The 57,116-nt window shown below is 41.9% G+C and overlaps 2 protein-coding genes across 2 annotated transcripts; both read left to right on the forward strand.

Moving 5' to 3' along the window:
* Positions 1 to 1,153: 1,153 nt before the first annotated feature.
* LOC117348126 (membrane-spanning 4-domains subfamily A member 6B-like) lies at positions 1,154 to 29,817 on the forward strand. Its single transcript, XM_033919830.1, has 4 exons — positions 1,154 to 1,213; positions 24,843 to 24,962; positions 27,572 to 27,628; positions 29,551 to 29,817. Exons 1-4 carry the CDS (start codon positions 1,154 to 1,156, stop codon positions 29,815 to 29,817), a joined length of 504 nt encoding a protein of 167 aa, XP_033775721.1.
* Positions 29,818 to 52,109: 22,292 nt separating this feature from the next.
* LOC117348468 (olfactory receptor 1020-like) lies at positions 52,110 to 53,045 on the forward strand. The gene has a single exon (XM_033920662.1). It carries the CDS (start codon positions 52,110 to 52,112, stop codon positions 53,043 to 53,045), a length of 936 nt encoding a protein of 311 aa, XP_033776553.1.
* The last annotated feature ends 4,071 nt before the right edge of the window (positions 53,046 to 57,116 follow it).

Consider the following 57,116-nt stretch of genomic DNA (forward strand, 5'->3'; position numbering starts at 1 on the left):
AGAATGGCAGTCTCTGGTATCCAGAGCAGATATTATGATGTCATAATGCCTTGTTCCACCAGTGCCTAAGAGCCAATCACATCAGTGATGTCACAATGGCTTGGAGTTTAGCCACATAGATTGATTTGTTGATTTATTAATAGGATTTTCAGTTAAATTGCTGACATACCTCACAGTTTTCCAAGTATCTAATAAAATTCTATTTTCTTTATACAATCTGGGCATCTTGATACTGAGAATGTGACACAGATATAAAGGGTTCGCAGGAGTACACAGGAGTCGCCATTCCAAATATAACCCATCCGGAGTGTACTCAATGAGCTCTAATTTTTTTTAAATCTAGAGGCTGAGTTGAGCTGCCTACATCTGCTAAGTCTATAGAAGTTGTGTCAAATATCCACCCTTTCCTCAAACCCTTTCACCCCCACCCCCTCAAACTCCACCCCTTCTGAATTCATGAACTCTCCTTGGAACCCAGTGGGAGGAGGTTAGTCTCCTAGTGGGCTGAATATTAAGTACCAATAGAGCCATCAGCAGTTGCATCACTCAGGGAATAAAGGGTCACTGATTTGATATTCCACTTTTCTGTGGGTATTTTTTCCTGTCTCTAGTAGGATCACAATCTAAGCTAGGTATCCAGGACAACAGAGGGTTAAGTGACCTTGCCCAGGGTCAAAGGAGCTAAGTGGGAATCGAATCCAGTTTCTAGGTTCTCAGCCAGCTTCACTAACAGTTAGGCTACTCCTTTTGCGCTGCTCCTACTGACCCTGGGCAAGTTACTTAATCCCCCCTTTGCCCCAGGTACATTTGATAGATTGTGAGCCCACCGGGACAGACAGGGAAAATTCTTGACTACCTGAATAAACTCATGTGAACCGTTCTGAGCTCCCCTGGGAGAACAGTATAGAAAAAACAGCACCTTCATCGCGTCTAAGGAGCCGCTTTAGAACGCCTAAGGCCAAAGTAGGCATGATTAATGCCAGAAATGACCTTAGGCGATCTAAGGCACCTCCGTAGATTCTCGTCAATGGAAATGTACTATGAACTTTTAAAACCCTGGCCTATATTTCTTGCACATACCTTTGATTCTGTAAACTGCACCGTGGCCTGAATGACATAGGATCAGCAGCCGTTTTAAAGGTGACCGCCAATAATGACGCTGTTTACAGAATCTGGCCCAGATGGTCTGCGCTGTTCAAAGTACTATGCCAAAGTATTTAAGTAAAAGTATAAAAAATAAATAAATAAATGTTTGTTTTAATACTTGAGTAAAAGTACAAAGTACTACGAAGAATGCCTAAAAATTCTATGAGTGTTGGAGCTGTTGCCACCTTGGCCGGCGCCCCAAAAAAGCACTACAGTTTTGTAAAAGGGGAGCTATTTTACGGAGTGGAAGTAAAAGTAGTGTGACTATTAATGAATGCGACCACTGTTAACATTGTTATCCCGACATTTATTTCTATTTATGCATTTCAGAAAATGTACAAGGAAAAATACAAGCCAACCCCTGACACAGAAAAGGTATACATCAAAACAAGTAATATAATAAGAAACAAATTTCAGGTATAACAAATATTGATACTAGGAACCCACACGAAGGAGAATCCAAGATTAACAACTGGAAAGCCAAAAGGAGACGGAGCCCCTCAAATCAGCAAATAATGAAGGAAAATGGAGGATGAGCTCTATCTCCCGTCTTACGAAGCCGCAGTAGCAGTGGCCGTGCGGCAAACGCTTTGCCGTCCATTAAACCCCTATGGCCATCGGAGCGATTACCGCAGCAATAGCCACTACCATGGTCTTGTAAAAGGAGCTCTATATTAACTATAGCATGATAAAATAGATTATGTCGAGGCAAGTGTAGCAGCTGTTCCCTCTAAGCTGAGCAGGTGTCCTCCAGCTGCATTGCTACCACTAGGGGGTGGAATATTTTCAGTCGCTAAGAACAGGTATGTTCCCTGGAGTCCTGCAGAACTTGCCTGTCCCTCACAATTGAAAAATGTGACAGTAAAACAGCACCCTCTATTGGTGAGACTGTGGGTGGAGGACTCCTGCTCAGCTTAGAGGCAGCAACAACTTTAGAATCTAAAAATTAAAGAAAATATAAGTACTACCCTGATCTTTCATAATATATTTACAAGAAAATTGCAGAAAATACGTCGCACCTATATTTGGCTAAAAAGACCTTACATCTGGGCTGCGTGGCTCTAGGTAAGTCAGGAAACACCATTACATTTATACCGCAAATAAGTCTATATCTTTTGGTGACCTATCAAATGCACCCTGACAATTGCATGAAAGACAAATGCGCACACTGAATGGGAGGTGACCCATCAAAGGCGCCCCGATGGCGAATACTATTTTGTCTTTTTGAGGGTTACGAAGTAACCCTCTTTTTTGAGGGGTGGGGTCAGGGTCGGGGTGGGGACCCCTCCACCCACTACACTTAAAATATTCACTTGCTATCTACTGTTAGGGTAAGGTTTACATGATGATTATGGGAACCCTTTACATAAGTGGATGTCTGGAAGGCCCTGATTTGCTCAGACTCCTCAGACCCCGTCCCTTGGGAGAGGCTTGAGGTGTCTCAAGCCCCTCAGAAGGGATGGGGGGCCTGCGGAGTCTGAGCATATCAGGGCCTTCAAGATATCCACTTACGACAGATTCAGTCACAGGGTACAATTGACGGGCCGCAGTTGTCATGCATAGATTTGTCAGTGTTCCGTTGCTTATAGTAAAAATACAGTTAAAGAATTCAATTTCTAACAGGTTCAGGGGAAAAAGCTTTCAAAAACCTGAAATAGCCAAAATTTCCACCGGATCCTTCCTTCCTTCCCTAGTGTCTCCAGCATAACCGATAACAACATCAAAAGTGAATGGAGAAAAAGAATCTGTAGATATTCGAAGAACTTCCACAAAACATTTCACAATCATATCAATGGAAAGACACCAAATACACTTCTCCCTCCATATTCGCGGTTTCAGCATTCGCAGTTTCGATTATACATGGTTTTTAGCTTGCTGGCTCCTCCTCCCAAATTACGCAAGCTTCCATACAAGCAGTCGCTGATTCCCAGTAGAGAATGACACGGTGACAAAATTCATCACCGTTCCCGTCCCTGCGGATAACCGCGGGAAACCATCTTCATGTCATTCTTTAAGGAGAGAGGGAAGAATCAGAGTATGAATGGCCACAACCACTGACCCGCAAGCCTTGCTTTGAAGAATGCTGAGATTGAGCAGCAACATTCCAGAGCAGATATTGTGATGTCATAATGCCTCATTCCACCAGTGCCTAAGAGCCAATCACATCAGTGATGTCACAATGGCTTCATTATCCTTGGCTCACATAAGAATCAGAGTATGAATGGCCACAACCACTGACCCTCAAGCTTTGCTTTGAAGAATGCTGGTGTAGAAGGACTGAGGTTGAGAATGACAGTCTCTGGTATCCAGAGCAGATATTGTGATGTCATAATGCCTCATTCCACCAGTGCCTAAGAGCCAATCACATCAGTGATGTCACAATGGCTTCATTATCCTTGGCTCACATAAGAATCAGAGTATGAATGGCCACAACCACTGACTCACAAGCTTTGCTTTGAAGAATGCTGAGATTGAGCAGCAACATTCCAGAGCAGATATTGTGATGTCATAATGCCTCATTCCACCAGTGCCTAAGAGCCAATCACATCAGTGATGTCACAATGGCTTCATTATCCTTGGCTCACATAAGAATCAGAGTATGAATGGCCACAACCACTGACCCTCAAGCTTTGCTTTGAAGAATGCTGGTGTAGAAGGACTGAGGTTGAGAATGACAGTCTCTGGTATCCAGAGCAGATATTGTGATGTCATAATGCCTCATTCCACCAGTGCCTAAGAGCCAATCACATCAGTGATGTCACAATGGCTTCATTATCCTTGGCTCACATAAGAATCAGAGTATGAATGGCCACAACCACTGACCCTCAAGCTTGCTTTGAAGAATGCTGGTGTAGAAGGACTGAGGTTGAGAATGACAGTCTCTGGTATCCAGAGCAGATATTGTGATGTCATAATGCCTCATTCCACCAGTGCCTAAGAGCCAATCACATCAGTGATGTCACAATGGCTTCATTATCCTTGGCTCACATAAGAATCAGAGTATGAATGGCCACAACCACTGACCCTCAAGCTTTGCTTTGAAGAATGCTGGTGTAGAAGGACTGAGGTTGAGAATGACAGTCTCTGGTATCCAGAGCAGATATTGTGATGTCATAATGCCTCATTCCACCAGTGCCTAAGAGCCAATCACATCAGTGATGTCACAATGGCTTCATTATCCTTGGCTCACATAAGAATCAGAGTATGAATGGCCACAACCACTGACCCTCAAGCTTTGCTTTGAAGAATGCTGGTGTAGAAGGACTGAGGTTGAGAATGACAGTCTCTGGTATCCAGAGCAGATATTGTGATGTCATAATGCCTCATTCCACCAGTGCCTAAGAGCCAATCACATCAGTGATGTCACAATGGCTTCATTATCCTTGGCTCACATAAGAATCAGAGTATGAATGGCCACAACCACTGACCTGCAAGCTTTGCTTTGAAGAATGCTGGTGTAGAAGGACTGAGGTTGAGAATGACAGTCTCTGGTATCCAGAGCAGATATTGTGATGTCATAATGCCTCATTCCACCAGTGCCTAAGAGCCAATCACATCAGTGATGTCACAATGGCTTCATTATCCTTGGCTCACATAAGAATCAGAGTATGAATGGCCACAACCACTGACCCTCAAGCTTTGCTTTGAAGAATGCTGGTGTAGAAGGACTGAGGTTGAGAATGACAGTCTCTGGTATCCAGAGCAGATATTGTGATGTCATAATGCCTCATTCCACCAGTGCCTAAGAGCCAATCACATCAGTGATGTCACAATGGCTTCATTATCCTTGGCTCACATAAGAATCAGAGTATGAATGGCCACAACCACTGACCCTCAAGCTTTGCTTTGAAGAATGCTGGTGTAGAAGGACTGAGGTTGAGAATGACAGTCTCTGGTATCCAGAGCAGATATTGTGATGTCATAATGCCTCATTCCACCAGTGCCTAAGAGCCAATCACATCAGTGATGTCACAATGGCTTCATTATCCTTGGCTCACATAAGAATCAGAGTATGAATGGCCACAACCACTGACCTGCAAGCTTTGCTTTGAAGAATGCTGGTGTAGAAGGACTGAGGTTGAGAATGACAGTCTCTGGTATCCAGAGCAGATATTGTGATGTCATAATGCCTCATTCCACCAGTGCCTAAGAGCCAATCACATCAGTGATGTCACAATGGCTTCATTATCCTTGGCTCACATAAGAATCAGAGTATGAATGGCCACAACCACTGACCCTCAAGCTTTGCTTTGAAGAATGCTGGTGTAGAAGGACTGAGGTTGAGAATGACAGTCTCTGGTATCCAGAGCAGATATTGTGATGTCATAATGCCTCATTCCACCAGTGCCTAAGAGCCAATCACATCAGTGATGTCACAATGGCTTCATTATCCTTGGCTCACATAAGAATCAGAGTATGAATGGCCACAACCACTGACCCTCAAGCTTTGCTTTGAAGAATGCTGGTGTAGAAGGACTGAGGTTGAGAATGACAGTCTCTGGTATCCAGAGCAGATATTGTGATGTCATAATGCCTCATTCCACCAGTGCCTAAGAGCCAATCACATCAGTGATGTCACAATGGCTTCATTATCCTTGGCTCACATAAGAATCAGAGTATGAATGGCCACAACCACTGACCCTCAAGCTTTGCTTTGAAGAATGCTGGTGTAGAAGGACTGAGGTTGAGAATGACAGTCTCTGGTATCCAGAGCAGATATTGTGATGTCATAATGCCTCATTCCACCAGTGCCTAAGAGCCAATCACATCAGTGATGTCACAATGGCTTCATTATCCTTGGCTCACATAAGAATCAGAGTATGAATGGCCACAACCACTGACCCTCAAGCTTTGCTTTGAAGAATGCTGGTGTAGAAGGACTGAGGTTGAGAATGACAGTCTCTGGTATCCAGAGCAGATATTGTGATGTCATAATGCCTCATTCCACCAGTGCCTAAGAGCCAATCACATCAGTGATGTCACAATGGCTTCATTATCCTTGGCTCACATAAGAATCAGAGTATGAATGGCCACAACCACTGACCCTCAAGCTTTGCTTTGAAGAATGCTGGTGTAGAAGGACTGAGGTTGAGAATGACAGTCTCTGGTATCCAGAGCAGATATTGTGATGTCATAATGCCTCATTCCACCAGTGCCTAAGAGCCAATCACATCAGTGATGTCACAATAGCTTCATTATCCTTGACTCACATAAGAATCAGAGTATGAATGGCCACAACCACTGACCCGCAAGCTTTGCTTTGAAGAATGCTGGTGTAGAAGGACTGAGGTTGAGAATGACAGTCTCTGGTATCCAGAGCAGATATTGTGATGTCATAATGCCTCATTCCACCAGTGCCTAAGAGCCAATCACATCAGTGATGTCACAATGGCTTCATTATCCTTGGCTCCCATAAGAATCAGAGTATGAATGGCCAGAACCACTGACCCTCAAGCTTTGCTTTGAAGAATGCTGGTGTAGAAGGACTGAGGTTGAAATAGACACTAGAAAATGACATGGGATTATTTCCCGCAGTTATCTGCGGGGACGGGAACGGTGATGAATTCTGTTACCGTGTCATTCTCTAATTCCCAGCACTTTCTTCACTGTGTTTTGACTCTCCTTCAGGAACAGGCCAGGTCTCCCACCATGTTATTCACAGTTTTACCATATTCATGATGGTTTTTAATAGAAAACAGCGAATAACATCTGAAAAAGTTATTCATGGTTTTTCTGTATTTGCGGTTCCGTTAATCCCCTATCACAGCGAATACAGAGGGAGAAGTGTATGCAGTTGAGATAACCAATATACTAAATTGACAAAAAAGAAGATGCGCATGCCAAAATCCTAGGCTAGGTCTTTGTTTCATGCTGCGCAGGTCCTATGCGAGACTCAACACAGACTGTGTTTCGTCATTCACGCCTGCATCAGGATTCCAAGCGAGTCTGCGGCATCTGCAATTGAATCACTGGTAATTCTATTTCAGGAAAAAAATCTAGGACAAAAAAAATATATGGTCAGAATGTAAAATCACACAATGAGCTAGTGCAACGCAAAAGTAATGGCAGAAAGCATGGATGACGTAGGAAAATGAATCTTAAATTCAAGTGGTGATTAAATCAGTTTCTTCCAACCTTTCATGAACCATGTTTTTATCCTTAATCAGTTCAATCTGACACTTCTTTATTTCTGTTATATTCTTCTTCACATGGTGTGAGCTTGACTTGATAAATAGTCAAACTCTCAGCCTTTTGTTTAATGTTTCCAGGGAGCCTTCCACAATTTTATCCACTTTCCTGGAATTTTCAAAGACTGGGTCTGGTCAGGACTAGGCAAAAACTTAAACTGTCTTTTCCATCCCATAAAGGTATTTTCTATTGGTAAACTAGGGAAATCTTATTCATTTAAACTAATAGAAATATGGAACGCTATTCCCCTAAGGTTAAGATAATTAGATTCACTTGAATACCTTAGACGAGTTGATGACCGGAGATTCTGGATTTGGGGCTTCCGGTTTGCTGACAAGGATCGGATGACATCTGGAGAAGTTTCGCAGCCAAAGCAGTGAAGTCATTTCAAGCTGGACTTCAGTCTTGACTGTTTGTTTTTATTTTTTCACTTTCTTTTTTAGTTTATGATATTTTATTTTTAAATCTCATTCATTGTTTTGCCACTTGGTTTTTGTTTCCTACTTTATTATTTAAATTTCATTGTACCGATCGACTAAATTAGATAAGTGGAAATTTATCCTCTATCTTTTGCACCACAGTCCTGCTTTAAGTTTATTATTTATTGGGAGTCGGTCTGGAAGTTTTTTGCCAGTGAGGTGCTCGCCCAACCACCTTGGACCACCATTGTGGTGATGGAAGGGTTCCAATCTGAGGCTTTTTCCTCCAGTTATCTGAAACTCCCTTTATTGGAACTTCAGCAGCACTGACTTTTTGTGACATCCTAGTGTATTTTTTGTGAAAGGGTTTGTTATAACATTATTGAGTTTTCACATTTCCGGGTTATTTTTGCTACCCATATATCATACCAGATTTGTGCTGGATGGCCAAAAGAGGAGCATCTATGTGCCACATGCTTTGGAGCAGCTGAGGAGGTGGGGGCGGGAGCCATGGCCTTAGCCCCCTCTGATACCTCCAGAGCCATGGGTGCACAGGTGGTTCAGTCTGTGGGTCACAAATCCTTCCCAGAGCCTCGGCGTCTATGGTGAAGCGCTTATTGTGTGAACACTCCTGGGCCCTTGAGGAAGTGAAGACAATCTCTGCAGCGGTCCATGGAGCATCCTGGACAGGGATTTACCCCTTATTTTGTGAGTCTAAGTTATAGGGGGTCTGTCAGCACCATCTGAAAGCATGCCAGGACTTGCGCAGTAGGTTGTACCTTCAAAGAGCATTCCCCCTTTGCAGTGTCATGCACACGAGCCAGAGGTCCAGTTGGAAAAGGACTGAGAATATTGGGGATTGGATTTGATTCCTTTGATCCCCCCCCAATTAATCTTCAGTATTGGAAGATTCAGGATCTCAGGTGGAAGGCACCAGTCAAGAGACCATGGCAGCCTTTCTGAGCAGGGACCGTCTATAAATGTCAAAATGTACAGCTGCTGCGTACGCCTTTCAGCGCTGTACATTTTTAGCAGTAGTAATAGCCCTGGATCAGGGGGGAGGACCCAACGGTGCGCTGCATTTCTAAACCGGCAGATTTGCTGGAGATTATTACAGAATTGTTGCAGGAGTTAAAACTAGAACCCCCCGCAGACCCCTGAAGATCAAATTTCCCGCATGCGAATGACTATGAACCAGAAACTGGGTTGGCGCATAAGGTTTCAACGCAGAGGAGAAATACCGAGCAGATCCGTTTCTTAATGCTTTGTGCAAAATAAACTTACTTTGCCTCTCGTGACGGCTGAATAGCGAAGACAAACCGCAGCGGAGAAACCTAATGATGTTGGAGTGCAATTTATTCATGAATCATAAAAATCTGTGAATAAATTCCACACCACCATCATCACGTATCTCCACTGCGGTTTGTTTATTTCTGCTTGGATTGTGGAGGTCTTTCTCCTGGTCTGTTTGACCTTGAGAATAGCAAGGACTCCAGAAACACAAACTGTCACCTTGGCACTCTTTCTTCCCAGCCACACACCACAATATCAACACACAACCAACCAAGAAGAGTGGATTTATTATGGCTGCGGTATTGTACTATTTGCCTATGTTAAACACAGTTTATAGTATCTTGCAATTGCATCCATGAGTACAACCTGCAGTATAATGCAATTACATGAATCCTCAATATTCTATCTAGCAATAAAACGTTTTATCTCATATACTCAGGGCAAATAACAAATTCTTCAATCATGTACCCCGAGTCCATATAGCCATAACAGAAAATATTATTACAGGGCCTCAGCGACACCACTCACAGGTCAAAACAATTTCATAGCAGCAAGCTTTATGCATCTTATCGTCATTGGTCCCTTAACTATAATTAATGTTTTACTTAGAAAATTCAGATTGCCAGTTCATTATGTACAAAGTTAGACATAGGAACATTCGATCATGTAATGTTTTATTGCCCTAAGATATTGATTTTCTGGAGATCAATTTGGGGACATAATAATATTTTAGAATCTGAGATTCCGTTAACTTATGAAATAGTAATTTGTGGTACCATTTTACATGTCAAGGATCCCCTAGATAAATATAAAAGATGTCTCTTATTAATTATGACTAGTACAGCTATACAAATGATTGCACGAAACTGGAAAAACTGGGATCATCTCAACTTTACATTCTGGTGGGCAAGTTTATGTCGAATTTACAAAAATGCAAAAATGAACGCTGATTAATTAGGGAATACAAAAAACTTTAACTTAATTTGGGGCCCATTGTCGTCTTTTGTAGAATTATTATAGTTATGATTTTTGCTCTTAGATAAAATGCACATCCGGGGGGGGGGAGGATTATAAGGGCTTTTAATTGATTATTTATACAGATGATAATAGGAAAGAAGGGTGGTTTTCTTGAGGTTTGATAAATAAGTTTGATTTATCATATGAATAACTTATGTTTAAAATATGTATAATATAACTCTGAACATATGATACATTTTTTAATTACTTTAATGATAAAGAGTGGGAGGGGTGGGGGAGGGTAATGTTCTGTGTGAATCTTGTACAATTATAAGTGATGTCTAAAGTGTTAAATGTATGTAATGTAATTTATTTCTTATATACCGCTACATCCGTTAGGTTCTAAGCGGTTTACAGAAAAGGGGATCAATAAGTACAAGGGGGCACTCAGAGAAATTGAAAAGGGAGAAGTTTAGAACAAACTCCAGGAAGTTCTTTTTCACACAGAGGGTGGTGGATACATAGAACGCGCTACCAGAGGATGTGATAAACAGGAGCACTGCATTCCCTCCCAGACACACTGCCCGTGCCCCAGCCGCTCCAAGGAGGCTGCCCCAGATGAGGCCCACGGTGAATGCAGGATTCTCTCCTCTGCGGGAAAGCCGCCCGGAGCCGACAGTCGATCTTCTTAGCGGATTGCATGGGGGGAAGAGTTCACACTCTTGGTAGGATCGGGTCTGTGTGCTCTCGGTGGTTGTGGCTGGTCTCGTTGCTGCTTAGGTGTAAAAGCAGTTGATCTCCACTGCTGCTGATATTTAAAAGCAGGCAGATTGATCTCTCCAATGGACTGCAGGGGGAGGAGTTCACACTCCTGGCAGGATCTGGTCTGTGGGCTCTTGGTGGTTGCGGTAGGTCTCGCTGCTGCTTGTATGTAAAAGCAGTTGTTTTTCTACTGCTGCTGATATTTAAAGCAGGTAGATTGATCTCTTAAACGGGATATAGGGGGAGGAGCTCACATGCCTGGTTGGATCGGGGCAAGGGCTCCTATTATAGGCTGCTTGATAAACAGGAGCACGCTACTTAACATACCCCCCCCCTTTTACAAAAGCACAAAAGTAGTTTTTAGTAAAAGCCGGTGTACTGAATGCTGTGCACTGTTCCGATGCTCATAGGTACTCTGTCAGCGTTGGAGCAATTCACAGCATTCAGCGTACCAGCCGGAGCTAAAAACCACTGTCACGGTTTTGTAAAAGGGAAGTTAATTATTCAAGAACCTCGTGGTCCATCAGTCTGGGAAGTTTATATCCAACATGTTTCACCTGAAGCTTTTTCAATGTTATCCTCATACAAAAGATATATCAAAATTATTATCTATATCTTACAACATTATTCATTACTCTGTTGAATAACCCAAATCTTACTAGAGCCATCTTTGTCATCCGACTTCGCTACTTTATCAAATCAACATGGTGGCAGCATTCTTTCAATTGTTACTTATACCACTGGTTAAAACAGCTGATTTCTCATTTACACACAGCCTTGGGTACCAGCTAGCTCTTTGGGTCAGGGACCTGCGACCAAGATTCACAAAAAGAAAGTTCTGTTTTTGAGCTGGGCTTAGGCCAGGGCCGGATTTACTCCTGTAGGCTGAAGAATACTCTTCCCTGGTCACACTTTATTTTACTTCCAACAAATAAACAGTCTGCAAGCTCAGTGATTAAAGTCAACTTACTTTATTGAACAGAAACTCAACAAACAGTTCACAGACTAGTAACTAGATACAGTAAAACCTTGGATTGCAAGTAACTTGGTTTGCAAGTGTTTTGCAAGAGAAGCAAAACATTTTATTAAATTTTGACTTGATATACAAGCAATGTCTTGCAATATGAGTACATACGGTATACAAGCGTCACGTCATCACAACTGATCTGATGGTTCTTCTCTCTCTGACGCTGCAAGAGTGTATTGACTGTTCTAAACAAGCGAGGTCATGCAATACGAGTACATACGGTATACACGCGTCACGTCATCACAACTGAGCCGTTGGTTCTTCTCTCTCTGACGCTGCAAGAGTGTAGTGACTGTTCTAAACCAGCAAGGTCTTGCAATACAAGTACGTATAGTATTTTGTATTAAAGTTTTTGGGTTGTGGAACGAATCGTCTGAGTTTCCATTATTTCTTATGGAGAAATTTGCTTTGATATACGAGTGCTTTGGATTACAAGCATGCTTCTGGAACAAATTATGCTCGCAAACCAAGGTTTGACTGTATTTACTATTCAGGATTTTAGTGGTGCACAATTGATATCCTAAACTCTTCCCTCTCTAAGTCATAAAAACATAAGAATAGCCTTACTGGGTCAGACCAATGGTCCATCAAACCCAGTAATCCATTCTCACGGTGGCCAATTCAGGTCACCAGTACCTGGCCAAAACCCAAGGAGTAGCAACATTCCATGCCACTGTTCCAGGGCAAGCAGAGGCTCTCCCATGTCTTAATAAAAAACTATGGATTTTTCCTCCAGGAATTTGTCCAAACCTTTCTTAAAACCAACTAAGCTATCCCCTTTTACCACAACCTCTGGTCCAAAGAGGAAAAAGAAAAGTCATAATCCATTCCAATTTCAGTAAAATCCGCTAGTGTCAGGAAACTGCATGTGGTATATGGCATCTCATTGACATAACCTCCAGATGGTCTTTTTCTTCTCACTGTCCCATCCCAGGACAGGGGATTTCCACTTGCACATTGAAAGTCCTGCCACAAGTGAGGCATGCCCGTTCCTACTTTTCCTACCTGGGATGTCTTTTTCCCAAAAAACTTCTTCTTGCTCCCAGTCTGGGAACACTCCACAGGCACCCATTGCTACGTAGCTGGGGCTTCAGACCCCATGCACAGCAAATTTCTCCTGTCCTAGCTTCCAGGTCATCCCCCTCAGTGCTAGGGTCTCGGCGGGTGTGGGCAACCAAAGCCCTTGCGCTCACACACCCAGTCCCTTTTATTACTTCCTGGCCTGCCCACATGGGCTGGCTGTTTCCACAACGGATAGAAAAGGCTGAACATCCCAGCCCTCTTTGCTTAGTGACCACCGTGAAAATCCCTTTTTCTACACTCAGAGCAGGGACATTTTCGGGGGGCGGGTGGGGGGTATACATGTATAATCAACACAGAATTAAGAAATAGGTCTACAGTATTGAGTGAATAACTTTGCCAGGTGTTTTCGGAAGAATGATTACTTCCTCTGAGAAAATTTCTTCAGCCACTCCTACGTCTATAAAATTCTTATAAAAGTTAAGCAACCGTGGGGACGGTAGGCAATAAACATTTTGATAAAACTCTGCTGTATGACTGACGCTTGCTTTTATTTTATTTTTTTTTCATTTTAGGGATGATTGGCTAATCTGCTGTAGTTATGAAGCTGCCTCTTCATCTAGCTTTGGATGTGGAATTCTGTCCACAAATGGATTCATTTTTCATATTTTTATAAAAAAATTATTTATTCATTTTTAACATTAAATACAAAGTGCATACACATAAGTAATCAAGTAGTATAGTCTACTGCACTGTTCTCTAACAAATAAACTAAAGCTGTTTTAACCCTCCCCTGCTCCTCCTGGATATGTATAACAATATTTCATAACTCAAAGGGAAATACTAATAATAATTATATTACTACTTATATTATAACTTACAATATTTTGTTATCGGGCCTCAAATTCTGCAAAGAATTCATGTTTTCAAACTTATAAATCTGACATAGGGATTCCCACCAGAAGCTATAATTTAAGTTATCCCAGCTTTTCCAATTTTTCATTATTAGTTGCATGGCTACTTCCTGTCATAATGAGGAGTAGCTTGTTCTGATTTGCACTAATTGGTTTCTTAGACAGTAAAATCGTTCCAAACCAAATTATATCATATGATAATGTTAATGGAACTTCCAAAATCATGATAATTTTACCCCCAAATAGATTGATTCATTTTTCATACTTCTGGAAATACCTGACAAGTCATGTATTATATGTTATAGGTCAGGGGTCTCAAAGTCCCTTCTTGAGGGCCATATTCCAGTCGGGTTTTCAGGATTTCCCCAATGAATATGCATGAGATCTATGTGCATGCACTGCCTTCAATGCATATTCATTGGGGAAATCCTGAAAACCCGACTGGATTCTGGCCATCAAGGAGGGACTTTGAGATCCCTGTATAGGTGCACCCTCTGACTGATATAGGGTGCAAAAAGGCTGTCCTAACTTGCTCCATCTTTTACTAAGGCGTACTAACCGATTTAGCGCATGCTAAAGATTAGCACGTGCTAAATGCTAACACGCCTGTTATATTCCATTGACGCATTATTTAGTACGCCTTAGTAAAAGGACCCCTTAATGCACTAAATTAACCAGGCCTCGATCTGAATATCGGCCAGTGCCCGTGCTAACTTTCAGATATTCGATGCTGGAAGCCGCACATTCCCCAGCATTGAATGTCTGGGGTTAGTTCAGCCCTTAGCTAGGAGCGGCTTACAAGCACACACTTCCGAGGACCAAATATTTCCGTAACTTAACAATAAATTTCTGCTATTTGTGTGGATATGTTTTCAGGAACCAGGGTGTTAAGACCCTTTACTTAATTATGAAAGCACTTTAACGATTTAAGCCTCTCGGTTCAAATCAAAAGCTTAGGGTGGTAAATGCGTGGAACAGTCTCCCATAAGAATTGGTAGAGACAGAGACTTCCTGGGATAGGCACGTGGGATCTCTCGGAGAGAGAAAGCGATAATGGTTACTGCGGATGGGCAGCTCTATGACCTCACAATGCAGGTGTAAAGAGCCTTAGCCAATATGAAGAGGAGATGCAAATGTTATGAGCCTTAGCCAATAGGGAGAGGAGGAGATAGTGGATGCTGCGGATGGACAGACTGGATGAGCCATTTGGCCTTTATCTACCATCATGTTTCTATGTGTCTATAACCATAAAGTTCTATGACATCACAATGCAGGTGTAAAGAGCCTTAGCCTATAGTAAGAGGAGATGCAAATGTTAAGAGCCTTAGACAATAGGGAGAGGAGGAGATAGTGGATGCTGCAGATGGGACATTTGGCCATTATCTGGCATCATGTTTCTATAACCATAAAGCTCTATGACCTCACAATGCAGGTGTAAAGAGCCTTAGCCAATAGGAAGAGGAGACGCAAATGTTAAGAGCCTTAGCCAATAGGGAGAGGAGGAGATAGTGGATGCTGCAGATGGGCCATTTGGCCTTTATTTGCCATCATGTTTCTATGTCCTGTTAGATAAGTCCAGCCGAGCGAGATGTACCAAAGCCTTAGGGCCCTGGTGGGAGGAACATAAAGCCCCTCTGACAACCACTTCAACGAAGGCACCATTCGATCACTGGCACTTGATGATGCAGATCTCTTCCAGCGCGACCTCCCTAGGTTCTACCAAGGACATCTCTTGCGATCTCAGGTTGATGGCACACATCCATAATTCAAGCATATAAACTGAATTGATAGTCTCTTTAATCCAGCAGGAAATTGAAGATGGAGAAGTCTTTCCCTTCTACAGCCTACCGACCAAAAAAAGAGAGGCAAATCCTACTTACCCAACAAGATCACCACCTTCGGATCACTGATTATAGCCTTTGGCCATCCAGGGTGTGCAGGGCCCCATCGAAGGACCACAGAGCATCCTTTGAAAGCACCAGATCAACTGATTGTTGTGGAACAGAGAGGGCCCAAGCCTGCCTAAAGTTGAAGAACAGTCTGTTAATGGGTTTTGGGGTCCTCTCCCAAATTTCTGCTCTGGGCCCAGTTGTATGTATGTACCAGCTCTGTACATTTCAAAATTGACATATTCCAGTGACTAAATAGAAAATAAAATTCTTTCTTCCTTTGTCATTTATTTTTCTAATCATGTTGCGCCAGTATTTGGTTTCTGAGTGTCCCTGTGTTCTCGTAACTCTCTTCCTAGGATCTCCTCATCGTTTGACATTTTTTCTCACTCTCCATGTCCACCACCCATCTTCCCCAAGGGGGAAGCCATTGCTTGCCCTGTATTGGTAGCATGGAATGTTGCTACACATTGGGTTTTGTCCAGGTACTAGTGACCTGGATTGGCCACCATGAGAATGGGCTACTGGGCTTGATGGATGTTCTTATGTTTTCTCTTATGTTCCTGTCCTTAACTTCACCTCATGTCCCATGCCTTGTCCCTTTCCTGTTTCTAGCATCCTCTGTGTCCAGAATCTTCCTTCATGTCCTCCCTTTTTCCTGTGCCTCCCTGGGTCCCTAATCTACTTCAATTCCCTCAACTCTCTATTAAATATTTGGGAATCTTTTTAGACTCACAAATGTTATTCATCCCTTAAATTTCTCATTTATGTAAGTCCAGTTTCCTCACTCTGTGGCAATTACTTGTGGTATGACATCTTTGTGGCCAAGACATTTTTCCACGGTTTAATACTTTCACTTCTTATCACCAAGCTGGACTACTGCAACGTTATTTATTCAGGGATCTCACTCACTCTTTTGAAAAAAAAAAAAATAACCCTTCAATCTATTCAAAATGTAGTAATTACTGTACTGAGAAGAGGTCAGACCATGTCACTCCACTGCTTAAAACCGCACACTGGCTACCAATCCAGCAAAGGATTCTGTACAAGATTTTGGTCACGGCATTTAAGACAGGTCAACCTGAGTATTTAACTTTTCTCACCATACCTTATTCAGGATAGCCCTAATGAATATGCATGGAGCAGATTTGATTGCCTGGCATCTCCATTATATGCTGATCTCTCTCATGCATATTCATTAGGGCTACCCTGAAAACCCGACTGGCCTGGTGGTCCTCCAGGACAGGGTTGGGAACCACTGCCTTATACCCCATCCCCATCCCCTTATACCAGGGGTCTCAAAGTCTCTCCTTGAGGGCCGCAATCCAGTCGGGTTTTCAGGATTTCCCCATTGAATATGCATGAGATCTATGTGCATGCACTGCTTTCAATGCATATTCATTGGGGAAATCCTGAAAACCCGACTGGATTGCGGCCCTCAAGGAGGGGCTTTGAGATCCCTGCCTTATACCTATCCCCCATCCCTATCTCCATTCTTTGGACGATTATTGTCTGACCCTCCCTGACCCAAAACAGGCATATCCTGAAGTGACAAAACACAGTGCCTTTTATTTTCTGGTCCCTGCCACCTGGAATAAACTTCTGTTAAACATCCGTGGTATAGCCAACTGGGGCGACCAAAACCTGGCTTTTCAACCAAGCATTTAATACTTGATTATAACATCTGACTTTCTCTACCCAGCACGGTTCCATTATTGTAGGTGGCAATTTAAAGCTATACTTGAATGTATCTGTTAGTTGATGAATGCTAATCTAATCTGAATTTCTGCATGGCACTTATTCAGTACAGGTTCAAGGCGATCTACAAGTTAAGAGGCCCATAAGGAAGTATGGGGAATACCGGTAGTAGTTACATCACATCAATGAGAATAAGATACATTGTTGCAGGTAGAAAGGCGATGGGAAGAAAAGGTTACATTAGCACAAGAGGAAGGGATAAACAGTAGCAGGGGGATGGCAATTGCAGGCTCATAAACGGAATAATGGGAGTGTAGAGGTAAAGTCAAATGGGGTAAAAAAAAAAAAATGTTGACGATTCTTAACTTGGCAGGTATACTGAGTTGTAAGGAATTTATCAAGCAAGTACGTTTTCAGCCTTTTCCTGAAGATGAGCTACTTAGACTCTGTTCTTATAGATGGGGGAAGTAGAGAATGACATGGGGACAAATTTTTCCCTGTCCCCATGGGAACTCATTTTCCCATCCCATCCTCACAAGTTCTGTCCCTGCCCTGCCCCATTCCTGCAAGCTCCGTCCTCATCTGCACAAGCCTCAAACGCTTTAAAATCCTAAGTAGCAACATTCTAGAGCTCAGATTGTGATGTCATAATGCCTCATTCCACCAATGCCTAAGCTCCGTCCTCATCTGCACAAGCCTCAAACGCTTTAAAATCCTAACTTGAAAATGGGAAATAAAGTTAGACATTCTGGAGGCCTAGACATCCTGGTGGCCAAGACGTCTAAGTAGACAATAAAAAAAAAAAATATATTTGGATGTTCTGCAGTTTGCCATTCAAAAATGGCCATTTTGTACCTCTAACTAGAGAATGACATGGTGACAAAATTCATCACCGTTCCCGTCCTTGCGGGAAACCATCTCATGTCATTCTTTAGTGTCTGTCTCAACCTCAGTCCTTCTACACCAGCATTCTTCAATGCAAGGCTTGAGGGTCAGTGGCTTTTCCCATTCATACTCTGATTCTTCTCTCTCTCCTTAAAGAATGACATGGAGATGGTTTCCCTGCGGTTATCCGCAGGGACGGGAACGGTGATTAATTTTGTCACCGTGTCATTCTCTACCTCTAACTTTGGACGTTCAGCTGGAAACTACCCCTCCATGAATCACTGGTAAGGTAATAGAACAATTGCTGTTTGCTTATCTATATTATGTAGCTTTTGAGTTCACTATTTGAATACATCATGTAGGAGAACGTGACAGTTCTGGAGCTGAAAGCTTATGTAAGATCCAGGAGTTTGAATTGCTACATTATACCTGTATCTTGACAGGCAAATAAAACATGTCATAGACCATCCTTTTAATTTTATGATGCAGTACTTGTCTTTCCTGCTCCACCTCCCTGACTTTATGGGCTGGTAACAGATCATAAAGACGGAGGAAAGTCAAATAAATCGACAGCTTCTCACACCTGCTTCATGCCACCTGGAAGACCAAGTGCAAAATCTGTACTATTGTCTGACAAGAGACAGAGATAACAACTAGCAAGTGAAAAAGAGCCCGAGACAGACAGTGCACGAAAAAGAAATGTAAGTAAACTCTGATTAATTTCAGTCTGAGAGATGCATTTTGCTTTCTCAATTTTTCCTCCAGATTCTCTACTAGGTTTTAATAGCCTGTGCACAAAGGATCCACCCTAGTCTAATTCTGTCTCTCTAATTGTTCTCCGTTTGCCATGTTTCAGAGGATGGATTGTACTTGGAGGTTAAGGACGTGAAATCATTTTTCACTCTTCCAAACACTTTCCCATCAGAGTAACATAGTAACAAAGTAAATGTCAACAGATAAAAGACCTGAACGGTCCATCCAGTCTGGCCATTAGTGAAACTCATTTAAAAAATACATGATTAAAACAAGCTCCGAGCCACATAGGGAGGAGCGAAGGCAAATCGGCCGAAGCCTTGGGGCCAATCAGCTAGGTGTAAGGGGGGTGGGTGGGAGGAGGGCAGGATAGATTAGGGGTGAGCGGAGGGGAGGTTGCCCCTCTCGATCTGGCATCACACGAGGCGGATGCGGCTTCCCTCCTGCTCACCAATTTTTCTCCTTACCAATTCTCCTTACCGGCTTTGGGTTCCTCCGGCGGCTGGAGCGGCTCTCCTGTTGCTGCCTACATGTGCGCCCCACGTCGGACAGCAGTGGCTGGCCCAGTCCCGATGCTGACATCCTGGGGACAGCCTTGCTGCTGCACCCTGGACTGCCCCATGTGTCCTCTGGCCTGCAGAGGCGCTGGCAGGGAAGCGCTGGAGTGCGTCCTAGGTTCCAAATGCTGAAGTTGCCATCTAATCAAGCCATTGTGACATCACTGCTGCGTTTGGCTCTTAGGCATTGGTGGAATGAGGCATTATGACATCACAATCTCAGCTCTGGAATGTTGCTACTCTTTGGGTTTCTGCCAGGTAACATAGTAAATGACGGCAGATAAAGACCTGAACGGTCCATCCAGCCTGTCCATTAGTTATTCTCATAAAAAACACATGATTAAATTAACTCGTCTCTTATTTGATATTTCTGGGCCATAGACTAAAGTCCACCTGGTATTGTCCTAGGTTCCAAATGCTGAAGTTGCCATCTAAGCTCACTCCAGCCTATCCAACCATCCCGTTGTTTGCAGGATATCTACTGTAAAGTCTGGCCAGTAACGTCCTCATGTAATGTTCCAAGTTAGTGGAGTTCCCATTGATGCCCTTCCCAGCCCATCCTACACTGAATCACAAACTGTACAAGTCTGTCCAATACCGGCCTTAGTTCTTTAATTTATACCATTTGTTTTCTAATTAGAGATCCTCTGTGTTTATCCCATGCTTTTATGAATTCCATCACCGTTTTCCACTCCACCACCGCCCTCGGGAGGGCATGCCCGGCATCCACCACCCTCTCCGTGAAAAATATTTTCCTAACATTACTCCTAAGTCTTCCTCTCTGCAAACTCAAGTTATGCCCTCTAGTTTTACCATTTTCCCCTCTCTGGTTCTATATTAATACCTTTCAGAATCCCTTTGCCCTACCCTGGATAGGGCAAAGCCATTTTTAAAGCTCTTTCACACTTTCAGACTCAAATAAAACACAATTTAAACTGCCAGCATGAGAATGATAAGGAGAGTAAGACTTGAAAGAGATTTTTCCTCTGTGTGGCATGGGGGGGGGGGAGGGGCTGGGGTGTTTCTGTGCATGTTTTTTGTGATTTCCTCAGCTGCACAAGCCTCAAACACTTTAACATCATAAGTAGCAACATTCTAGAGCTCAGATTGTGATGTCATAATGCCTCATTCCACCAATGCCTAAGCTCCGTCCTCATCTGCACAAGCCTCAAACACTTTAAAATCACAAGTAGCAACATTCTAGAGCTCAGCCTGTGATGTCATAATGCCTCATTCCACCAATGCCTAAGCTCCGTCCTCATCTGCACAAGCCTCAAACGCTTTAACATCATAAGTAGCAATATTCTAGAGCTCAGCTTGTGATGTCATAATGCCTCATTCCACCAATGCCTAAGCTCCGTCCTCATCTGCACAAGCCTCAAACGCTTTAAAATCATAAGTAGCAACATTCTAGAGCTCAGATTGTGATGCATTCTCTTTGGCCACTTGCTTTAGTGCAATGGCTTTTATACTATGGAATTCATTAGCAATGGATTTTTGGAAAGAACCCTCATTAAAAAATGTATGCAATATTCAAAATTGATTATTTCAGACAAGCCTTATGAACTGTTAAACATTCTAATTAACAATAGTTTTCAACAACCACACTAAAATTAGTCCCGGTGTGACATCACCCGCATGTGTTTTTGAATGCCCAACCCACCTTCCTTTGTTGTCTTAGTTGTGCAATGACAAATGGATTATGTTTATAATAATTGTGGATTTTCTGTTTTGCAGTCACTAGAGCAAAATGGAATTGTCTACTATACAGGCTGATGGGACATATACGAGAAACCAGTTAAAACCTGTGAATAACTTTGGGACTTCCCAGTCAGGAGAGGCTGCACTATCAGCGACCTCGGGTCGGCTCCCGACATCCCTGCAAAGATTCAGGAAAGGGGAACCAAGAATTCTTGGGGTGAGCTTGGATTCTTATAACTCTTATAACTGTACCTGACTCCTTACCAAAGTACAGTGGTGCCTCACACAACGAACTTAATTGGTTCCAGGAGCAAGTTTGTTATGCGAAAAGTTCGTTATGTGAAACGCGTTTTCCCATAACAATACATGTTAAAAAAAAGAATTCGTTCTGTAGCATAAAATATGCTAAGATGACATAAAAAAAGATAAATTTTTTGTTATTATTTTTATTTAGATACATCTAAAAACATAATTGTTTTCTAAAACAACACACATTTTTTAAATTTAAAGACAGACTAAGTAGAGTCTAATTTTACAGTGAGAGAGGGCAGAGTCTCAGCGGCAAAAACTGGGACTTAACTGTTCATTTTTTTTTTTTTCTAGCATCGGGGAAGCGGCGAGAGTAGCTCCGCCCCCCCCCAACGCATCAGCAGTAGGCGCCGGGCCCCTGCGAGCCGACGGTCCGCCACTGCACAGGGAGCCAGGCGGAGAGAGGGCAGTTAAGCGCAGTGCCTGCGCGGAAGGATGCAGCTCGGGCGACTTCGTTGTGTGAAACGAAGTTCGTTGTAGGAAGCAAGACACGAAGTTCGTTGTGCGCAGCGTTCGCTGTGCGAGGCGTTCGTTATGCGAGGCACCACTGTAATGTGATCAGAGAGGTGATTAGATATGCAGGTGTACAATTCAATCACAATTATAATCACCCAGTATATATAATAATATATTTTTCGGTTGTTATATTTCCTCAGTAGGCTCTAAATCCATTTTCATGCTTTTTATGGTGACATAGCATGAGCCATTATTTTCACCGGATCCATGTGTAAAATGTATTTATATCGTGCAGTATAAACCAGTGTAGTAAATTCTTAAAAGTATAAACTTATGTATTTTAGTCAGGGAGCACCTCCACTGACATGACCATGTTTAATTTAAATTTCACCAGGGTTGAGGCTCCTGGCGTATAATTTGTCAAGTTGTTTTCGTACCGTGCTCCATCAAGATTCATTTAGAACACTAAATGAATCTTGATGGAGCGCAGTAAGAAAACAACTTGACAAATTATTGTTTAACCTTTAATAAGCATGATATATTTAATAAATGCTGTAAATACATTGGACCGAAAAAAATGAAATTAAAAATACAAATTGATGAAATCAACATATAAAATATGAGATTTGAAAAGCAGAAATAAATGATTATGTTGCATAAATGACTAAGAAATCACATTGAATATCTAAAATAGACAATGAAAAGCCTACATAACAGATTTAAATAAACTGGGGATATCACAAAAAACCACTAGATGTCAGACTTGTTATTAAACAATGTCATCCTATATATATAGACGTTAAGCACCCATACACAGTATATATCAGGGCATTTGATACAGAACTCTCCTAAAATACATAAATGTCAATAGTAAATACATATTGCATGTCAATTAAGGAATTGATCCATATTAATAAGATTGCTATAAGATACTGGTTTATTACAAATGTGACTTTGGTGTGATTGATGTTGCTGATTGGAGGTTCTTTAGCTTTTCCTATTGCATTAATAGAGCTCTTTTCGGGACAAGGATTTTATTGTTCATTGCCTTGATTTACATTGTTAAAAAAGGTGGTTCCCTCAAATGTTAATAGACTATATCTGTATAACCTAAAATATAGGCATCCTTTTATCAAGCTGTGTTAGGCTTTTTATCGCCAGCTATGCCGGTATTAGAACTCCTATGAGTGTCGGAGCTAATACTGCCATGGCCGGTGATAAAAAAGCCGAATGCAGCTTCATAGAAGAGGAGGGGGAGGGGGAGGGTAGTCTCTTAAGCATGTGTAAATCTTGTCCAAAGATGACACTAACCAGCAGGCGTCTTGTCCTTGAATCTATTCAGCTGATGTCTCCAAAGTTTTAGAAATCTTAAAGTGTAAATTCTCCCTTATGATTATTCATTTGGAACAGGTAGAAAATATACTTTATTTATTATTATTTTTATTTTTTGCAATTGTTTATTTATGACAAGAAAAAACAGCACAGCAAAACATCAGGAAAATCCAACAACAGTACAGGCAGGCAATCATTAAGGTGAAGTAACATCAAGGCAAAAATCCCCAAGAAATCTTAGCTCTTTTGGCAGCCTTTATTTTTTTTTTTTGCTACCCCTGTAAATGTGTACTTATTATTATGGTTGTTAAATATTTGTTGACTGTTCCTGATCATTGTCTGGCTCACCAGCTCATGTTAGTGGGTTGTTTCTTTTTTTTTAAACTAATTCTTTATTAATTTTCAAATCAAATTCAAAGTGCAAACAAAATACAATCAATTAATACATTAAACAGCACTTATATTCAAACAAATATTAATACCAAGTACATTTCCCACCTCCCTCCCACCCTCCCTGGATGTGTATAGAAGTCAATCAGGAATTAAAGGCTTATTCAATTAATCAGTTTTAACAAATGCCGTTAATGGGCCCCATGTTTCTTTACATTTTTTTTTTACTATTTCCCAATTTCTCAGCATTCATTCTCTCATTTCTATAATATTGACCAAGAGTTTCCCACCAAAAAGCAAAGTTCAATCTGTCCCAGCTCTTCCAATTTCTCGTTATTAACTGCATTGCCACCTCCGTCATAATATTAAGAAGTCCGTTCTTTTTCCCATCAATTGGACTCTTAGGTGTCAATAAAGTCCCAAATAAAACAGTATCATAAGACAACGGAACAGAAGCCTCCAGTACCCTATTAATTTCATCCCATATCAATTTCTAGAAATATGAAATATGAAATTCTAGAGCTGAGATTGTGATGTCATAATGCCTCATTCCACCAATGCTTAAGAGCCAAACTCATCAGTGATGTCACAATGGCTTGATTGTCCTGTTCTTGACTCACATAAGAACATAAGAATAGTCATATTGGTTCGGACCAATCGTCCATCTAGACCAGTATTCTGTTTCTAACAGCGGCCAATCCAGGTCCCAAGTCCCTGACAAAGATCCAAATAGTTGCAACATTCTAGAGCTGAGATTGTGATGTCATAATGCCTCATTCCACCAATGCTTAAGAGCCAAACTCATCAGTGATGTCACAATGGCTTGATTGTCCTATTCTTGACTCACATAAGAACATAAGAATAGTCATATTGGTTCGGACCAATCGTCCATCTAGACCAGTATTCTGTTTCTAACAGTGGCCAATCCAGGTCCCAAGTACCTGGCAGAAACCCTGGCTTAGTAAAAAGGCTCGTAGTTTTGTTGGCCGAGAAGGACCATGACCCAAAAAATACATATCACTTTTCAGAAATAGACTTTTTTCTCTGCAAAGGTGTGAACTTGCAGAAAATGACAATTTAACTCAGAAATATGGTGCCACTTAGATAATGTTTAAATGTTATTATGTTTTGTCTCTATCTCACAGGCTATGCAGATCCTGATTGGCGTCTTTCAGATTGGACTGGGCGGGATCTTGGCCTATCTGACTGAACATCTGGGATTTAACCGAGTACTGACTGGATTGCCATTCTGCAGTGGACTAGTTGTAAGTTGGAACCTGATCTAGAAGAAAAGTTCGTGGAATTCAGATTATTTTTTAAGCGGGGCTAGAATTTTAAGTGTGGCTTTGTAACGTCTGATGGATGGTGTTTTGCCGAATGATATTATCAATGTGATATTGTGAGCCGCTTAGTATATTAGGTGGATTAGAAATATTTTAAATATAAATAAATAAATAAAACCTTGCATTTCAGACATTTACAAATATTCCGCCCGATATATAAAGCCATTTTAACTGGCTAGAAACAGCTCCTGGCCTGTTAAATTGCACTTAGCTGGCTGTCTGGCAATATTAAGTGGAAGACAGCTGGATTTCTCCTGCTGAATATTGCTGCTTAGCCTGTATGATATAACCTGCCATTGGGCGATATTGAGCGCATCGATGGCTAAGTTTGGCAGCCAAATTAACCTGCCCCTCCCCCGCTGCTGAATCAGAGGATGCTCAAGTCCCACCAAATAGAAATTCTGTGCCAGAGCTCCTGCCCATGCAACAGAAGCTCATTTCAAATGCACGAACTGAGCACGTGCAGAAGTGCTGGCGTCGGTGGCCGAAGCACCCTTATCAGCTTCCTGCTTCTGAGGCAGCACGGGAGGGAGCATAAACCACGAATCTCCTCTGGGTGGAAGGGCTTGGGCATCCCCGCTAGCTGCAGTTTTTGAAGGGAACTTGAGCCCAAACTGGGAGGGCCTAAGCCCTCAGCCCCCCCTCCCCCGTGGCTATGCCATTGCTTACACCTGCCATAGGCTTGTGTAAATTCGGGCACCCGGATGCAGCATCATGCACTCATCTCACAGCATTCTCTCAGATGTGCACATGGTTGTGGAATTTACTTAGGCTTCACCCATCTGAGTGCTCACCTTGCACTTGGAGATATCGATAGCACATAGGCAGCGTAAGAGCTATTTATATAATAATAATAATAACAGCTTATATACCGCAATACCGTGAAGTTCTATGCGGTTTACAAAGATTAAGCAAAGGTACAAATTGATTGACTTTAAGAGGGGAGGAAGAAAGAGGGTTAATAGGACAGGAAATCCATTTTTGAGGAGAGAGTGATCAATAGAACAAGTTAATCGCTATAGAGGGGAGAAAGAAGATACTTTAGGAACAGGTGTGTTTTCAGACGTTTCCTAAATTCCTCATAAGTAGCAATATTCTAGAGCTCAGATTGTGATGTCATAATGCCTCATTCCACCAATGCCTAAGCTCCGTCCTCATCTGCACAAGCCTCAAACCCTTTAATATCATAATAATAATAATAATAATAACAGCGTATATACCACAATACCGTGAAGTTCTATGCGGTTTACAAAGATTAAGCAAAGGTACAAATTGATTGACTTTAAGAGGGGAGGAAGAAAGAGGGTTAATAGGACAGGAAATCCATTTTTGAGGAGAGAGTGATCAATAGAACAAGTTAATCGCTATAGAGGGGAGAGAGAAGAGAGGATCAGTTGTCTAGATACTTTAGGAACAGGTGTGTTTTCAGACGTTTCCTAAATTCCTCATAAGTAGCAACATTCTAGAGCTCAGATTGTGATGTCATAATGCCTCATTCCACCAATGCCTAAGCTCCGTCCTCATCTGCACAAGCCTCAAACCCTTTAATATCATAATAATAATAATAATAACAGCTTATATACCGCAATACCATGAAGTTCTATGCGGTTTACAAAGATTAAGCAAAGGTACAAATTGATTGACTTTAAGAGGGGAGGAAGAAAGAGGGTTAATAGGACAGGAAATCCATTTTTGAGGAGAGAATGATCAATAGAACAAGTTAATCGCTATAGAGGGGAGAAAGAAGAGAGGATCAGTTGTCTAGATACTTTAGGAACAGGTGTGTTTTCAGACGTTTCCTAAATTCCCCATAAGTAGTGGGCGAAAGCAATTGTTCTAGGTCTTTACCCCATGATGCTGCTTGGTGCGAGAGAAGATGTTCATGGTGTTTTTTCAGTTTACAACCTCTCACTGGGGGGGAAACGAAGTTGGAATGTGAACTTCTCTTGTGTCTGTTGGCTGAGATGACGAAAAGGTCAGTTCTATATTTAGGGGCAAGTCCGTGTAGTGCTTTGAAGCAGAAGCAGGCAAATTGAAACTTTACGTGCGCCTCCATTGGCAACCAATGCAGCTGCCGGTAGTAGGGTGTCACGTGGTCAAACTTCCTCAGCCCAAAGATCAGTTTGACCGCTGCATTTTGCATCAATTGTAAACGCTGCATGTTCTTTTGGGAAATTGCTAAATAGGCGATGTTACAGTAGTCGAGTAGACTCAGTACGAGGGATTGGACTAGGGTTCTGAATGCCACTGTGAAGTCCTTAGTCTATAATCTATGCACATATGCTGTGTTTAAATGTAATTTTCCCCCTTCTATCCCTTTTTGCTTAACCCTTTTCCCTCCTAAGTTAGTCTGTTTTTTGTACTGCTTTTGTTTATTTTAGATTTTTAATGTACAACGCTTTGAAATTTTAATCAAATTTTAATAAACTATGAAACAATAAACTATGAGTGCACACTACAGAGAGCTTTCCTTTTAACATGAGTTAAAACGAATAATCCTGCATATATAAAGAGATCTATTTGTTCTACAGTTCATTGTCTCTGGAGCACTGACTATTGCCGCTGACTTGACGGGATTTTTGATTCTGGTGAGTGATTCCATTCAGTCCTGTTCTGTCGTCTATACACATCTCATTGACGTGCAGGGGTGGCGTAGCGAGGGTTGGACGCGCCCGGCGTGGTGGTGCCACTTCATGCCCTCCTCTCTGTCCCCCCCTGCTCCTTCTGTGCCCACCATGCCACACTCATGCCCCTCCCTACCTCTTTAAATCTTCGCCAGAGTGAGCGGTTTCTCCAGCCTGCTGTTCACACTTTTATGGTTAATTATCTGAATGAGAAGAGCCATTAATAAGTTCCTGAAATCAAGTTTCAAGTTTATTCATGTTTTTGATTAAACGCTTATCCAAAGAGCATTGTACAAAGAGTAAAAAAAATAAAAAGAACATTAACATTTTAAGAAATTAAACGTGCATGATTCATTATGAGACATACTTGGGTAACTGCTTTGTAAAGCCACAAGAAACAATAGGAAAGAGGGGGAGAACTACAATTTTAAAGAAAAAGTACATAAAAGGAAAATACATAAGGGAGGTGGGAATAGAAAGATTGCTGGCAAAGATATATGTCAAATTTGGAAACTGCTAAAATTATCAATTTTAGAAATTGCTAAAATTGATAAGTAATATGTTTTTCGTTAAAGGCATTGTATTTTCAGTTAAAGGCATCTTTAAAAAGAAAGCTCTTTAAACTGTTTTTAAATTTCTGCAAATTTTGTTCCATTCTTAAATATAGGGGAAGAGAGTTCCAAGTCATTGGAGCAGTTGCAGAAAAAAATAAGAGCACAGCGAGTTCCGATTATTTTCAGAGAAGGAATGTTAAGGGTAAACTGAGAAGTAGATCTGAGAACTCTCGAGGGGTCATACGGAATCAAAAGTCTATCTATAAATGCTGGGGCATTGGTTTGTATAGTCTTGAAAACTAGAAGAGCAATTTTATATGTTATCCTATGTATAACAGGTAACCAATGAGCTTTTTGTAGTAATGGGGTGACGTGGTCAAACTTCTTTGAGCCTGAAAGTATCTTAATTGCTGTGTTTTAAATAAGTTGGAGACGTTTTATATCTTTTAAATAAGTATGTCTTCCTGGAGTTAGAGATTTCTTGTGAATTAAATGAAACAGAGACCAAAGGAGAAAAAAATGCCATATAGTGAAAAGGATTAGGTCCCAATTACTGCCCCACACTCTCTCTGTCATTAGCAAGACAGATGCATCTGGGGACAATATCTTAGAGACAAAAAAATCTCCCAAACATGTCCAGTTTATTGTCAGCTTTACAACTCTTTTATATCATTTTACATGAGTCAATGTCGTCAGCATGTGACGTAAATACAAACCATATATTGACACAGGTCACATGAAACTTTAAAGAAATAACAAGCATCTTTCTATCTAAAGGCCAAAGTTTAAAGGTGCTTTGGTCAGCAGAGCCTTTTTCTTTATCTAAAGCTTCTTGCAAATACAGCTATGAAAACAATTGAATTCACTTCACAGCAAGATAAGAACACACATCTTCTCAAACATAAAATGGCCTTGCAGTATTTCAGAGAAGGAAAAACAAACAGGGTCTGGTTTTCTTACAGCTTCAAACATAGCCTAAGGAAAACTACGAGATAGGTGTCCCTTCATATAGGATTTTGAAAATTACAGTTGCACCATTTAAATTGGATCCTCCAATAGACAGGAAGCCAGTGAAGGGATCGCAATAAAGGTGTCACATGATCATATTTATGTTTTGCCATATATCAATCTGGCCGCCGTATTCTGGATAAGTTGCGGTCTCTTTAAATTGCACAGACATAAAACGAGTTGACATAATCCAACAAAAATCGAATAATAGCCCGAACCAGAACTGCAAAACGATACTGGAAAAAAAAAAAAAAAGATGACTTACTCTTCTAAGCATCTTTAGACTGAAAAATGCATTTTATTTTGTTCCACTATTCTTTTCAGATGCGGAGCAGTTTGGGAATGAGCACTGTTGGAATCATTAGTGCCGCGGCTGCCATTGTCGGACTTTCGATTGATCTCTTTCTAGTGTATGGCGAACATTCAACACGTCATGAATGTGAATCCAGAGGACAACAAATGATCGATGATGGCTTATCGAAATGCCTATTTGCTATTTTATATGTAGGTGGCCCGCTATACTGGATTTGCACCATAAACAAACTAGTATTAATTATAGGGGGAGATTTGCAAATGGATTTACACCTGTAAAGGGGAAGGAGTAGTAATTTAGGTATGGTACAGCAGTAATGTGCACTATTTACCTTCTAATGTGCGTATTAAAGAGGCACTAATGCATGCAATATTATTGTATATACAGCATATCCAAAAATACTACCCACAAAGAACTAGATAAGTATATCAATACCAGCTTTACATATGATAGGATAGCTCAGAGACATGGAGGGGCAAAAAAGGAGAGAAACCCCTCCAACCACCTCACCACCCAAACATTGCTGAATCCTTCATATTTTTAAGCCGATTTTTAAATGTTTTTCAGAGAATATAATGGTAAATATCTCCAATTTGTTAAATATGTGCAAAAAATAACTAAAGGAACAGCAATGGACGGTATATTTCTCTCAAAAAAAGGGCATTCCTCAAAGACGCTCACTTTTTTGAGAGAAATATACCGTCCATTGCTGTTCCTTTAGCAAAGAACAGTTCATTACAATGCTGACTGGTTTCCTGATGCAGAGTAACAAAATGTGCCACATCGAAACAAAGAAACATAGTAACATAGCAGATAATGGTTCATCCAGTCTGCTCAGCCTGATTCAATTTAAATGTTTTTTAATTTTTTCTTCTTAGCTATTTCTGGGCAAGAATCCAAAGCTCTACCCGGTACTATGCCTGGGTTCCAGCTGCCGAAATCTCTGTTAAGACTTACTCCAGCCCATCTACACCCTCCCAGCCATTGAAGTCCTCCCCTGCCCATCCTCCACCAAACGGCCATACACAGACACAGACCGTGCAAGTCTGCCCAGTAACTGGCCTAGTTCAATATTTAATATTAGTTTCTGATTCTAAATCTTCTGTGTTCATCCCACGCTTCTTTGAACTCAGTCACCGTTTTTCTCTCCACCACCTCTCTCGGGAGTGCATTCCAGGCATCCACCACCCTCTCCGTAAAGTAGAATTTCTTAACATTGCCCCCGAATCTACTACCCCTCAACCTCAAATTATGTCCTCTGGTTTTACCATTTTCCTTTCTCTGGAAAAGATTTTATTCTACGTTAATACCCTTCAAGTATTTGAACGTCTGAATCATATCTCCCCTGTCCCTCCTTTCCTCTAGGGCAGGGGCCCCCAAAGTCCCTCCGTGAGGGCCGAATCCAGTCAGGTTTTCATGATTTCCCCAATGAATATGCATTGAAAGCAGTGCATGCACATAGATCTCATGCATATTCATTGGGGAAATCCTGAAAACCCGACTGGATTTGGCCCTCACGGAGGGACTTTGGGGACCCCTGCTCTAGGGTATACATATTCAGGGCTTTCAGTCTCTCCTCATACGTCTTCTGGCGCAAGCCTCCTATCATTTTCGTCGCCCTCCTCTTGACCGCTTCAAGTCTTCTTACGTCCTTCACCAGATACGGTCTCCAAAACTGAAACCAAGTTTTAGCTAAGTTAATTTTTGCACATACAGTATTTGCACATATTTAACAAATTGGAGATATTTTACCATTATATTCTCTGAAAAACGTTTAAAAACCGGCTTAAAACTATGAAGGATTAAGTAATGATTGGGTGGTGAGGTGGTTGGAGGGGTTTCTCTCCTTTTTTGCCCCTCCATATCTCTGAGCTATCCTATCATATGCAAGGCTGGTATTGATATACTTTTTTATTTCTTTGTGGGTAGTGTTTTTGGATATATATATTGAAGACTTTCACACCCTATTACAGTGGAACCTTGGTTTACGAGCATAATTCGTTTCAGAAGCATGCTCGTAAACCAAAGTACTCGTATATGAAAGCGAGTTTCCCCATAGGAACTAAGGGAAACTCGCTTGATTCGTTCCCACCCACCCCACCCCCGAGGACAGCGGCGCTGCTCTACCCCCCCCCCAAGAACCGGCATTGCTCCCCCCGCTCATGAAGGTCCCCCTGCGTGATCTGCCATCCCCCTCGCTCGTGTGGCCCCCCCCGCGTGATCCACCATCCCCCCACTCGTGGCACCCCCCTGCGATTCGGCACCTCCCCTGCTTGCGTCGCACTCCCCCCCCCCCGCCGCAAAGCGGCATCACCCACCCACCCGATCACATTCCTTACCCCCATTTAGCACCGGCTCTGGCACCAACGCACAGGACATACCGGTGCCAGTGCCCGAAGATCTGCCTTCTTCTTTTTGCTGGGCCTTGAGCATCTGCGCATGCTCAAGGCCTTCGGGTTCCCGTTCTCAACCAAGAAGAGAATGTGGATAATGGTTCAATCAATGATCTGAAACAATGTCAAAAACATAGAATTTTCTTTCTGCAGATTGGCACTTAATGAAATAAGATAACGCTCTTTTCAGCTACTGTGGCCAAATAACACTTAGAACGAGATTTAGGGGTGATCATTAGAGATGACATGAAGGCTACCAATCAAGTGTAGAAGGCTTCATCCAAGGCAAGGCAAATGATGGGTTGTATCCATAGGGGTTTTGTCAGCAGGAGACCTGAAGTGATAATGCCGCTGTACATATCCATGGTGAGACCTCATTTGGAATATTGTGTTCAGTTCTGGAGACCACACTACCGGAAAGATGTGCTGCGAATTGAGTCGGTTCAGTGAATGGCCACCAGGATGGTCTCGGGGCTCAGGGATCTCATGTATGAAGAAAGGCTAAATAAATTGCAGCTGTACTCACTAGAGAAACGAAGAGAGAGGGGGGACATGATTGAGACGTTCAAGTATGTTACGGGCCGTATCGAGGTGGAAGATGATATCTTCTGTCGACCACCAGAGGGCATCCGCTGAAAATCAGGGGAGGGAAGTTTCGTGGTGATTCCAGAAAATACTTCTTCACAGAAAGGGTGGTTGATCATTGGAACAGTCTACCTCTGCAGGTGATTGAGGCCAGCAACGTGTCAGATTTTAAGAGAAAATGGGATATTCACGTGGGATCTCTAAGGGAGTAAAGTCAGGGGGGTGGGTCATTAGAGTGGGCAGACTTCATGGGCTATAGCCCTTTTCTGCCGTCATATTCTATGTTCCTATGTTTCTAATTTAGGAAGCTGGTTAGTTGGGCTGAGAACGCTTCAGCATCAGTAATGAGATGCAAAGCAAAGCATAAAAATGCATGCAGGAATTATTTTTCTTTTTCCTTTGTAAAATACTTTTCCTCTTTGTCCAACTTTGTCTTGAATCCCTGGAGGGTGTTTTCCCTTATAACGGATTAGATTAGATTGTAAGTTCTACTGAGCAGGGACTGCCTCTTCAGTGTTTTAATGTACAGCACTGTATATGTCTATCAGCACTATAGAAATGATAAGTAGCAATAGTAGTAGTAGTATGTGGTTTATAAGAACAGTGGAGTTGCCTTTGGTTGTTGAATTGGCTACTGTGGCCAAATAACACTCAGAATTTAGGAAGTTGGTTGGTTGGGATGAGAACGCTTCAGCACCCCTTTGTACAGTAATGAGATGCAAATGCATGCAGGAATTATTTTTCTTTTTCCTTTGTAAAATACTTTTCCTCTTTTTGTTATACAATTTCTTTGCTTCTTATGAAACTTAAGAATTGGAAATGGCAATTTTATGCAAAACAGCTAATTACTACGTAAATTGTATAACTTGGATAGGATATTCCTGGAGAAAACCCCACCATTTTTTTTGTTGTCCTGGGTGCTTCTTATGTTTATTAAAATTTGATATGGTTTACAATATAATGTATTAACAGAAAAGAGCCCCGTTAAAAGAAAAAAGACCTGCCTTAAATAGAAATATCATTTTACATCGCTGTTTTTGCAGATTAATTCCCTGGATCCACCTCGAAGAGGATCAATACAAATAATCAATAAATAAGGCCATACATAGTAATATAGTAAATGACGGCAGATAAAGACTTGAACAGTCCATCCAGTCTGCCCATTAGTTATATCATTCTGAGGAATATCTTGCCCAAATGCTAGATAGAAAAAAAATATGTTTTCAAAAGGGGTTTAAAAGCTTTAAAATTCATCTCCAACCGAATCTCACTAGGAAGCTGATTTCAAAGACTAGAATCCCCCCATTGCCCTAGGTCAGTGATGGCTAACCTTTTTGAGCCCGAGTGCCCAAACTGCCGCACAAAACCAAAGAATTTCCTCAAAGTGCCAGCACGTCAATTAAACCTTAAGAACAAGATTTTAGTATCTAAAAACTCTTTATAAAGTTGCCTGAACTATGTAACATCATTTTTAAAGGTTGGAATCTTTGTATTGTCAGAGAATCAATTTGATTCACAATCCTTTGGTTTTCATTTCAATTTATTGGCAATTTATAATGTTTTAATGATTTCATTCATGGGCCGAATACACACATACTTTTCTCTGTCGCCGCACTCTTTGACCAAAAGATTTGTAAGCCTGCAACCACGTCAAGGTAGACTCTTTCAGCAGCTCCCCTCCCTCCCCCTTACCTTTGTGGCCAAGTCAAAATGATCTACCAACAATAAAATTTTAAAAACACAAAGCACGCTGTACGCAGAGAAAATGTTAATTATCATTTATATTCCGCGGGTTTTCAAAGAGGTCAAGGCAGATGACTTTATGCAATGTCACCTCAGTAACAACTATACAAAAATAGACAAATATTCCCCCTCCCTTTTTACTAAACCGCGATAGCGGTTTTTAGCGCAGGGACCTGCGCTGAATGCCCCACGCTGCTCTTGAAGCTCATAGGCTCCCTGCACTAAAAAACGCTATTGCGGTTTAGTAAAAGGGGGCCATAGTGCAAAATATAGACAGCATATATAAATTCTCAAAACGGACACATTTTGATCACTAAATTGTAAATAAAATCATTTTCCTACCTTTGGTAATTTCATCAGTCTCTGGTTGCACTTTATTCTTCTGACTGTGCATCCAATATTTCTTCCCTTTTTTCAGCCTCCTGTATGCTTTCTCTCCTCCAGACCTCATTCCCTCCCCAAACTTTTTCTTTGTTTCACCCTGCTCCCTTCTTTCTTTTTCTCTCTCTCCATACCCCCTTTCATTCTGTATGTCTGTCTTTCTCTCTCTCTCCGTGCCCCATTTTTCTTTGTTTCACCCAGCCCTCTTTCTTTTTTTTTTTTTTGGCTCCCTGTCCCCCCCTTTCTTTCTTTCTCCTTGCCCTCCCCTATGCCACCACCATTGGGAAAATGCTGCCACCGCCACTGGGGAATAGGCTGCCACTGCCGCTATCGGGAACAGGCCGGCGCCGAGTTCGCCCTGCTTCTCTTCCCCACGGGGCCGACCAACTCTCGCCACTTGACGTCAATTCTAACATCGGAGAGGACGTTCTGGGCCAGCCAGGCAGCGATTGGCTGGCCCAGAACGTCCTCTCCGACATCAGAATTGACGCGGGTGGCGAGAGTTGGTTGGCCCCACAGGGAAAAGCAGGGAGAACTTGGCACCGGCCTGTTCCCAATGGCGGCGGTGGCACTCAAGTGGCTAAAGAGATGCAGTTTGCCAGCCTAGGGAGAACACTGGAGGGTGGCCAGCTGTGCACCCCCTTGGGGCGTAAAACCGGGGCTGACCACCCCCACCCCCACCTTGGTATGCCACTGTCTGTACCTCACTCCCTCCCTATGACCAAAAATTCTCCTTTCTTCTATTCCCCGTGTACACAACCATCTCTTTCCCTCCCTTCCTCTCTCCCAAGTCTTTGCCTTCTGTGTCCAAAAACACATTCCCTCCCCCACCTCAGCATCTCTTTCCCTCCCTTCCTCTCTCCCAAGTCCATGCCTTCTGTGTCCAAAAACACATTCCCTCCCCCACCTCAGCATCTATTTCCCTCCCTTCCTCTCTCCCAAGTTCATGCCTTCTGTGTCCAAAAACCCATTCCCTCCCCCACCTCAGCATCTCTTTCCCTCCCTTCCTCTCCCCCAAGTCCTTGCCTTCTGTGTGCAAAAACCCATTCCCTACCCCACCTCAGCATCTCTTTCCCTTCTTTCCTCTCTCCCAAGTTCATGCTTTCTGTGTCCAAAAACCCATTCCATCCCCCACCTCAGCATCTCTTTCCCTCCCTTCCTCTCTCCCAAGTTCATGTCTATTGTGTCCAAAAACCCATTCCCTCCCCCACCTCAGCATCTCTTTCCCTCCCTTCCTTTCTCCCAAGTTCATGCCTTGTGTCCAAAACGCACTCCCTCCCCCTTTTGTGTTCCCCGTTTATCTCCCAGCCCATCTTAGCAACTTTCTCAGCAAAATGTAGCTCGAGCCGCGTAGGCTTGTCTTCTATTTCCTGCCTGTCCCGCCGCGCACACATAGCCGACCAGAAGTCTTCCCCGACGTCAGCGCTGACGTCGGGGAAGATTTCCGATTGGCTGTGTGAGCGGCAGGGCAGTTGGAGTAGAAGACGAGCCTTTTTCATATGTTATTCGCTGTTTTCTATTATAAACCATCGTGAATATGGTGAAACCGCGAATAACATGGTGGGAGATCTGGCCTGTTCGTTAAGGAAAGGCAACACACTGTGAAGAAAGTGCTGGGAATCGGCGATTTTCTCTGTAAACGCTTGGAATCAGCAATTTCTCTATGCAGGCTGTCATTGGGGGGGAGGAGCCAGCAAGCTAAAAATTGTGAATAATCGAAACCGCGATTGCTGAAACCGCGAATACGGAGGGAGAAGTGTAGTGTGAAAAGTTACAGCCTCTGATAACCAGAGCAGGCATTGTGATGTCATAATGCCTCATTCCACCAATGCCTAAGTACCAACCTCATCAGTGATGTCACCATGACTTGATTGTCCTGTACTGGGCTCACTTTTACTTCATTTTTGTTTCTAGAGTGGTGCAGTGGTTAAAGCTACAGCCTCAGCGCCCTGATGTTGTGGGTTCAAACCCCCACTGCTCCTTGTGACCCTGGTCAAGTCACTTAGTCCCCCCCCATTGCCCCGGGTACATTAAATAGATTGTGAGCCTACCAGGACAGACATGGAAAAATGCTTGAGTAGCTGAATAAATTCATGTAAACCATTCTGAGCTCCCTCAGGAGTACAGTATAGAAAGCTGAATAAATAAATGTCATTTAAGAAGTACTCAGGGTGGAGGAGATGAACAGGCTTCCAAGCAAGGGAGGTGATGCCAAGTTTCCAAGTTTATTAGTTTTTAATATCCCGACCATCAAACAATTGTCTGGCCGGTTAACAATAAAATTAATAAAGAGTTTAAATGAAGTAGAATGTGCATAAAGATGTCTAAAATTAAACATAAATGACGAAGACTTGACGTACTGGAGTGTGAGGGCAATAGGGGAGGAGAGGGAAAAAGTTACATTGTATAGATGAGATGGAAAGGGTGGGGGGGGGGATTGAACGAAGGGAAGGGGGAGCGTTAAAATGATGGATGCTTGCCTGATGAAAGAGAGAGAGAGAGAAAAAAAAAATAAAAATTTAGGTTTGATTAAAAGCGTCCCGAAATAAGAAAGTCTTTAGATTGGTCTTGAATTTGGCTAATTGTTGTTCGTCGCGGAGGTATTGTGGAAGTGAGTTCCATAATGTAGGGGCGGTTATATGCCATTGTAGGGGAGGGGACAGCCCCTGATTGTGAGCACTGGCTACTTTGACTGCATCAAGCCATGGCTCAATGTTCCCAAGAAGGTAAAATAGCGCTGCATGTGAAGGCAAGAAGTATATTATTTTTGCACTGCAGCAGTGACAAATCTCTGATACTGAGGTGTTGTGAGTTTTTCACTCTCATGATAAATTAAGGTGAGGTAAAAACCTGACTTACTGTACCTTAATAACTACCCAAATAAACAAGAGTTTACCTTCAGAAACCCCCATTAAAAAAAAAAAAAAAAAATTGTTCTCGCTCCCCTTGTGAGCTCTTTAATTTTCACCTGCAAAGTTATGAGGAGTGAAAACATTCTTGCTGTAATAGCAGCTGCTTGATTTTCAAAGAGAAACTCCTCAGAGAGTTTCTCCGGAAACTCAGCGTATAAAAGGTGTATCGAGGGAGTGTGAACATACATGAATCCAACTGAAGAAATAAATACAAGTACAAAAAAGAAAGAGGGATTTCATGCTGCTTATCCCAGGAATAAGCAGTGAATTTTCCCCCGATGCACTGGTTTGTGGACCTTTCGTCCAGAAACTTGGCCAAACCTTTTTTAAATCCTGCTGTGCTAACTGGGCAAAGATAGAACTGCTTTTATTCAATCCTTCTTGTAGTTAGCTATCTGAGCACAGGACCTGAATGTCACAGGTATCTGATGACTTCTGTATCAACCCTCAACTCTGCCCCGGACCACTCCTAACCCATATAAATGCAGCACTTATATCTGCACTAGGCCTCCTTTAAATATCTGCCCACATATTTTTGTATGCATACAAAATAATTTTTTTTTTTTCTGTTGTAGGCTACATCGGAGGGCATCATTACATTGCTTCTGCTTTCAGCACTTTTGGGGTTTTGTATTGTATCTTCAAGTTATGTCTTTGGTTGCAGGGCTGCATGGCTAAGCTCTCCCTCTTCACATGGGCTGGAGGTAAGTTAATACATAGCTGATGTCATAGAAAATTACTCAAGAAACAATAACAACCAGGATAATATCAAGAATATTAATTATATCAGTGATCTAAAAGATAAATTATACAATTTGATGCCAGAAATAGCTCCACAGGATATCAACAAATGAACAAAGTGGAACATTATGGAGTCCATAGCACCTTTAATAAAGCATAAAAGAGTCCAAATAATAACAAATTGCTCTCTGGGAGAACAGATTCAATTCAAAGCGATCACTCAATTTCAAGCAAGAGAAAGAAAACACGCCTTACAAACATCAGTTGATATCATCTCGACCAGAGAGTTTCCTTCTCCTGATGAAGGCTCACCAGCCGAAAAATGGCTGTTTCGAGAGAAAGAAACTGCTTGAAATTGAGAGCAAGTGACTGCTTTGAATTAAGAACATAAGAACATAAGAAGCGCCATCTCCGGATCAGACCTTCGGTCCATCAAGTCCGGCGATCCGCACACGCGGAGGCCCCGCCAGGTATACACCTGGTTTATTTTATAGCCACCATATCTTTATATGCCTTTCTCAAGGAGATATGCATCTAGTTTGCTTTTGAAGCCTGGGACTGTCGATTCCGCAATAATCTCCCCTGGGAGAGTATTCCAGATGTCCACCACTCTCTGTGTGAAGCAGAACTTCCTGACATTAGTCCTGAACTTGTCCCCCCTTAGCTTCATTTCATGTCCTCTTGTCCGTGTCAAATTGGACATTGTAAATAATCTTCTCTGCTCTATTTTGTCGATTCTTTTCAGTATTTTGAAAGTCTCGATCATATCCCCACGCAGTCTCCTTTTCTCAAGGGAGAACAATCCCAGTGTTTTAAGTCGATCCTCATATACCAGTTTCTCCATACCCTTCACCAGTTTTGTTGCTCGTCTCTGCACCCTCTCCAGCAGTTTTATATCCTTCTTTAGGTAGGGAGACCAATGTTGGACGCAGTATTCCAAGTGGGGTCTGACCATTGCCCTATAAATTGATTTTGTTCTTCCAGAGAGCAACTTCTTATTATTTGGACTCTTTTATGCTTTAGTAAAGATGCTTTGGACTCCATAGTGTTCCACTTTGTTCATTTATTGAATAAGAATAAAATGACTATTTTGGAAGGAAACATGGGCCAAGCGGGAGCGTGAATAGTTGGAAATAATGAGGCATTTTGGAAGTGACATACATCAAGCTACAGAATGCAGAACTTGATTGATATCCCCAAGGAAGGGCAGATTTATCTCCTTTTGCACCTGCAGAGTTGATCAAGAAATACTGCACCCTATGATATAGTATTATTTGGAACGATTTTATTACCCCCCAAAAAAAAACAATTAATGCAAATCAAAACAAATTGCTCCTCATCATGACAGGAGTAGCCATGCAATTGATAATGAAAAACTGGAAAAGTTGGGATAACTTAAATTATAGTTTCTGGTGGGAATCCCTATGACAGATTTATAAGTTTGAAAATATTAACTCTTTACAGTTGGGACATCATAGTAAATTTAAGGAAATCTGGGGCCCGTTAACAAAATATTGTAAGATATGAATATGAACTATTATCATTATTATTAATACTATTATTTCCCTTTGTTTCATGAATGAACATCATACATATCCAGGTGGGGGAGGGGGGAGGGGGGAAGGGGGGATACTCTGGTAGACCTCAATAAATATGATTAAAAAAAAAAGTTTTATATTTTATTGTTGGAATAGAGTGCAATATGGTACGTTACTTGAATGTTCATGTGTTTGCACTTTGTATTTGATATCAAAAATGAATAAAGGATTTAATAAAAAAAAGAAAAAGAAATACTGGACCCTTTATACAATGATGGGAAAGCAGCAATGAACATTTGTTTGCCAAATATACCAGACCAAGGGCTCCTTTTATCAAGGTACGGTAGGGGGGTTTAACGCGCGGAATACCGCGCATTAAGCTGCCTGCCGCGCTAGCCGCTAACGCCTCCATTGAAGAGGCGTTAGTATTTTGGCTTGCCGCAGGGGTTAGCGCGTGATGAAATGTCCGACGCGCTAACCCCCGTAGCGCACCTTGATAAAAGGAGCCCCAAATGTCTAACGCCCTCTTTTACTAAGGCGCGATAACCGATTAGCGCACGCTAATCGATTTAGCGTGCACTAAACGGTAATGCGTGCATAGACTAACATGCACGTGTTAGGGTTTAGTGTGCGCTAATCGATTAGCGCACCTTCGTAAAAGAGGGCCTAAGTCATTTCCTTCAAGTTCTTGAAGTTACATTGTTAGAAGGAGAGCTGGTGTTAGAGGAAGGGGTGAAGGCTAAGAAAGTGGCTATAGAGAGAAGAGATATGTTTTTTAGCTTCTTGCGGAATTCAAAGTAGGTGGTGGGTTGTCTTACCCCCCTCTTTTACAAAGGTGCGCTAAGCTTTTTAGCTCGTGCTAAATATTAGCACATGCGCTAAGCGCTAACGCGTGCATGTTATCCTATGGACGCATTGTCGGTCAGCGCACGTGTTGATTTTTTTAAAAATTCCTTATTAATTTTCCAAAACTAATATAAAGTGCCAAGATTTATACAAACATTAATAATCAAAATAAGCTCCCTTCAGTTATTCCGCAAACAACTGAAAACCTGGCTTTTCAGCAAATTGTAACTCTATCCTTCCCCCCTTTCTTTCCCTCCTTCTACACATAAGTTCATGTAATCCTTTTTCTTCTTCTCTACCCACTATTTTAAGTTCTTGTAAACCGTGTCGAGCTCCATACTCATGGAGATGATGCGGTATATAAATTTAAGGTTTAGATTAGATTAGATTAGATATTCAATCAATAACAATGAAGAAGAAAAATATCCCTCCCATCCCTTCCAACACATTTGATCAAAGAATAAACCAAAGAGATATCCTCCCCCCCTGTCCTGGATGTGTATGGAAATAAATAAAAAATTAAATTAAAAGACAACTATAACAAAGTAATGAAAGATGTGAACGGACCCCCAAACCTTTGTAAAAGAGGACCTTAGGTATGTTGGCAGTTTGCTCCAAATGAGTGGTCTTTGGTATGCAAAGGTAGACTCAAAAATCTTCTTCCACCGTACTTGTTGAGGTGATGGGAAGGGTAGTATGTAGCGTTGTGATATGTGTGAGTTGAAGAAGAAGTGTGGGACTTTGATATCGGAAGTTAGTAAAGTAGAGTTGGAGCCCAACCAATTATAACTCTACAATTCCTCTCCAACAGAGTTGACTTTGTTGCAGAGAGGGGCAACCTCTATAAGGAAAGGAGAAACATGACGTCAAAATACTCTTCTCTTTATATACAACCACGCGGCTCGAGCTGATATCGAGGTTGTCTTCGTCTTATGAATATTACATTTTGTGCCGATGATTTTGTAAACTTTAACACAGGCTGTGCTTGTTCTGCAGGATAAATACGTCCTAGATCTCGAACCTCCTTTGGCAGCACATCCAACTTTAGCCCCAATGCCAGCTCCAGGTCCAAATCTATCAACGTCACCTTAATATGAAAAGAACTGCAAGACTGAAAGTCTGTCCTGAGAGTTGAAGAAGCCAATGAACGTGATATCTACCACTCATATGCCTAACAAAACAGAAATAATTTAATCCATACAGTATATTCAGTGCAGCTGTCTGTTAAGATGGTAATTCTATAAAAAACAAACAAACCCAACCTACTTGTAGAAACCAAGAATAGACCAATTTGATGCCTATTTTATACAAGAAAGTAGAATACACTTCCCCCTTCGTATTTGCAGTGGTTAGGGGCAGATCCGGCCCGCGAATATTAAAAAACTGCAAATAATATTTGGGCCGGTTCTGCCCCTAATCCCGCTTCCCCCGGCTATTTTAAGCCCTGAAAGTTCCCCCTTAAGCCTTACCTGGTGGTCTAGCGGGTTTTCAGGGCAGGAGCGATCTTCCCATGCTCCTGCTCACAGGAAATGGCTGCCTTGAGCTCCCATAGTCTCTCGAGCCATTTCCTGTGAGCAATCTGCATGGGGCAGAAGCATGGGAAGATTGCTCCTGCCCCGAAAACCCGCTAGACCACCAGGTAAGGCTTAAGGGGGGGGGGGGGGCTTACAGGGCTTAAAATAGCCCAAAAAAAGAAAAATAAATTTTAGGTTTAAAATCGCGAATAAGTGAATCCGTAGATACGGAAACCGCAAATACGGAGGGGGAAGTGTATTAGCATATCAGGGCAATTATGAATATTGCTTTTTGGCTCAAGCCTTAAGATCAGTGTAAACATTTGCTTCTAGATTGCTTAAAATGCATGTAAGTTATAGCATTCTATAATTTACATATACGATATAACTGTGCCCCACCCATGCTGTACCCCTTTGTATGTCCACCTTCAAACTATATGCTATCACATGTAGGCACCAGTCTATAAAATGGCACATACTGTAGGTGTAATATTGGCATTTATGTGTGCATATATGCTGGCATTCTGATCATTTGTGTGCATTCATGGCGCCTAAAAATAGGTCCTTGTAATAGATTAAGGGTTTTCCCCCTCCCCCCATGCAAATATTATACCCTTGGGCAGCAGGAGGTGCTAATCAAATGTGGAACTACGGGTCCCAGCATGCACTGGGCTATGGAGAGAGGTATTTCTGGGCTTATTCTAGAGAGGGCCCCGAGAGAGAAAGAGGAACTCTCAAGTTTTCCCTAGAGATAGGCGGAGGCAGGCCTGTATGTGCTTGGTTGAGGTAAGCCAAATCCATGGTATTTTGTGTGAGGCAACGATAAATAAAAAATGTCTTGGCTATATATGTGCTGACCTCTCTGGGCATGCCAGGCTAGACTGCCATAGTCCTCTTTATAGAATTATCCTCCAAATGGATAATTTTTGTAACCACCTCTGCCTCTGCCTTAATCCTGTTCCATATTATATGGATAATATCTGATTGGTTAGTGAATGAACTCAATATTGTCCTCTGGATTCTATAAGTGGCGCATAAGTTTCAGTGTGCAGAATTGCATACTATGCTGAGATATGCGTGCCATTAAATCAGCTAATCAGCCAATTAGCACAAATAATTGGATGCTAGAAATGAATCATTGGCGCTCATGAGCAGCAATCGGATTGGCACATGCATCTTGCTAAGGACTTTTTTTTTTAAATTAAAGATCCATTTGCAAATCTTATAGCTCGCCACTCAAAAGGGGGTGTGACCGTGAAAGGGGCACGGGTGGATTTGGGGCATTCATTAAAGATGTGTTCTCATAGGTTTCCGTGGCTGGCGTCATGATTGTTGCAGTTGTCTGGCGATACCCAGACAATTGCAACAGTAATTCACTAAAGATGTTTGCAGTATTACCGAATATTGGGGGATCTGTGCCTAAATTATGCATCAGGATTTACCGTTGGTATTAAACCTCATGATCACAGTTTGGTGCAGAAATTGTCTCTAGGTGCTATTCAATAAACAGTGTCCAACATGGTCTGCATGGATTTTTTTGTGTGTCAAATTTTGAGCACTCTACTGAATCGGTGTCAGGTCAAAAGCGCGCCGGGACAAAGGTGCGCCCAGAGAATTGAGCGCAGCGTGCGCCGCCGCGACGCTCTAAATTACTGTTTTTAGCACTCCGACGGGGGGGGGTGTGTGGGGGGGAACCCCCCACTTTACTTAATAGACATTGCGCCGCGTTGTGGGGGCATTGTGGGGGGTGTAGGGGGTTATAACCCCCCACATTTTACTGAAAACTTCACTTTTTCCCTGTTTTTAGGGAAAAAGTTCAGTTTTCAGTAAAATGTGGAGGGTTACAACCCCCCAAACCCCCCATAACGCCGATGCGATGTCTATTAAGTAAACTGGGGGGGTTCCTCAACAAAAACCCCCATCGGAGCCCCTAAAAACTGTAATTTAGAGCGGCGCGGCGGCGCGCGCTTTTGTCTTTCGCGCCATTGTCTATGAACCACTGACTCTAGTTGATTATATCCAAGTTTATTAGTTGTTTTTTTTATATACCACCTATCAACGGACGTTGTCTAAGCGGTTTTTACATTCAGGTACTCAAGCAATTTTCCCTATCTGTTCCGGCGGGCTCACAATCTACTTAACGTACCTGGGGCGATGGAGGGTTAAGTGACTTGCCCAGGGTCATAAGGAGCAGCACTGAGCTTGAATCCACAGCCTCAGGGCGCTGAGGCTGTAGATCTAATCACTAGGCCCCTCCTCCCTCCCGTCTAGTTAGTTACTGAATAAACTCAATATTGTATGTATAACTTCTAAAAATACTGTATAGGGTTAAGCCCACTTTTTCGAAGTTGCTTTTAACTGCTAAGCCCCGCTCGCTTATAAAGCACCCATGCTTGAGAAACTCCCTTACCCGCTATTTGTTCTGTTTGCCTGTTTACATAAGAACATAAGAATTGCCGCTGCTGGGTCAGACCGGTGGTCCGCCGCGCCCAGCAGTCCGCTCACGCGGCGGTCCCCTGGTCAAAGACCTGTGCCCTAACCGAGACCAGCCCTACCTGCGTTCGTTCTGGTTCAGCAGGAACTTGTCCAACCTTGTCTTGAATCCCTGGAGGGTGTTTTCCCTTATAACAGATTAGATTAGATTGTAAGCTCTACTGAGCAGGGACTGCCTCTTCAGTGTTTTAATGTACAGCACTGTATATGTCTATCAGCACTATAGAAATGATAAGTAGCAATAGTAGTAGTAGTAGTATATGCTTTATAAGAACAGTGGAGTTGCCCTTGGTTGTTGAACGGGTTACCGGTCTCCAGCTAAACAGAACAGCAATGAGTTGAGTCACTTTAAACTGGCGATGAAGCTGAATCTGGTAGCACTTCTTGGTGAATAGACGTATGTCTCTATCACAACAGACTGCTGATCATCCCATGGAAAATTTTACATTACGATGACTACCCACTAGATTGATAAGAGTCTTTAGAGAGGAAGCCCGCTTGTCTAGCCCTAAGAGAGAAGGGTGCCCACACATTTGACGTTTTTGCATCTTCTCAAAGATATTCAAACAGCATTTGCCGTCAGACAAAATCTTGTTAGAACAACAATAAACAATGATTTCAACTTTGTGAGAGCCTCCTTTGGGAATATCACGCAGAGAACATACCCACTAGATTGATAAGAGTCTTTAGAGAGGAAGCCCGCTTGTCTAGCCCTAGGAGAGAAGGGTGCCCACACATTTGACGTTTTTGCATCTTCTCAAAGATATTCAAACAGCATTTGCCGTCAGACAAAATCTTGTTAGAACAACAATAAACAATGATTTCAACTTTGTGAGAGCCTCCTTTGGGAATATCACGCAGAGAACATACCCACTAGATTGATAAGAGTCTTTAGAGAGGAAGCCCGCTTGTCTAGCCCTAGGAGAGAAGGGTGCCCACACATTTGACGTTTTTGCATCTTCTCAAAGATATTCAAACAGCATTTGCCGTCAGACAAAAACTTGTTAGAACAACAATAAACAATGATTTCAACTTTGTGAGAGCCTCCTTTGGGAATATCACGCAGAGAACATATTACACCTGCGCTAAAGCAATTGCATTGGCTTCCAGTATCGCCAAGGGGTCAGCTACAAAATGTTAGCGGTGGTGCATCAGAGCCCACATGGATCTGGTCCCCTGAATATTCTCTGTGGGAGGGGGTCTATCCGCCGAAGAGGAAGTTAAGATCTGAAAGTACTATGCCACTCATCTCCATGCAGGAGAAAACTGTTTGTTGTGCTAAATCTAGAGTGACAATGTTGTCTGTGGCAGGAGAAAAGTTTTGGACTTCCCTACCTGGCATTCTGAGGACCCGTTCTAACCGGCTACAGATTAGAAAGGCATTGAAAACAGAATGGTTTGGCAAGGCTTTTCTTTGAAATTGTATTAGTATGTTTATTCTAATTTTAATGTACATTACATACTAGCACAGCTCCAAAGCCCTGCACTGATTAAGGATTTACTAAGTTGTCAATCAAACGCATCCATAAACAAAAAAGTTAAAAAAAAAAAGAGTTTTGAAACGATCAACATAAGAACATAAGAGTTGCCACTACTGGGTCAGACTGGTGGTCCATCCTGCCCAGCAGTCCGCTCACGCGGTGGCCCCCAGGACAAAGACCAGTGCTCTAAATGAGTCCAGCCTCACCTGCATATGTCCCAGTTTAGCAGGAACTTGTCCAGCTTAGTCTTGAAACCCTGGAGGGTGTTTCCCCCTACAACAGACTCCGGAAAAGCGTTCCAGCTCTCCACCACTCTCTGGGTGAAGAAGAACTTCCTTACGTTTGTACGGAATCGATCCCCTTTCAACTTTAGAGATTGGATTCTAATTGAATATGATTTGGAAGAGCATTCCAAAGTTGTGGGCCATTAACGGAGAAGATGCGATCTCTAATAGATGCCTATGTAATGTGTCTTGTAGAAGGAATCGTAAGAAGATTCCGCTGAAGAGAGTGAAGTGTACAAGATGGTAAATACGGTATCAGTTATCATGATAGGAAGGAGATCGATTAATTTGTATCTTGAAAGCTAAGGGGTTCTTTTACTAAGGCATGCTAACCGATTTAGCACATGCTAAATACTTACGCGTTTATATTCTATGGTAAACCAATCATATATAGAAAGCTTTCACAATACCAAAGTTGTAACTCTTACCATAAAAACAGAAGAAGCTAACTCCTGTAATAAATTAATTTATCAAGTCTATTTATTGAATCTTACCCACGGTTACCATAAATATATTTTTATATTTTATAAATGTGCTTATTCCCCACTCTTACAAAACATAAAACATTTCCTTATACAACATCAAATTGCTACTTAGATGTCCAATCTTTCCAAGTCCAGTCTTTAGACGTATCACTGTTAATCTTGTGCTACATGGACTTGACTCCTGTGATGATCATAAAATCGTGTCCCTTTGAATTCATCTTTGATGACAAAATAATATTCAGCCAGCCCAACGCAATCTTGCGTTTCACCATATAGGCGTCCTCAGAAGCTGAAGCCGCTTTAGGTTTTCATATACCATGTATCTGTCATCCTATGTATTTATCATAAAGCAACTGCAACGCAGGCTCAGAAATCTCACCTCCCGAACTGAGGGACTGATGATCCAGGTTTTCTTAGCAGCAATTTGATGTTGGATAATAAAATGTTTTATGTTTTGTAAGAGTGGGGAATAAGCATATTTATAAAATATAAAAATATATTTATGGTAACAGAGGGTAAGATTCAATAAATAGACATCATATTCTATGGACGCGTTAGTATATCGGTTAGCTCGCCTTAGTCAACGGAGGTGATAGAAGACGGATGGCTAAGGCAAATCACTCTAGCAGCCCACAGCAGTTGGAGGTTGGGTGTAATCCCTGGGATACTAGGGGCTCCTTTTATCAAGCCGCGCTAGCGGGGGTTAACGTGCGTGACGTTTCATCACGCGATAACCCCCGTGCTGGCCTAAAAACTACCACCTGCTCAAGGGAGGCGGTAGCGGCTAGCACGGCTGGCGGTTTAGCGTGCGGTATTACGCGCGTTTAACCGCCAGTGCGGCTTGATAAAAGGAGCCCTAGGTTTTTATACTTGCTTTAAATTTGGAGTGGGATGATTCAATGCGCAAAGGAATGGGAGCAGAGTGTCTAATTTTCTGGGATTTCTGCTACTACTAAACTATTCCTCAGACATACTTACCTATTCTTCCTTTGAGGAACTAAAAATTGTTTTCGTTAGTGTACTTCAGAGCTACAGTCCCATGTGTCACAAAATGTACAATATATATTCATATGTAATAATGAGATCCTGAATAGGGACCCTGGAGCCCAGAAGTGCTGCATCCTCCAAACGCAAGGTATGTCTCTCATAGTTCTATTAGACAGTGCAGGCAAAATGTATATACTCCCTCTTCTAGTCAACTGCGCTGAATGGCCCATGCTGCTCCCGACGCTCATAGGAACTCTATGAGCGTTGGGAGCAGCGCAGGCCATTCAGCGCGGCTCCCCGTGCTAGAAACTGCTGGTGCAGTTTAATAAAAGAGGCCTAAAGTGTTTATATGTATATATATATCTCTCTATATAGTAAGTATCTCTCTCTCCCCTGTCTTTCCTCCCTATAGATCAATTCATTTGTTTTAGCCGCTATACACTGATAAAATACCCCAATGTTTAAAAACGAGCAAAGCCCTCTTTTACTGAGCTGCAGTAGAGGCTTCTACCATGACCCAGAGCGCTAAATTTTTCGACGCTGCTCCATCACTCGTAGCCATTCTATGAGCGTCAGAATTTAGAACTCCAGACCGCAGTAGAAAACTCTACCACGGGGGGGGGGGGGGAGGGACTTTAAAATAGGTGTTTATAGAATAAACACACAAAAAAAGCATCACTTCTCCTGGTTCTCTCTCAGTTTCCTCTAATTTGTTCTGTATTCTCCACTCAGGTTAGGATGAGGAGGTTATAGAAATATGTGGGTATTTGTTTCCCAACCCATGTGTCCTAAACCTATATCCGATTTTATTTCTGGTTTTATTTTTTTTATTATTGCAATTACGCTACCTCCCCTCCTAATTTCTATTGTCAATTAGCAGTGTATGTGGATGTTATTATTTTATTTGATTTCTAACTGATGTAAATCGCATTGAAACTGGATTATGCGAACAAATCAAAGAAACTATTAAAGTTGAAACTTGAAAATCTTTAAGTGACACGTATGTATATATTTTATTCCAGTCCGGTTGGATTTTTATCACTGTATTTTTTTTTGTACGTTTTATCATTGAATTTCCATGTTTTTATATGTCAGTGTATAATAAATTATCTCCAGAACATCTGTATCCACAGTTTTTTGTTTTTGCTTTCATCGGTGGATTGTTTTCACTGTGGATCATTGGGTCTCCCCTTTTTTCGTTGTTGTGATATATTTTATTCCGAGAGAAACCAAAAAAACCTGTGGAAAGACGATGATCCTGAAATGGACTTTAATAAGGGAAACAAAGTTCCAAATATACAATGAAAATCCAAGTTCCAAATATATAATAAAATCATCCACATGAATGATAAAAATCCACATACAAATCAGTGGCGCAGGACACAACACGGTCCGCGTTTCGACAAAGTGTCTTCTTCAGGGGTCCCTAAGAGTCCTGTGATGATGAATATGTGGAAAAATCCTGATATGTGGAGAGACGAATGCTACTGGAAACCAAGGCGTTCGCCAAAACGCGGACCGTGTTGTGTCCTGCGCCACTAGCGGACTAGGTCCTTTGATTTGTATGTGGATTTTTTTTATCATTCATGTGGATGATTTTATTGTATGTTTGGAACTTGGATTTTCATTGTACATTTGGAACGTTGATTCCCTCATTAAAGCCCATTTCAGGATCATCGTCCAAGTCGTGCACTCAGCACAGTAGCTCTTACCCCTCCATGGTCTACCATGGCACAATGATGAGACTCAGGCGTATATCAACTCACGTGAAATTTATTTTGGCCGCAGCCATAACAGCACAATTACAAACTGTTGTCAACTGAACATCATAATCAAGCCTGAACGGTGATGAACTGTACACTGTAACTGCACTTCTGAGAATGGCATAACACGCAATGTACATCACCAGGCAACATTTAACCAACCGATGCTCAGGCGCACAGCATTATGCCTCTCTATACCCGCACCATGTGGGGCGCCGTCGAAGCCTCCCCTGCTCACCGGACCCATCCCGTTCAAGGAGGTGTCCCCTCGTCAGCGGAGCGTTGCTGTGAAGATCATGGCCTGGCCTCCCTGCCGTCCAAGCAAGGCGACGTGCCCCATGTCTTAACCGCTGTAAAGCTGTATGCCTTCTACCCCTATGCTGTGCTTACCTGCCGGACTGGCTGCGACAGTAGTGAAGGGTGGGCGGGAGGGAGGCCGCGTCTTTCTTCTCCGGATCGCAGTCGGGAAAGGGCGATCTCCCTTCCATTTCCCACTCTACCCCGCTCCCATCGCTGATTGGGCTTTCTTTCTGCTCCCTTCCCCCTCCCCCTCCCCCCTTCCCTCTTTTCGGCTCTGGCTTCGGCCGATTTGGTCCCGCTCCTCCCTATATGGGATCGGAGCTTGTTCTTTTCCACATTTTTGGGCTTCTCTTGGACTCTCTTCTCTGTGGATTCCTTGGCGTCAATTTTCTTTGGTTTGGTTTTATTCCAACAGAAAAGGTACCTGTGGCACAAAACACTGATAAATACCACTGCTTAGTATCCTCAAAGAACTCCTAATTAGCTGGAAATGAAACACCTATATATCAGTGCCATGCAGTACCACTGCCTGTGATGTCTCTTGAGTGTGTCTGTTATGCTGTTAAAAATATCTGGATGCCTTTTATCCATATATAAAAAGCCACTGAATATAACTAGTTAGATGTAATTTGATATTATTTAGCTAAATATCAATTCCTATATTTCTGTTTTATGTTAAAAATAATATTTGCTCGGTGATTTCTAAGGTGAGAGGTCACATGAATATTTTCAATGCATTGACATTAAGAAATGCTTATATTAATATATATCTTAATGTTTATGAAAATTCACTGAACTGCTTGGCTTCTACAGGTCACAGCAGATTGCATTTAAGTAAAATGGCATAAAAACGCATAGTGGGGAAAGGAACTCCATTTAAGAATGCAAACACTTACCCATTATTTCCAGATCCAGAAAGCAAAAACTTGATCCAGAGACCCAAGCGCCAGATATACAATATAGTAAATCCACAAACTCCCCAGTGCTAAAATATACAAGTAAGACTTTAAGAGAAAAGGACTGGGATTTAATATACCACTTCTCTGTGCTTACATACAAGGGGGTGCTGAAAAGTTCTGAGCCCAACCAAGCAGCTTCCTAAATTCTGAGTGTTATTTTTGCCACTGTGCCTGAAAAGCGTGTTTATCTTATTTCGTTAAGTGCCAATTTGCAGAAACAAAATTATTAGTGTTTACATCATTGATTGAACCACATCCACGTCATTCTCTTCTTGGTTGGGCTGAGAACGTTTCAGCACCCCCCTGGTAGTGTGAAGAGTTTCAGTCTCTGGTAACCAGAGCTGAGATTGTGATGTCATAATGCCTCATTCCACCAATAAGAGCCAACCTCAACAGTGATGTCACAATGGCTTGATTGTCCTATACATACAAGGGGGTGCTGAAAAGTTCTCATCCCAACCAACCAACTTCCTAAATTCTGAGTGTTATTTTGCTACTGTGGCTGAAAAGAGTATTTATCTTATTTCATTAAGTGCCAATTTGCAGAAACAAAATTCTATCACATCTTTAGCGGTATTGAGTAGTCTTTTTTTTTTTTTTTTTTTTTAAATCATGTTTATTGAGGTCAACCAAAGTAACAAAGGGCATACAAGAAATACAAATGCAACCGGGAAATACAAAGGCAAACAAATACAAGCAGCTGGTAAGAGTACAAAAACAATACAGAACAAGCAGCCGCACCAGCAGAGAACATAATACTGGCATAAAGGTTACATGATGTACAGTCAAAAAACTAATGAACAACAAAAATACCATAAGAAACCCAAACCATAACCAAAAGCTGGCTCCTCCTTCTTTTGGTTATGGTTTGGGTTTCTTATGAGTAGTCTGAGTAAATCAAGAGATGGCATTTTGAATAACAGTTTGGGTTTTCATCTTATCAATACCAAATTTCCAAAAATGACAGGACTATATTTACTTATGTTCACATGCGTTGTAGATTGTGAACCCCTGACACAGGTAGTTGCTGAAACAGGGCCCATGTCGGGTTCGAATGAATTTTATATGAATAAAATATATTAAAACAAACCGGAACCAAGTATAGTTACACATTCTCTTTCTTTCTTAAACAAGCGACAGATGTCCATCGCTCCATCCTTCGGAAATGAAAGACAACAACCAAACTGCTATTAGCGAGGTCGATCTTCTTGGATTCTCTGACCTTCCTAAGCTACAGGGTTTACTCTTCGTTGCTTTTATGGCCATGTATGTATTCACTCTACTGGGGAACCTTGGTATGGTTGCATTCATTAAGATTGACCCTCAACTTCATACACCTATGTACTTTTTTCTTGGCAACTTATCTTGTGTCGATATCTGCTATTCTTCCGCTATCACCCCCAGGGCACTGGCCAGCTTTATAATGGAGAAGAAAAGCATGTCCCTGATTGGCTGTGCTACTCAGTTGTGCTTCATTAGCATCATGGCGTCTGCCGAGAGTTTCCTGCTTTCGGTGATGGCTTATGATCGTTATGTGGCAATATGTAATCCCTTACTCTACATATCTGTTATGACTCAGAAATTCTGCATGCAAATGGTGGGAACTGTGTATATAATTAGCTTGGCATATTCACTGATACAAACTGGCAATATTTTCTCTCTTTCATTTTGTGGTTCTAACGAGATCAATCATTTCTACTGTGATCCCCTTCCTCTGCTGAAGCTTTCGTGCTCCGACGCCTTCCTCAATGAAATCATTCTGTCTACTTTTGCTTCATCTGTCGCTCTTTTAAATGCCGCGGCAATATTTCTGTCTTACGTGCGCATTATTTCCGCCATCCTGAAAATCCGCTCCGCAGCAGGGAGACAGAAAGCCTTTTCCACATGCGCTTCCCATTTCATTACAGTGGTTTTATTCTTTGGGACTCTTGTCTTCATGTACGCATTGCCCAGCTCTCATTCTTCCATGAACAAAAATCGGTTTATTTCTATAGTATACACAATGTTTATCCCTATGGTAAATCCTGTGATCTACAGCCTCAGGAACAAGGACGTCAAACAAGCACTGAAAAAACTTTTAAACAAAAAATGGAATTCTTAAGCGTTCTGGTAGTCAACAACGAGGTCAATTTTCAAAGGATTTATCCAAGTAGGTGCAGGTCCTACCTGGAGAACTCATACTGACTGAATCTAAGCCACAAATCTACTTAATGGCACTGAAATTACATTACATTACATTAGGGACTTCTATTCCGCCTATACCTTGCAGTTCAAGGCGGATTACAAAAGAGCTAACTGGACATTTCCAGTGAAGTTACAACAGTTTTTGGTTTGTTTTTTTTTTGGTTACAAGGGAGGAGAGGTACCTGGATTAATTAAATTGGATATTAAATTGACTGTACGTTACTGTGTGATATAACAAATAGATTTCAGTTAGAGTACAAATAAGATTACGTTACATTTCAGGGATCTGAATACTTGTTTGGTGTTTTGGGGAGGAAGAGATTATTTAAGTGGAGGTTTTGGGGGAGAATTTATCTAGGAGGAGGGGGAAGGGTTGGGTTAAGATATCTGGATAAATTTTTTGAAAAGTAGGGTTTTGATTTCTTTTCGAAAAGTTTTGAAATCTCATGGCACCCTCTGGTTAGTGCTTTCTAGGGGTGACTACAATTACCTGCTCAACAAAAAATTGAGAACGGGAGCAGAGAAAAGTTATGACAGGCAAGCAACTTAAGGGGATTTCATTATGCAAATCTGCTGCGTTTTTTAGTTGCCTACTTGCAATGTGCAGGGGGAGGAAAATATCCATGGTAAAGAGAGCTTCTTGAGGAGTTTCCATTCCAAATTCATTTGCAAGCTGTAAGAGTAAAATACGTGTGACCTTGGAAGCAGTGGCGTAGCAAGGGGGGAGGGGGGCAGTCTGCCCCGGGTGCTGGCACCTCCTCCTCCTCCTCTCTTCTCACTCCTTCCCCTTCTGCGCCTATGCCCCCGTCCCTTTTTAAATTTGGCGTGCACAGCCACTGACTTGCTGCCTGTGCCTGCTTCGGCGCTTTCTCTGACATCCCTTCCGGGGCCCGCACCTAGGAATTGACATCGGAGAGAGCGCCGAAGCCGATGCGGGCAGCTGCTCAGGCCAAAGTTAACAAGGTACGGGAGAAGGGCAGTCGTTCAGGGAAGAGGGTGGTGGAGGGGCGCCGCTCACCCTCTCTACGCCACTGCGTGGAAGTTGATCCCTAAATGAGAGGCAAGAGGGGAGTTTCCTTTCATATGTATGCAGATGATGTGCAGTTCTAAAGGACTGACCTTGGAGTGGATCATATGCATGAGCTGGATTAGTACATGGCTGAGTATGAATGGTCTTGGGTTGAGTGAATGAACATCTTTGGCCTGGGAGAATGTGTATAAGTGATCATTCGATTGTGGTTAAGAAGGAAACTATACAGTAAAACCTTGGTTTCCGAGCATAATTTGTTCCGAAAACATGCTTGTAATCCAAAACACTCGTATATCAAAGCGAATTTCCCCATAAGAAATAATGGAAACTCCACAACCCCAAAACTTTAATACAAAATACTATACGTACACATATTGCAAGACCTCGCTCGTTTAGAAGAGTTACTACACTCCTGCAGCGTCAGAGAGAGAAGAACCATCGGCACAGTTGTGATGGTGTGACGCGTATATACTGTATGTACTCGTATTGCAAGACCTCGCTCGTTTAGAACAGTCACTACACTCTTGCAGCGTCAGAGAGAGAAGAACCATCGGCTCGGTTGTGATAGGTGTATACTATATGTACTTGTATTGCAAGACATTGTTTGTATGTCAAGTTAAAATTTAATCAAATGTTTGCTTGTTTTGCAAAACACTTGCAAACCAAGTTACTTGCAATCCAAGGTTTTACTGTATTACTGGGAGTGATACTTGATGCGAAGCTGACGAAGAGTGTGCAAGTTGCAAGGGCAGTTCAGAGGGCTTATTTGGCTTTGAGAATGCTGTACTCGCAGAATGGAATTGTCGGGAAGTGTTACAAAGCATGGTGGTATCAAAATTGGATTAATATTTTGATCGATCTTTGGCTTCTCAAGCAGGTAAGGTTCAAGTATGGTTAGACAACCTGATTCAACAATCTGCATCTTATTGTACCTTTAGAAAATTGGTTAAGACCTATTTGTTATCTGACTGATGACTATGTCATAGTTTCTTATTGTATTTTTTGTTATTGACATATGGTACTGCTTTTCCGTGTGCTTTGTATCATCACTGGAACGTCCAGTCCTCTTATTCTGTGAACCGCCTAGAAGTTGGCGATATAGAAAAATAAAGTTATTATTATTATTGCAATGCCTCAAATTTAGGTATAGCAGCAACTCGAGTACAAGCTTTACAGGTTATACAAAATTCTACTGCTCGTACGTTGATGGGAACATCAAAGTTTGATCATATATCACCCATAATAAAGAGTTCGATTCACAGTGCTAAATCTACTTGACCTGTATTGTAGCTCCCGTCACTGTCCCAAACGGGCTCACAATCAAACTAAAATGCCTATGAGAAAAGCATTGATTAAAGATACACAGAAGAGAGGATAGAAGGACGAAGACCCCCGAGAAACTGAAAACACTGGGGTCCTTTTACTAAGGCGTGCTAGATGATTTAGCACGCACTAAACGCTAACGCACCTTAGTAAAAGAGGGGGATTGTTAAGAAGGAATATGGGTAGAAGAGTATATCTAAGAAAATAAATATAAATACAATATCAAGCAGAAATGAAAAGAAATAAAAATAAAGGAAGCAAAACAGAGAGCAGAAATTAAACAAACCCAAGAAATCAGAATAAAATAAGTTATCAATTCCAGGTTTATAAATCGAGGCTTCATTACGGTTCAATAGAGCGTCACCATCTGCCTCATCTTCACCATCTTCTCCCATGGAAGGCCGGCAGTGCAAGGAAGGATCCAAGGTAGACGAGCGGGAAGGATGAACCCTCTGGAACTCCATCAAGACCTGTAATCATCAAGCCAAACTCCCCGCAGCCATCGCAGGAGGCAGAGAGCACCAGGCAAGGCCACTGCTGAGAACCCGCAGCCCCAACAGAACCCAGTAGTTATTGTCAAAATGCTGCATGACGCTTTACCGGCCATTTTATATTTGGCCATTTCACTCTTCCTACGCTGTTAACACAATTGAAAGTTTTATGTCACATTATACCTGTTGTATACCACCATATATTCATAAAGGCAGTTAATGGATCCTAATAAATACTTAAGCAAATGAATACTGTAAAGTAAAATAAAGTACTAGGAAGTGATGTTCCTTATTTGGCAGCTTAACCCCCAGTGGTAGCACTTCAAAACTGCTCCTAGGAGCCAGAGACACCCAGTGGAGCAGCAGTAACTGTAAACAGTTCCTGTCCCATATAGATACCCAGAAAAGTCCATGATGAGAGCTGGGAAGTTCAGGAAATAGAGCGATATGAAGAGGTGGGGATGGGGCATATAAGGTGCTGTGGGGGAGTCCAGGAGATAAAGAGGGTATGGAGGATGTTGAGGGATGAGGGGGCACATGGTGGGGGAGAAATTGATACAGAACAATCAAGTGGGTTAGGAAATGTACACATCAATGAGGGATAGGTCAAATAAAACAATATTTATTAAAATATAGCAGTCTTTATCATATATTTACTGTGTGTCAGTTCGTGTTTTGGCTCGGAAGCCTGTCTCAGGGGTACAATTGACATCTAAAGAATAAATTAACATATCAATGAATCTAGGCCAGCATAGAAAACAATTATATAAGATGTAATAACAAAATCATATGCAAGGAGTTAGCGTGATATAAGACATTCAAAGAATAAATTAGCATATTAAAAAAAAAAAAAATTAGCACATCAGAAAACCTATGCCATCATAAAAAAACATACAAGAAGTCAGCATGATAAAAGTAACCCAAAGACCATAATCAAATGAGGAACCCAAGAAGAAAACAGACTAGACAGCAGGGGGAGAAATTGATGCCACCAGTGGTCCATTTTCAGATAGCTGCTATGACTTGGGGTCTACTATCTGGATTGGTGTAGCCAAGAACCTGAAATGTTCCTGGCAGCAGCAATGCAGAAGTTGGGAGAAGGAGACACTGTTTTTTTAGCATCTCTGTTTCTATAATTGCTGCT

The sequence above is a fragment of the Geotrypetes seraphini genome, chromosome 14 (genome assembly GCF_902459505.1).
Source record: "Geotrypetes seraphini chromosome 14, aGeoSer1.1, whole genome shotgun sequence".
Lineage (NCBI taxonomy): Eukaryota > Metazoa > Chordata > Amphibia > Gymnophiona > Dermophiidae > Geotrypetes > Geotrypetes seraphini.

What these genes read in the sequence shown, in the direction of transcription:
- LOC117348468 (XM_033920662.1), top strand. Translation starts at nt 52,110, where the DNA reads ATGAAAGACAACAACCAAACTGCTATTAGCGAGGTCGATCTTCTTGGA.
- LOC117348126 (XM_033919830.1), top strand. Translation starts at nt 1,154, where the DNA reads ATGACGCTGTTTACAGAATCTGGCCCAGATGGTCTGCGCTGTTCAAAG. An exon ending in CATTCTGCAGTGGACTAGTT is followed by an intron (nt 24,963 to 27,571) that starts GTAAGTTGGAAC and finishes TTTGTTCTACAG; the next exon opens with TTCATTGTCTCTGGAGCACT. An exon ending in TGACGGGATTTTTGATTCTG is followed by an intron (nt 27,629 to 29,550) that starts GTGAGTGATTCC and finishes TATTCTTTTCAG; the next exon opens with ATGCGGAGCAGTTTGGGAAT.